Source organism: Condylura cristata, unplaced genomic scaffold (assembly GCF_000260355.1).
Source record: "Condylura cristata isolate star-nosed mole 26May11 unplaced genomic scaffold, ConCri1.0 scaffold00014, whole genome shotgun sequence".
In the NCBI taxonomy this organism is placed as follows: domain Eukaryota; kingdom Metazoa; phylum Chordata; class Mammalia; order Eulipotyphla; family Talpidae; genus Condylura; species Condylura cristata.
In genome coordinates this window covers 24,465,232-24,536,707 of record NW_004567115.1, presented here as the reverse complement: position 1 = coordinate 24,536,707, position 71,476 = coordinate 24,465,232, and the positions used below count along the sequence as shown (strand labels likewise).

Below are 71,476 nucleotides of genomic sequence, written 5' to 3'. Positions count from 1 at the left end.
AGTTATTAAAGTATTTGTTGTATGGTTATAGTGGAAGCCCTTCTCACAGAACAGCTATTAGAGACCAAAGTTACATAACAATTTAACTCAAAGTGGTAACCGGAGGATCTTTAGTACCCCCTCTGATAATCTGCTGTTGTCAGTTTCAGTTTGAAATCTAAATAATGCCCATCCCTCTATATCCACAAGCCAGGCAAATGTGGTACAACCTAAAAAGCTGATTAAGTAAAGGAGTATTATTAAAGATTTGATTTCCTTTGCAGTTGGGACTCAGGTAGTTTCTTGTTATTTGGTGGATAGATCTATTCTATCTGTATGTTGGTGTTATATCTAGTTTGTGACTACAGAGAAATTACTAACGTTTGCTCTTGTCAGGGTTAAATTAGTAACTGTGCCTGCTTTCCCATTGTTTCTGATCTTTAAATAAAGTTTTGTCAGCTCCCCAGATTCCTGGCACCATGTCCTCCTACTTGCTTCTTAGCAGCTGTATAGAACCCCCAATTTAATGTTCCCTGAAATGTGTGTGTGTGTGTGTGTGTGTGTGTGTGCTTTAAAGCATTCATTTTTCTTTATAAGAGATTCTCAAACTACCCTTGCTATCTTTGGCACATCTTCAACACAAATCAAGTAATACAGCTTTGGTTTTGTTATGCAGTTTCTCTTTAAAACAAGATACTTAGTAGATTATTTCGGGTGTGACTGTCATGACCAAAGTTTGACTTCCTCTGCGAACCATGATGGAAAGGAAATCATTGTCCTTAACAGCTTCAATAACGTCAGTGGTGGTGGTAACAGGTTGTCCGTTTATGCTGACAATTACATCATGGTCTCTCAACCCAGAGCTGGGAGGGAGGGAAAAAAAGACCATAAGACTAAGTTAATTGAGCCCCCATCCAGGATGTATTTTCATTTTGTTTTTGTTTCATTTTGTTTTCCTTCCTGGTATCCAGTCTCTTTTTATTAATTTTTTGACTTTTTTACATTGTTCATATTTTTATAGCATTTGATTTCTTCCTTCAGGTGTAGTCCCCATAAATATCCCATGACCGGGCCCTCCCTGGTGGCGTAGCGGGTTAAAGCACAGCACTAAGAAACTAAAGCCTCTTTCTCTTGTTTTTGATTTCCGCCTGCCCGGGAGGTGACCACATGGTGCGGCAGACCTCTCCTGACCCGCCCGCTGCTTCCCTCAGCAGTGTACTTCGTCGATCTGCCTGTTCTGCTCCCCACTCTGTCTCTGGTGAAGCCTCTCACCACCCCTGCACCTCTGACCTATACCCCACTTCTGTATGTATAAATAAATAAATCTTTTAAAAAAAAAAAAATATCCCATGACCACATCACCTGTGAACTATCACCATGGTCCCTTGTGCTTTTGCGAACCCTGTTTTGATCTCTTTTCAACCAGAAATAGGCTTAGTCCTTCCAAATAAAATGCTATTCTACACATACTGCAAAATCACCTGGAGAACAGCAATCCTGTTTACCTTAATAAAGCTAATATATAAGAGGTTCACATCTCCCATCCTGGATTTGGTTTAGAATGGGGAATTTAGCTTTTAATTTCTAGTAAACTCTGGTCTCTGTTAAACTCAAATACACTCCCTCAACCTTACCAGCAAACATAAAAAGCTCAATCAATAAATTTTCCCCAGACAGCTACATTCAGGTCAATTTGATTTTTGAAAGCCCACTTACTTGTCTCATCTTAAAGAACTAGAGAGCAAATTGAGCAGTATGATTGAAACTGTTTTCAGTAAGTCAAAACCTAATCTGGTAGAAGAACAACAAACGACTCCAGGAGATACCTTTTAAGAGAAATGGGAAGCCCAATAAAAGAATGATATGTGAGTTTATTAAAAAAAAAAAAAAAAGTAGAGGGAAGGAGCCAAGAATTTCAAGCCAAAGGATATGAACAGATGTTTGAGGATCAAGTAAACACAAGGAAAACCTTTAGAAGAAGAACACCTCAGGAGGATAACAGTGCACAAGGAGAGAATTTAGTAGTTCTGTGAATAGAAAGGAAGAAGCATGCAAATTATTGCTGAATACAAACTGCAACCAGATACTAGGAAATGAGTTCCAGGATAAATGACCTTCCTCATATCGCACTGCTTGTAAGGGTAAACAGGACTTGATCCTCTAAGTCTTGAAAACCTAATCTTCCATTCACTCCATTCCTCTGCCTTTTAGAAAGAAGAAAAACAGCCCAAAAAGCAGGCTGATGCTGGGGGTAAGCTAGGATTCCACATCTCTGTTGACTTACAGTATCACTCAAGTTCAACTACCACACAGCTGTTTCTATTGTAATAACTATATAAGACAACTAGGGGTCAAACAACCATGCAGAACATGTTCACTTGTGCCCAATATACAGTAAGTGCTTAATAAATTTTAATTCTTAGTATAGTAATTAACATCATAATTAGATGTCATTCTAATTAGAAGCCAGAAAGAATAAATTTCCAGTTTATCCATGATGTCATCACGTAGTAAATCCCACATTTCACTGTGGGATTTTTCACTGGAAATCTTTCTTGTTTAAAATGTATATTCTGATTCATTGGCAGGGTCTGTCAGTGGCATTTCTAAAAAATTACAGCTGATAATAAATGCTGCTGATCTACAGCCCATATATTTTGCATAGCAAGGGTTTGGAGAGCTGAAAGAAAGCTTTGGCCTTGAACCAGAAGTTAAAAATAAACTTTGGGGTGGGGGTGGAGGAGTTGGACAGTTACTAAGAAAATCTAGAAAAGCCTATGACAAGCCAAACTTAGTAACTTGAGACCTAATATTTAGCTATTTTTGAAGCTTACAGATTCTTATCCCGATTAAGAGAGTTATCATAATCTAAACAGACTACACAACTCTTTAAGAACAAACATAAGTAGTGTGAAAGGGATATTAGAAAAGTAAGATCCTGGGGAATAATTGTAGGACAAGCCACCTTTTCCCTCAGGAGTGTAAATATTTAAAAACAATAGTAAATCAACTTCTTTGAGAGCTACTCCAATCTGCTTTTTTTACACAGATCTTAGCAATGGCCTTGATACTGTCATCTAAAATTAAAAGAAAAATGTTTTAAAGTACCTAAAGTGTTTTTTTTTTTTTAAAGATTTATTTATTTATTCATACAGAACTGGGGTACAGGCCAGAGATGCGGAGGGTGAGAGGATTCACCAGAAACAGAGCCGGGAGCAGAACAGGCAGATGGACGAAGTACACTGCTGAGGGTGCAGTGGGCGGGTCAGGAGAGGTCTGCCACGCCATGTGGTCTCCTCCGGGGCAGGCGGGGATAGAACTCATGCGGAAGTGGCTTTAGCTTCTTAGTGCTGCGCTTTAACCCGCTGCGCCACCAGGGAGGGCCTGTACCTAAAGTTTTAATCCTCTGGAATCTTCGCATTCTTAATAACTAAGATACTAAAAAGGTAGATTTGGGAAATCCTAGCAAATTAAACTTATACCATTAACTCATATCATCAATTCTTAAGCTATATGGACCAAAAACAAAAAACCTTTATAAGTACACAAATCTAAATCAGCACTGTGCGTAGAAATACAAAACAACAAAGTTCCTGGTAGCTACATTAAATATTTTTTACAAATTAATTTTAATAATAGATCTTAACTCAATATATCTAAAATAGTATCACTTTAACATAGCTTCTAAATTATAAATTTAGGATTTTATTTGCTCATAAGTCTTTGAAAATTAGAAACAGTATATACCCAATATGCTTATAAACAACAATCTTATACAACCCAATGATTAAAGTGGAAGGGAGTTCTTCCAAAATGAAAAAAAAAAAAGTATATATAGTGGACAAGTATTTTATATTGCTTCTGGGTTATTAATTTAAATAAGTTAAGTGAAATTTCAAATTCAGGCCCTGCCTCGTACCAGCAACATCTTCAGTGTTTAATTTCCACTGGTAAGGAAATTAAATGTAGGTAGGAGCCACATATTAGTCTAGATCCCATACACATATACCTGGAGACTTCTAATAAGAACAAAAGCAAAGGCTTGAGTTTCTCTTACCTTTCAGCAGCTGATCCTTGAATCACTTCATATATAAAAACCCCAGAATGTGCATTAGGGAAATCTGGATCTTGCCTTTTCATTTCTTGAAGAAGGCTAAGAAAAATAAGAAGAGTTTACTCAGATGGTTGTTTAAAAGAAAAAAAAAAAGGAACAACAGAACCATAATGGAGTCACTTGTGCTAAGCAACCTGCCTCAAGAATGTAGTCTTACCTGTTCGATTTGGAAGCCTCTGGTTAGTCCCAATGAGGTAATTAATCCCACATAACCCTTTTTTATTCCCTCTAGGTAGGTGACCTAAGCCTGAAATAATCCCTTTTTTTTTTTAATTATGATTTTTTGTCCTGCTTTTAAAAACATTTCCTATTCTATAGCTCTTTAGAGTTCCTTTCTACTAGTGAGATGGGATGCTGCCCATTCATGACTCATTTTTAAAAGCCCATTAGAACTCTCATTTTTTGGCTGTTTCTTTGTTATTTAACATTATTAAGAAGCATATTGAATTAATTAATCTCATGAGCTCTGGTGAAAGCATCCAACTCTCAGTAGGTACCATTCTGTTCTGCGCAGGGCTCATAATGGTCAATGACAATCCCTGTTCCTTCCTGGGACCAGTCTGGCTCTGTGCTTAGACCCACTGGATATACAGTCACAGTGAAATAAATTATAGCCAACCCCTGAACTATAGGGGATAGGGGCACTACCCCCTCCCCTAATACAGTCAAAAGTGCACATATAACTTCTGACTCTCCCAAAATTTAACTACTAATAGCCTTACTGATAGATAATATTAACACTCACATAACACATATTTTATGTTAGATGTAGTATATACTATCAAGTACAGTAAGCTAGAAAAAATATTATTAAAATCTTAAGAGAAAATATATTTATAATACTATTCCATATTTATCAAAGCAAACGTTTTTATGTTATATGTATACAAGAAAAGCCACTATAAGTGGGTCCTCAAAGTTCAAGGGCCAACTATACTGAGAAATACAGCCAAAGTTAGCACAGGCAAGGACAGATATCCACGCTGTGTTAAACAGGTTCTACAGTCACAAAAGCACCCACTGTTACAGATTTTAAGCTTCCCAGTTAAGACTGTCCAGCTATGGCTTTTTTTCATAAGAACAACCCTACCCAGGGCTTCCTGGTGTCACAAGGGGTTCAATCTCAGCACTATGAAGCTATCCAAAGCCACTGCAGCACAAGTGCAATCTCTGGCCAAGGAGTTAGCCCACATAGTCTAGCAGACCTCTCCTGTCTTACCCGCTGCACCCCTCAGCAGTGTATTTCAGTAGATCTCCTGTTCTGCTGCACTGTCTCTGATGAATCCTCTCACACACCCCTGACCCCTCATGTTTGTTCTACACCCCAGCTTTTGTATGCCTAAACAAATAAATTTTTTTTTAAAAAAGAGGACAACCCAACCCAGATATATTCAACCACATGCTTACTTCATAGTAAGGGGCAGCATTCGCAGACCCAGGTATTTCTTTTGTGTAAGAGCTTTTCCTGGAAAGGAAAATTATATTATGATATTTACAACAGACATCTTTCCTTTTGAAAGCTTATAAGACACAAAAGTTACAGAATATCCTATTATTGCTGCCTTTTCAAAAGGTTCTTCAGATAACGATTGTCAGTAGCACAGGCAATTCCAATAACCTCCAGCCCAAGGTTCCCTTTCCAAAACAGTTCAATCAAAATATTTCAGGGTATAACTCATGCCTGATTTTGTGCCTTGTCCCCCAATATTGCAGTCCAAACCATTATGATAAGAGTAGTTTCAGTGGTACCAGTGACTCTGTGTTCCACAGAATGCAAATGGCTATCTCCACAAAAGACTCAGTGCCCTTGAAAAGCACAAGAAGGGGATAAAAAACCCTAACACTCCTTACCTTTCAACTGGCGCTCATGGTATTCTGCCAAGAACTGTCGGATTTTATCAGAAGGAATTGCAAACGAGATACCTGCGGTCACCTTCAGTGTATTTATGCCAATCACATCACCATCCTGGTAAGCAAGGAGGTTATCACAGCTAAGTTGCACAAACCAGACAAGTGAAGAAAGGAGTAAAGCTCATCAGGTAGGGTCAGAATAGAGGTGAGAGGAAATGTGGGCTTCTTCAACAGACAATGAATGTCACATTAAAGAGGGAATAGGATCGTTGGCTAGCAGAGGGGACCAACATACATGCAAATTTCTGCTAAAGAATTTGTTCTAATCTTGAGCTAATTTTTAACTTTGCTGAATTACACTGATTTTTAAAGGGGTGAGTTTATATTTTTACAGAGGACAAAAAGTATTTGCTTTCTTATTCTATACATGAAACCAAAAATAAACATGGGAAAGGCAAAAGGCTGCTGGATTTTCAGCAACACTTCAATGAAACTATTCAGAAGAATAAGCAGCTTGACCTTTGGTCAATTTTACTAAGCTAATGATAAAAATGGGAAATACTTTCCTCTTCATGCACTTCATCATTGTTTATCCTTTGTTAGATAATGAAAAGAGAGACTTCTGGTCATATTAAGATACAAATTCTAATTCAGTAGGTTTGGAGTGAAGCCCATAATTTTATCCCTGCTCTGTTAAGCCCATTGTCTAATGGAGAAAGCAGGTACAAAAATTACATGAAAGGTTATGAGTGAAAACTGCTCAGTAATTGTACATGCAATTCATCCTCCTAAAAACATGGGTAAAGTGTAAAGAGGAACCAAAAATAATCAACTCAAAGAGACAAAACATGATCGCAAACTGTACCAAACAGCCTTGCATACTCATGTTTTCACAACTACAGTCCCTGGGTTTCCACTAGAGATACTGAATAAAATATGAGAATTAAAGCCATGACAGAGCAATGGATTCTTTTTGTGGTTTTTCTGTCACCTATGAGCAGGTCCTAACTAAAACTCTGGAGAAGTAATGAGTATAAGTACTTTTGTATTAGGACAGTTCATATGCTGCATATCCCTTACATGATGTAGTTGGTCACTTGATATAAATTTGGGTTTAGTAGCCAAGACTTTTGTTTAACTATCCAATGGAAACAAAAATTATGTTGAAAGATACAAGCAAGCATAGGTAAACCCTGAGACTTCCCATTGCACAAGATAACGCCAGAATTACAAACTCATCATAGATCTTAAATAATTCTTAGCCATCTACTTAAGAGGCAACAACAGAAAAGCATCACACTACAAATTTCTACACAAGAGTATATAGGGGGATTTGTGAACTCTTTGTAAGTTAGGTGAAGACATGAGGTGGCAAAAAAAATAATATGGCAACTTACCAAATTCACCAGAGGTCCCCCAGAATTCCCGTGCTGAAGACAAGATTTGAAAAAGTCATCAGTAGTTTAATCCCTGTCATTTACCCATAGTTCCTAAAGAGGTTTGCCAACTAGCGAGCCCCTGTTCCTGTACCCCTACTGCCACCAACACTGAAGTCAGTGTCGTTAAAGAAAAACAGCAAGAGGACCACCACCTTCTATTGCAGTGGTGAACTCCATGGCGTTCCCTGAGACCAGCCAATAACACAAATGCCAGTTAATCACAGCCAACAGCCTCAAATCTAACAATGTGGCATTCCATCCCTCTCTTAAGTTTCTGACAGAACTTTGGACATCCTCCAAAAGCCAAAAGGAATGCAAGGCACCGTGAAGTGTTCTTCTTCTCACTATCCTGCCAATAGCTATGGTTTGAGGTGGCCCCCTTCCTCCTGCAAGTGACTTACATTAATGATGGCGTCGGTCTGGATATAATCAATGTCGGAATTCTTCAGCCCCAGCTCTTTGCCCCCTCGCTGAGTAGTGCTAACAATCCCTGCAGTTACTGTGTTCTGCAGAGAAAATGGGCTGCCCAAGGCTACTACGAACTCTCCAGCCCGCAGGTCAGATGACCTCCCCAGCAACAATACAGGAAGGTCAGTCTGCACATGGACAAGAAAAGATGGGAAGGACAGAGAGGTGAAAAACAAATCAAGAATATAATTCATGTATAACACATATATAACAGCTTTTATTTTGCCACGTAAAATCCAAGGGTCTATGACTATCATGCTTCTTCCTCAAACTCTAACTCCCAAAATTCTCTTGGTTAAAGGTAATCAGGATCACCTCTAAAATAAAAAAATTGCTTCTACAAATTACTTTAAGCCATGATTAAAGTAGCTGATAAACACAAACATTGGCAATTTACTTAACAATGTTTCAGGTCAAAAAGTTTAGTCATGGCCCTGCCTCGTGGTGCAACAGGTTAGAACTCAGCACTGCAAGCAAGACGCAACCACTTCAGAGCAAGTTCCATCCCCAGCCCTGGAGCTGACCCACAAGGGAGCAGACCTTTCCTGACCCGCCCACTGCTACCCTCAGCAGTGTACTTGTAGATGGGCCTGTTCTGTCCCCCACTCTGTCTCTGGTGAATCCTCTCACTGCCCCTGCACCTCTGGCTTGTACCCCAGTTCTGTATGAATAAATAAATAAATCTTTAAAAAAAAAGTTTAGTCAAAGTTAATAAGCAATAACCGATGAGGATATCCCTCAGAGAAGTGTTTCTCAAACCTCAATGTGCATATACATCCCCTGGGGGCGATGAAAATTCATTCAGATTCAGTAGCCCTGGGTGAACCTGAGAGCCTGTACTTCTAAAAAATTCTCAGATGATGGCAACATTGCTAGTGTATAAAGCACACTTTGTGCAGCAAGGACTTTAAATCCATTGATCTTTCCTAGCCTTCTAAGATCAGAAGAGAAATAAGTTTTCCAGAGGTAGCATCTGAAGAAGAAGGAAATGAAGGAGAAATAAAGACTGTTGGATAGTTAACAGGGGTGTACAGGCATACCGTGTGAAAATAAATGAGAGAGGACATGAAGGACAAAAAGTAGAAAAGAACATATAGTAGGTAGAAAATAGGTGGGGTGGGAGTGGTTGGGAAAGAACACAGAAAATTGATGAAAATCCCCATATATGCAGACTCTGATTTGTTTCTGGAACACTCACTTTAGGCTCAATCTTTATCAGTGCAAGATCCAATTTATGGTCAATGTCCTTAACAGTGGCTTCATACTGGACACCATTTTGGAGCTCCACCTGGATCCGCCGCCGGTTGGTGATGACATGGGCATTGGTAATAATAAGTCCATCCTCAGACACTATGAAACCAGAGCCACTGGATGCAGGAATCTCCTCCCCACTGAAAAGTGACCTGTCTCAGGAAAACAACAGCATCAGCAGCGGCAGGAAAATCAGGGCTTTGCCACAATCTAGAAACACAGAACCTCATATGTATCATATCCTTTCACCAGTTTTCTCTCTTACTTTTCCCTGCCTGTGTTTTCTCTGTGTGTAACCAGATTCTTCAGAAACAGTGCCCTGAGCATCTTTGAACCATATCTGAGCAAAACTAAAATTGATTCCAGCGCTTCTTTTCCACTGAGGCTCCTTCTTTAGAGTTGTTCATTGCAGCAATCCTCAACTTCAAAGTGGCCTAAGTTAATCATAATATCATAACATTATGCAAAAGTGGACTTAGTAACACAGCAGACCTCTCCTGTCTCACTGCTGCTTCTCCTAGCATTATATCTCAATAAATCTGCCTTTTCTGTTCCCCACTCTGTATAAAAAAAATGTGGACCCAGCGCCACATTATCAAGGTGGAGACGGTATCAAAGAAGTCTGGTTACTACTTTGGTTCCACTATTCACGGGCTTTGTGACATAGCACAAAATACTCCTCTAAGCAATGAAGAGGCTGGGCAAGATCACCATCAAGATGCTTTCTACGGTGAGAGATAAAATTGGACTTTTATTGCTAAATTGAATTTTATATATATACATGGATGTATAATGATGCACACCAGAATTTAAGATAGTGCAAGGTTACTTCAATTTTTTAAAATCTCCATTAATACAATTTTTTTTTAAATAAAGCAATATGCCTTCTAGCTCTTTCTTCTGGCCTTTCGAGCTCTTTCTTCTGGCCTTAAATTTTGTCTGCGGGAAGGTAGGGGAGAGAGAAACCCAGCCATCTACATGCAAGACAGTAAGGAGCCCAGGCTTGGAATTCGGGCGCCCTTTGCCTCTGTTTTTTAGCTCAAGGACCCTGAGCAGGTTGGAACACGTTCGTTTCCTCCCGATTTTTTTGTTTGTTTTGTTTCTTGTTAGGGCTAAATAATGCTTCCTATATGAGAGCATCTGCTCAGAAACAGTCAACCCAGGTGGATGATGACCTCATCCTATCACCTTTACCTGCGGTACAACTGCAAGTGAACCACAGACGGCGCCACCTTCTCCACCACCGAGGCGATGAAGTTGAACTTGTTCCTGGGCTGGCCTGCTCCTCGCGTCCCTGAAAGAGAGGCTCGGTTTTGGAGCGCAGCGGGATTTTCACTCCTACACAGTCTCCTGCGTTCTAGCTCCAGTTTCTCAGTCCCTCTTCTCCCCTCGCTTTTCTTTCCACTCGCCGGCCTCCCCCTCCTTAGTCACTGCAGCTCCGTTGAGGATGTGCCTAGAAGGAAGCCGGCCGCCTCCCCGTAGGAAAAATAAAAACTTATTTAGGGGAAAACGGAATGCAACCGGGACGGGGAGGGAACTGGGACGAAACCCATGGGACGGGTAAAGAGGCACCTTAAGGAAGTGAGAAAGTCGAGAAGTTGGAGTTGAATTCCTGAAATGAAAGGCAGCGGGGGAGAGCCCGCACCAGGTGTGTGAGCGAAGCTCTTTAAGAAAGTTCGGCGTGTTGCATGAGCGCGCGCGGCGCCGGGTCTCACCTGGGTCTGCACAGTCGCCCTTCTGCACCGGCACGGCCGCGAGCTCGCCCCGCAGGCGGGCGGCGCGGTTCTCCGCGCGGAGCGCGCACAGGCTGGGATAGGTGCGCCCGTCGCTGCCACACACGGCCTCCCCCTCCGCCGGGCAGCCGCAGGTGCCGACCCCCGAGTCCCCCAGGCGCCGGGAGCCGGGTGGCGCGCGGCACTGCAGCCCAGGAGCGCACGGCCGGCTGAGCGCTCCGCCGCAGGCCTCGCCCTCCGCCGCGGCGCAGACACGGCAGCAGCGGCAGCGGTCCAGCACTGGCGCGGCCCCGGCCGAACAGGTGGGTAGCGGCGGGCAGCGCGTGGGGTCGCAGACCGCCGGGCAGGACAGCGAGGACCGGGACCGCCTAGCGTCCACTGCAGGCCAGGGCGCTGGAGGCAGCAGCAGCCAGAGCAGGAGAAGTTGTCCGAGCCCAGCTGGCCGCAGCTGTGGTCTGATCATCCTTCCTACTTGGCGCCTACTTTTCCAGCTCTTGTATCCTGGACTCGCCAGTTTTGAAAGGAGCTACACGCTCTCCCAGCTGGGATGCCGCCTCCACCAGCCCCGGCTTTAAGGGGCAGAACCTGGCAGACCGCTACATACATACACTCACACACACACCCAGCACCATCTGTCCCCACCCCGGGTTAGGTCCCTCCCAGGCAGTGACGAGAAGTCCCCAGCCCCACACTGAGCAGGAACCTGTCTCGTGAAACCCATAAAACCAATAATGGGCACAGACGGACAAAATAGATCACCCACCCAAGGCAAAAGGTCAGCAATTGGAAATACACCATATTACGGTATTCCACAGTTTTATTACAAAACAAGCAACAACAGTTTTAGAAAATTATTTTTTGCTACATACCAATTAGATCACATAAAACGAGAAGCGTAACAGTTTCCATGCACTCAGCTCAGTGCTTACAGAGTGCATTTCACAGCTGAAACATACTGGTTCAAAACACAAACTCATGCCACACCTTTATAAGCAGACGGGGAAAGGGTAAAACAGTATGTTTTTGCCAAATATTAACTTTATTTAAACTCTACCTAGCGTGAGTGACTGTAATTGACTGCTGCAGGCATTAACAAAGAGAAAAAAGGAAACAAAGGGGTAAAAAGTGGCATCTGTAGAAATGATCTAATAAACCTGTTCATTTCTGACATGTTCAGAGTTTATAAACAAAACTGATTTAGGAAACAGTTATTTAAATGCTGTTACCTCTACATGTCTGTTCATCTGGTTAACAATGAAAACAAGCATTATAAATCCCACGATTCAACTCCTGAACCTGCTTTTTGTTTATTGACTCCTTTTAGCCCATATTTAAAGCCAATTTAAACTCAGAAAGAAAAAATATACTTAGCTTTAAGGAAACTAAGAGCTGAAGTTTAAATTTACTCTTTCTCCTGTGATCCCCACTTTCTACTCAAAAATACATGAGTAATGAACTCCAATATTTTGACTGCGGTCACCCTCCTCCACGTACGCCTTAGTCTTAGTACACTTAGGTTGTCTCACAGAAAGCAAAAGGTATGTTTACCTACAATCTACTCACCTTGAGTAAGCAAATCCTTCAAAACTTTCAAGAATTGTGGGTAGTAAATAAATCAGCTCTAAAGACGACGACCTGAAATACAGTGGGTCAAGACCACTTCAAGTCTTAGTAAAGAAAATACAACTCGACAAGTTTTATTTCACAAAGGAATGTGGTTCCTTTTCTTTATTAATGCAGATTTAGTCCCTTACCTATGCACTACTAAACTATACTGTCCTCACCCTATTGCTTTCCATTTGGTTCCAGTTTGCTTCTATAAAGCCAAATGCTTTGTCTACCTATGCACCATCTTGGCTCACACAGTAATGGTATTAGAAGGCTTTGATATGAAATTGGTCAGAAGGTAAGAAATACAAGCAGAAAAGGAATTCTGAGACTAGCCTTGGGAGTGGGCACCCTTTTAAGTTCCTTTGAAGATAATTACATTATTTTAACCAGGTTCTAACTCAGAACTGCCTAGCACCTCCAAAGTGAGAGTCTTCATTTTCCCTCTGTCATAATACAATTTGGATTTGTAAGTCGGTTTAAGACATTTTCAAAATAGACTTACTAAGAAACATCAGCTTACTATAATGCCCAATTATATGATTTAGCCATAGTCACAGATTTTATTAGAAAGAGAAATGGATATATTTTCACATTTTAAGTAATCAAAGACAACATCTTTACATGAGTTAGGGAATCTTTTAAGATCTCCAAAATTCCTCACTTCTCATTCATCCAGCATCACTTGTGTGCTTGTGTGGAGCTATCAACTTTTCCTGAGGAAAACTTGAAGATGAAGCCAGGTACAAGAAGCTTGAAGAGTCTGGAATGGCTTCTTGAAATGGAGCTATGTGAAATATGTTGTAATTTCAGATTCCTAAATAAATAATTCCCAAAACAAAGATTTCTGAGGACAAAGCAGAAAAACAGAGAAAAACCCAGGAGCAGGGGTCCTCCTTTATGCCACAACAAACTTTTATACTAAGCCAAACTTTTATTATTTCTGCATAGAAGAACTAGGATGTAGGTCAGAGGTGCAGGGAGTGAGAAGATTCACTAGATTGAGGAGCAGAACAGGTGTATTTACTGAAATCCACTGCTGAGGGGAGCAGTGAGTGAGACAGGAGAGGTCTGCTGTGCCAGGTGGGTCAGGTTCCTTAGTGGGGGGATTGAATTCAGGCTGAGACTTAACCCCAAGCCACCAGGGAGGCCCTAGGCCAAACTTTAAGTGAAGGGTTGGTCCAAGGCAGTGTAGTCAAAAAGTTCAGAATGAGATTCAGACTTCAAGAAAACCACTGTTTCAAAGAAATCTAAGATTTCTCTCAAGCTATTAAGGATTTCCTGGCTATAAATTCTTTTGCCTCTGCATTAGATTTAGCAATAAGGGAAGGAACTAAGGAAAAATTGCTTCTTAGTGTCTTCCTCTAGTCATTAATTTTTAATTTTAAAAAATGAGCTAAATAAGTTCTGTCTCCCTTCAGGGAGTCATTCATGATAATTTCCTGTTGAGTTTACCACGTAAGTTGAATAGGCAAATTCTTCCAGAAATATTCCTATTTCCCCTGGAAGCAGTATTTTCTTATCAATTGGAGGAAAGTACACTGTAGAATTTGTGTAGGGAGTGCAATCTTCTGTACTTCTACCTGGGAAATCATGAGCCAGCACAGTGTATAGTCTCAAAATCAATGTTTCGATGCATATTTTCTACTTTATTAGAAATATAAATATTTCTCAAGATCATCTTTGTATCTCTTCACTGGTAAGTACACGGAACCTCATCAGATTACAGTTTGATCATGCGAGTAACAGAGCTTCATTCAGAGGGCAACACAAAGAACAGGAAGAAAGGTCTACAGGGTACACAATATACAACACTTAAAATCAGACTGATATTAGCCCATTAAAAAGAGCTGTGAAGCAAGGATTGAATATAAGCTGTTAAAACAGACCTTTTCTTGAGTCTGGAAAACATGAACCAAAAGAGCTTAACTGAATTAACTCCAATTCATCTCTCTCCAGTACCTGCTTTCAAGCACACCTAAAACTCAAAAATAGAGATCTGATCTGTCACACATGTCCACACACACCACTTAACACCATACAATAGGAAATGTCTGTTCTGTTCTCAACAGTCACAACATCAAACACTGATAAACCCATCCTTCGAGCCAGACACAGAGGATGGGCTGGTCCATCACTCACATTGACATTATGGGGGATCAAAAACATCTAGAGGGGAACAGATTCCCAAAACTGACTGAGGCACTAGGGTTGAATCATCACTATACCTTACAAGAAGTCCCTATTTCTTTCCGATGGGATCCCCTGGGGAAATGTGCCCTGGTAGACTTTCTGAGAGCCTCTCCCCAGCCCCCAGATTTTAGCACCTCCCCTCTGAATAAATACCAAGCTGGCGCCTGAGTCTGACTCCACTCCTGCCTCCTTCAGCGGGATACCCCTCCTGCACAGTCAAACGCTAGCCAATAAACAGATGACTGGCCTCTGATTCTATGACTGGCCTGGAAAACAAGAAACTAAAACAAGAACAAGGAATTAAAAGTTGGTTAGGGATAAAACTGGACTCCCAACCTCCTCTCACCAGGAGCACTTCGGAATAGTTAGACAAGAGGCCACCAGCTTTCCACTGAGCATGCGTACTGGTCTACCCTCGTGATTGCCCCAAATTAAATACGCCGCGTTGATATTTAAAGAATAAAAAGCTAGCTTGATGAGCCCCTTCCACAGAGCAGCCACAGAGTGAGTGCCATAAAGGCTTGATTGTCCAGCTGGTTGAGGAACGAGTCCTGGCCACCCCCCTCCCCCATTTTATGTCCTTCACACATCAGATGTCCGAATGTTCTCATCATCCAGGTTGAAGATAAATGGTTTCTCTTTGGGGTGCTGAGGCTCTGATCTGTGCCTTATCCTGGAACTAGATAGCACCCCAGCAGTGGTGCTCTCTCCAAGTCGATGTGGGAACAAAGAGTCATCAGGAGTCTCTTCAGCTGGAAGCAGCTTTTCCCCAGCCGGCGGGACAGGTGTCCAGGGTTGCCAAGAGGATGCCATAGAGGGGGCTTTGCAGAGGGCTTTTTTCTCTTCCACAGGTGGTCGCCCTCTATACATGATGGATGGGGTGGCCCCAGAGAGATTGGAGTTTCCAGAGCGAGTCAAAGAAATAGATCTAGAGAAGGGTATTTCCTACAAAAAGAAAAAAACAAAGATAGTAAGAGCTTTCTCAACAATCCCAGAGCCCCAGGAAGAATCCTATCCCCCCCCACCCCCCACCCCACTGAAAGGCACCACCTCATCGGTCCAGACACACTTGTGTACAGCAATCAAATACACCCCATGGAATTCACCCCAGACACATCCAGGTCTGCCTGGCACAGGGACACTTAGGACACATGAGATACCCTCTTTTTCTATCCAGTCCAATCTTACTTCCTTCAACAACCATAAACAAAAAAAATTGTAGACAAGTCAGTAGAAAGAGAAAAACAAGTAAGACTGCCCAGGATTTAGCTGCAGGCAGGGACCAGGATACTGCCTGTATTACCAAATAAAACCTGCCCACTCAAAAAGAATTAATATCCAGGGACAGTCACTGGAACAGAAAGGAAGTGACTTACTCTGGGGTGGCACTTGAGGGCCTGGACAGCTGCCCCGATCTCCTTAATCCAGCTGTGCATGTCTTCTGGGCTGTCCGCCTGCAAAACACCACAGCACTTACAGAGAAACTGTTGGCACTATGGTTTCAGCCTTCAAGTCTCTGACTCAATTTGAAGTTCATAAAATCATCACATTAGAGCTGAAAGGCATCTCAGACATCATCTAGTCCAAGGGCTTTCAGACTTCTGAGGATGTTTTTTTCCTCCAAAATTTTATTGGACATCAAGAAATAAACCAAGTCAAAGTGCTTCGGGTTGCCCTGCAGGGGAAAAGAGGTGACAAGGAAGGGAGAGTGGAGGCCCACCCACTGCTGAAGCCTTCCTCCCACTAAGGAACATAATCAATGACCGGCTCTAGCCTCCAGGAAGCCAAATTCCACATCTATGCTTGGCCTTGATTCCACTTCTCACCCCCATTCCATCTTTCTGCTACAGCACTATGGACTGAATAATCCTATTACAATTCCAGTCCCATAAAGCCAAATCCTCTACACATCTCCCCAGATATGGATTACCTCCTGGTAGGGTTTCTCTCAAAGCACAAGCTACCCACCTCTGCTTGACTCTCCGTTGGAGCTTAACAACCATAGACACTACTGAGCCATTTAGAAGAACCTCCCCCACACCACACACAAATACCTACTATCACCACAAGGGGGCAGTAGCAGCTCTGCAAAGAAAAGAGGAATTGCGGTATCTTCAACACAGCGCCATCGCCTGCTCAGAGCTTTCCAGCTTTACAGGGCGTTAGTTCAAGTGAACCCAGCAAATATTTACTGAAGCCCTAGATTGTTACACAGGGTGTTAGGGTCTGCATACAGATGGAACCAAGACTGAATCTTCAATCTCCAATAATTTGTATTTGTTAGCTTCTCAATCCCCCTGCACTCCCTTACTAGTTACACCCAAAACCACAAGCATACGTTTGTGTCTGCGCATATATATCTACACACATAGAGACCTGTATCTACATATATACAATATCATACCTGCCCACAAAATTCTCATACTCATTTTCTCGATCCCCAAAATGATTCTTTCTCTTTGCTTTTTATAACAAGATAAACATGACCATTTTTTTTTAATCCTAAACTTTGAAGGCCTATTCTTTTTCTGTCACCCCCCAAAAAACCCTGTATGGTTAGAAGTGTGTAAGAGACATGTGCAAGGAAAATGATTTCACACTCCATTGGTGTGCCAGGTTAGAAAGTGACCATTCTCACACCACAGCTGTGAGTGCAGCTCTCTCCCCTAACGTTGTCAAGTTACCTGCTGACCTGGTGGTTTCCCAAGAAAAAGACAATAAATCCTAAAAATTAAGAAAAACACAGAAAGAAAAAAAAAGCCTTCCAGAAGGTATTTTACTAGCATCAAGGCTAGCTTGTTCTACAAGTTAAAAATTCAAAAGCTCTTGTCTGGGAAAGCAGTTTGAACAGTGCCTGCTACATGGAAAGAGCTCTCTCAGTGTTAGTTGCTGTTATTGTAGCTGCCTTTATTATATGATACATGTATGATATGACAGACACAGGAGAAGCCTGCAATCCCCCGTCACAGTGTAAATTCGTTTACTGTCTTCTCCCTGAGACTTTTTTCTTTCCTTATACTATAATTAGGTAATTCCTACCTAAAGGATCAAACTGTCAGAATCAAGTAAGATACCACATGGGGGCTGTTTTTTAATTTGAATTATATGGAGACAATTAAATTGTCCCTTAGTTTAAAGGCATTTCTTAGGGATTTTCTTTCTTCAGGAAACAGGGAAAATGTTAGAAGGTAGAAGAGACGGATGACAGGGTGGTAGCTGAGGGTGAGATGAGTCTCCCACAACACAAAGGAGATCAGGATTTTCAGTGAATAGATGGTGAGATCTCCCAATAATGCAAGAATCAGCTTCTGGGTGTTAATATTCGTCTACTCTTTCATCACCTGTGCCAGCCCTTACCCTGTAAGTCACAGAGACTTGTCTGATGTCCTAGGGACCTTGCCAACAAGCTCTCACCCCTTCTCTAGGAACCGGAACTGGCTCTCAAGCCAAGAAGTCAGCGGATCAGAGAAAACTAGGACTCACTTGATTAACACCTGGAGACTCAAGCAAAAGAATCAAAACCCTCTAAAACATGTAAAGATCATTTCTGGCTAATATAATTTTCTCTAGTAGAAATAATTCTGCTACGTCTTTGTGCATAAAGCTTTTCTCACACTTAGGATTCCGCAACTCCCAGGGAATTTACTAAAGACTAATACTCAGCTAAGGCTCTTGTTACATGTGGCCAGAGAATAGTTCTTACATATGTATATTTTACATGCACTGTTGTTAGAATTAAATGTAATCTTTGCTAACATAATAAGCAAATAGTTCTTAGAACATTAGTAATTAACAGAAATGAAGCGTGTTTGCCTTCCTTAATTGTCTAATTTCCTTTAAGAGCATTTTTCTATGAGCTAATTTGGGTAGTTAATCCAATATTAGGAAACATTTTAATGTCTAATAAATGTTATTTTACAATATTATTCAAGTAGAAAAATAGTACAAATTATCCTATATGAGACGAAATAAGAGTATTACTTTATTGAAATCACAATTACAGCCTCTTTTGATAGTTTTAAGAAATGGGATCCAATAGCAACAAAAATTCAGGGAAACCTCAAAAATTGTATGCTATCAATTACAAATGTATGTCTATAGCTATCTTTTAAGGAAAGCCTGTGCTTAACTTTCATCAAAAACTCTTAACCATCTTAAAACCACATCACATTCATGAACCAGAAGGGAAAAGAGAGTTGCTATCTGGCCGCCCACACACTAAGAGACTAAAGAGTACTCAAAACTCAGTAGAACAAAAAAGGGAAGTGCCAAGTTCATACCTTCATTCTTCCTAGTGTGTGTGTGTGTGTGTTCTGATGACTGGTTCAGAAGAAAAGGTAGGATTTCTGTCATTGAGGGAGTTTTGAGATGAGCGGAACAAAGAGTATCAAAATAAGTTGCTCGAGTCTGTGGTTTTGTTATAGTGGTTTTGTTATCATCGAAGAGCTTTTATTGAGTATCTACTATGAGCCCAGCATTGTAACAGATGTAACGTTTTAAAATAATGAATTCTAGAGATTAGCAGTAAAAGGCTTCCAATAATATCTATCTCTCCCTATTTCCACTTCAGCTAACCAAAATGTTTACATAGCACAGATGCTTGCTCTTCCCAACAGCTGAGTACCCCTCCCAAGAAGCAAATCCTTCTTTAAACACAGTTCTGCCACGTAAGATTGAATAGATTGTATACATAGTTCTGGTGGTGTCATTTACCTTGTAGTCTAAATTAAAAGAGTCAGTATCCAAAGAGCTCTAGACCATAATTCTGCAACTCATTTGAGTCCTCTTATCATTATCCTTTTATCCAGACATAGACCTCTTAGTCCCAATAATTGGATTTCTGTCAAGTTACCAAAAGCAGTCTGCACTATATTTCTCATTTCAAATAATCATTTTTCCTCTTGATAAGCTCCCTAATACCTGGCCCTCTATGACTGGAAAATGAGGAAATGGAGAACCCAACTAGCAAAGAGTGAAATCTCATTTTGAACCCTCAACTTGCTGACATCACAAGCTTAAGAACCTAATTACTGCCTGACCCTGGATCTCTGCCCTTGTGATCTGACTGTCAACGTACCCAGTTACACCAAGGTGGTCTCCCCAGCTCCGAGGTGGCCTCTCCTGGTTGTCTGTGGCCACACCCCCTATATCATGAGTTTGCCCAAGGCTGCTTTGAAACAACACGAGCAAGTCTTGCTCTGACACCTGGCGCCTGTAAGTCAGTTCCATAATTCATTAGGTTTATAATCTCCCACAAAACCTAACCATCAGATGCTGTCTCCTCATGTGTAAAGTGGAGACAACCTCAGAGACTGCCTATGAGCTCAGCACTGTTCCTAGGACATCTGAGTGTCCACTGCATGATGAGCTGTTACTAACAGAAAAGACCACACCGGTGTGACAAATCACAGGGTACGAATTATACATAAAAGTGACATAACAGGTAAATGTTATAGAGAATGTAAATAGTAATACTTAAGAACACATGACTGGCAGTCACATAAACTCACTTAGATCTATGGCAGACTCTCTCAAAAATGAATGAAATGAGCCTAGTTAAGGAAAATCATGAAAGTACTTTTTATTTTCACAAATGACAAATTTTCAACTTCTGAGACAAATATGGAATTTCAGAAAAGTTATATCCACCTGTAGGTGTTGGGCAGTTTTTCATATTTAACAAACTTTTGATCTGGCAGTGAAACTAACAAGTGTGATTTTCTGATGTTATATAACGACATGTATCGCCATTTGGAAAGCTGGCATACCTCCTAAATGACCAGTGCATGCTGTTACAAAATCACACGTGGGCAAATGAACAAGTGGACAAGAGCAAATGGATCTTAATGAGAGAGTATGAAAATTTACTGATACTGGTTCCAGAGTCCACATTCACCTAAATATTAAGAAACTACCCAGTTTGGGTATAGAAACAGATTAAAAATATTCACAACTATCTGAAGAACTATTAAAATATTTTTTCCCAAATCCCTATGTGTGCAAGGTCAGATTTCCATCACATCCTTCAATCCAAACAACCACAGGTGGAGGTTCAGAGCAGCTATGTGAAGCCCAATGTCTTCTATTAAGCTAATCATTAAAGAGATTGGCAAAACATAGAAATGGTGCTACTCTTGTTGCTTTATTTTGGAATGTTTGTTATTTTTCATAAAATATTACTGTGTTGACATGAATGAGTTTATTTTGAAATGAATGACTGCATATGTTTAATGATTGTTAATCCAGCCTCTAACTTTCCATTCTCTTTTGAGTTTGGTACTATAAATGGATTTGTCTGCTTGCTCATTTATTTATTCAGGGTGATGTTACTGAGCTTCTATTCCATAATTGTGGGAGCAGAAAGCAAAAGAGGACAAAAGCGATAATAAATGTGCACATGTCTTTTGAATATTACTTGTTGTTGGGGGCTCTGAATTTCCCAGATCACTAGCTCCAGTCCAAAGCTCTGTCCTAAACTCTTTAAAAAAAAAAAAGATTGATTTATTTATGTAAAATAACAACAACTGGGGTGCAGGGCAGAGGTACAGGGGGTGAGAAGAGCACCAGAGCCAGAGTGGGAAGCAGAACAAGCAGATCGAGGAAGTACACTGCTGAAGGAAGCAGTGGGCGGGTCAGGAGAGGTCTGCAACGCCATGCGGGTCACCTCCTTGGCGGGGAATTGAACTCATGCTGCAGAGCCTGAGGTTCACTAGATAGCTTGCGTTTAACCCACTGCACCACCCGGGAGGACCCTCTGTCCTAAACTCTTACCCAACATAATCGTTCACCTGACAGGTATTTGCTTAGTAGCACCAATAGGTCAGGCACTATAAATCTGATGGTCTTCAGTTTAAGTCCCCTGGGAAGTTTCACAGACATTGTAAAAGAGGAGTCGCCTATACTAAGCTTGTCTTTCGTGGAAGACTAGTTTTTCTTCCATGTCCACAGTGATTTGTCACTCAGCCACTCTGAGTGAGGCCTAGACAAAACATCTGGCCAAAATCCCTTCCTCTCTTTTCTCCCTCCACCCCACATGCAACCAATTTTTAAGTCCAAGAAAGCACTCTACCTTCGGTAGTTTTCAAATTTTCCACTTTTTCCTACCCTTTACCACTCACCTAAATGACTGTGACAGCCTTCAAACTGGCCGCTCACATGCCTACCTCTCCCTCTCATGTGGGCACCTGATTCCCTGAGAGCATGCCATGTGAGGCACTAGGGTTGAGGCTATCATCTCCACTTCGCAGGTAAGGAAAACCAGGCTCAATTAGGCCACTTGTCTAAGTGGCGTTTTTAGAAGGCAGAGCTGACTGGGTGATGCCTTTGTTAACCTGGAAGGGTCCAACCCTTTAGGATAAGAAGGCTTGCAAGGTCATGGACCTTCTGTACCTGTTCCAGGCTTCTTGGTGGCCTGGTCTCTCCCTCTCCCTACGCATTTGTTAAAGTGCTGTTCCTGCTGCCTGAGCCACTCCCGCAACTGAATGAGCCTAGATGTGACTATCAGGGAATTACCCTGGACTCCCTGAAAAAGAGGAGGTGTCCTGCTCCTGAGTTCTCCATGGTAATCACTGCTCAGTCGTAGGGTTGCACTCACCACTCTGTTATTTTGTTTTAGCTCTTATCTGTTCTCTCCTTTCCCCCTTCCATAAGGTGGTTTCACACCATCAATATATCTTAGTTCTTTCAATATATTTAGTTCTTTTGACATATTCTGCATTCTAAGCTTGGGATCACCTGAGAGCCTAAATGCTTTTTAAAGTTCTCATATACTGAAGTTTACACTTGTGCTACATACTTCTATTTTTGTGTACCTGGCCAGTATATTGTTACAGAATATTACTGCCCTAAAAATTCACACACTCATCTTTCCAACATTCCCCCGCCGCCCATCATCCTGTTATAACTGCCTGTTTATTTGAGTCAAATTCACTCTCTCATGTTAGGGCAGTGTACCCAAAATACCCGACACTCTGAGGATATCCTGCATAGATCTATTAAGTGCAAAAACTGAGAAATCTTCTGTGGCACTCAGTTTTAACTTTGTTTTGAATTGACAGTGGGGCCTGCTCTAAGACACCCAGGAACCTTCCCACAGCTACAAACACCCCCTCTTCCCACACGCACATGTTTGTCTGAATGAGCAGACTGCTTGAACATCTGCTGGGCTCAGAGAGACTGAGGACAACACCAAGCTTTTGTCCAAGAAATAGGGGAAGAGATGACCCCTGTGGAAGTGAGAGCGTTTAGTGGGGAATAAGACTTGGAGCAAAGAAGAAACAGCACAGATTTGATTGGGGAGCCCATATTTAAACCAACCCACTGCATGGCAGTTTCAGCACTAGAAATGCTGCATTGTGAGGCCGCTGGTGGATCCAGTCACACTCTGGATGGCTAAGAAGGCTGGGGCAGGGACTTGGCCCCCAAAGTCTAGGCCTGCTTGGATAGCTGCCTTTTTAGCTCCTATGATTTTAGGAGCTGGGAGGATTCCAAAGCTGTGGGTGGAAGGGAAAAGCTTCTGATAGTTGAACCATCACAGCCGAAACAATGGCGTCCTCTGTGCAGCTGGGCTTTGCACCTGGAGCTTGCACAGGGCCCTCTGTGCTTTTATCCTTCCGTACACAGTGATGTCCACACACAGAGGGGGCTTATAAATACCCGCCAAAGGAGAAGTGAAACCAGTGACCAGTTCTCCTTTTCTCTGCTTAGTTGGCATACAGCAGCTGAGAGCAGCTGTTACAAACTCACATTCCCCAATACAGTAGCTCAACCTGCTCTTATTTTATGGTTGGGAAACTTCTGGCAAACATCCTGTTTAGGGTAAAATAGGGCTATCAGAGCTAAATTTACCCCCTAGAAACTTCAAACAAAATTAAAGAGAAAGCAAAGGAAAGTTCAAGGCCAATGAGTACACCACTCACAGGTACGGAGCAAATGTCAAGTCTTCTCAGAGGGAGATTGTTACCTGCACATAGAAGGTCCTGGAGCTCGTTATTATTTCAAACAGGTTGTCCCTCATTAAGAGATCACTAAATGGAAAGAGAAATAAAGTTAATAGGTGCACACTCTGAGGACTTGCTTTGTCCTAAGTCAAAGCAACAGTGCCCTCAACCATGAAAATGGGGTTCTCGGGTCTCCCCCCATTCAACTTTTACCTCAAAAAACATGATAGGAGGATTACAACTGAGATGAAAAAACGAACCAAATGTTGTGTAAAAAAAAAAAAACCATTATAGTATTTTTTAAAAATTAAGACATGAAAAGAAAACAAAACAAAAAAAGACAGGAATTTCCTTTAGTTTTACTTTCTAGAGGATCTTAGCACCATCCCAGTGGACTCCCCCATCAACACACACTAGCTGGAACAAGATAAAGCACCTTTCCCTCTAAAGTCTCCTATTCTATGTCCACACACCCCACAAAGCCTACAGTTGTGTGTGTGTTTCTAGTGGCCATGATGTGTGAAGTGCTCTGTGCAGAGAAATTTTGTGAATGTCTTTTTTTATGCTCGAGTAGATGAAAATGTTACTGGTTATATATGTGGAAAGAGAAAGAACTAACATTGACATATAACATTAGTTTCTGATATATAAAATATAATGATCGGTTATTTGTATACATCACAAAATGATCAGCGTAAGTCTAGTTGACATCCATCCATCAACACATATGGTTATAATACTTCTTCGTGTAATCACAAGTTTTAACATGTACTCTCTGCTGGAGTTTCAAGTACATAATACAGTATTACTAATGACAACCCCTAAAGTTTATTTATTTTATAATGTGAAGTTTGCACCTTCACTCTGTTGCCCATTCCCACCCCTTCCAACTCCCAGGCTGCTCTTTGAGCACATTTTTTTTGTGTTATTTCACCTGATCTTCAAAATAATCCAGTGAAGCAACTCTCCACTGAGAAAGGAACTCTCCTGCACTGCTGGTGGGAATACAAATGAGTACAACCACTATGGAAAACTGTTTGGAGGTTCCTCAAACTGCTAAAAATGGAGCTTCCACATGACCCAGTAACCCCATTCCTAGGTATCTACCCAAAAGACACAAAAACACTGATTCAGACACTTGCACCCCCATGTTTACTGCTGCTTTATTTACAATAGAAAAGACATGGAAACAGCCCAAATGCTCAAAAGTAGGTGACTGGATTAAAAAGATATGGTACATATACACAATGGAGTATTACTCAGCAATCGAAAAAAAATAAACACATGACTTTTGCAGCAACATGGATGGAGCTGGAAAAGATCATGCTTAGTGAAATAAGCCAGAAAGAAAAGGAAAATTACCAGATGGTTTCACTCATAGCAGGAATATAACGGCCCAGGCAAGAAAATAACAATAATAATGAACAGCTTTATACCAGAGACATTTTGTAGGGGTGGAGTGGGGAATGGGATCAAAAACAGTGGGGGGAGGGAGATGCGCTGGACTATGGTGATGGCACATGGGTGATCTGATGATGGGAAACCCATGGGGATTACAACTGAGATGAAAAAATGCACAAAATGATGTAAAAATAAGCTATTATATTATCTTAAAATATATATACAAATAAAGAAATTATAAAAAAAAAAAAAAGACTCCACTGTACACATGAGGAAACCTTGTCTCGGACAGGATCACAGCATTGGATTAAGTAAAAAGCAGAATTAGAATCCATGTCTCATCCCAAGCCTGATGCTTTTCATTAGGCCACTACTGTCTACTTATCCTAAAGAAGCCAACTCTTCATTTTCAAAGCTTCACTTCATCCAAGCAGCTTCATTAAGTTCCTGTTTTGAATCTCATTATAGCAAGGACACAGAATGTTGAAGGAGAAAAACGAGGGAGACTAATTGGAATTGGGTATGATTTTTAGAAGATCCCAACTTCTTCAAAGAAGGGCATGAGAAGAAACTGATGATAAGCCTCGAATCCATCAAAATTACTGAGTGTATCTGAATCCCTGCTGTGTATACCCTGCTATGGTGGGGACTATATGAAGATGGAAAAAAATACTAACTCCCTCTCAATTAAAGAATATATTTTTTTTTTAGATTTATTTATTTATTTGTACAGAACTGGGGTACAGGCCAGAGATGCGGAGGGTGAGAGGCTTCACCAGAGACAGAGCGGGAAGCAGAACAGGCAGATCGACGAAGTACACTGCTGAGGGGAGCAGTGGGCGGGTCAGGAGAGGTCTGCCTCGCCATGTGGTCACCTCCGGGGCAGGCGGGGATAGAACTCATGTGGAAGTGGCTTTAGCTTCTTAGCGCAGTGCTTTAACCCGCTGCGCCACCAGGGAGGGCCACAATTAAAGAATATTTTTTAAAAAAAAAAGGGCCCTCCCTGGTGGCGCAGCAGGTTGAGGCATGGAAGCTGCAGCCACTGCAGCATGAGTTCAATTCCCCCCTGCCCCGGAGGTGACCCACATGGCGCGGCAGACCTCTCCTGGCCCGTCCGCTGCTCCCCTCAGCTGTGTACTTCATTGATCTGCCTGTTCTGCTCCCCCACTCTGTCTCTGGTGAATCCTCTCACTGCCCTGCACCTCTGGCCTGTACCCCAGTTCTGTATGTATAAATGAACAAATCTTAAAAAAAAAAAAAAAAAAAAAGCCAGAAATATACAGGCAGATGTTGGCCCATGAGTAGAGTAGATCCCAAGGGTAGACCAGTCACAAGAAAGGACTGGCCGAGGGCAGGCGAGGCTTCCTGAATGAGGAACTGGGGGGAGACGGCTGGTGCCTGGACATGGCCATGGTCCCCAAGGCAAAGGAGGAGCAGGAGACTAAAGAACCTGCAGCCACATCCTACTCCAGTTAAGGAAAAGGCATTTTAGTGTACAATGGAGGTAAGAGGACCTCCTCTCTGAGGCTGGCCGTGAGGAAGATCCAAGACTAGGTCTCACCGGCATTTGGTGAAAGGCATGTCCTAGAACCATGGTTTTAGTACACATTTCACTATTGCAATGACTTTCTGAGTTTCTAAGTAGAGATGACTCTTCTTTCTGGCTGAAGTGCTTTAACCTTTAACCTGTTTAGGCCCATGTACTGTAGTAAGGGGGAAGCCAGACAGGGAGGAAATCCCCACCCTTTCACATCCACCCTCAGGCTACATGCTTCCTTTCAACAGAACAAACTTCTGTTGACTACCAGGCACCCTAAACTGCTTGCCTGGGCTTGGGCAGGGTCACAGAGCCTCTCCCTCGGACCTGCTGAGCCTTGAGGACTCCTTCCCTGGTGACCTTTAACTCCCTTCACTGCTCTTTGTTCAGATCTCCTCACTTGAACAGCTGCAGCTATAGGCAAAGTGCAAAATGCTCTTTGAATGGAAGCTGATCTGAGTTTGCTAAGCTGCCCCAACATGCACAGGGGGTTTGACATTTATCTGCACAGCCCTCTGGGATCAGGAGCCATCCCCAAAGATCCAGTCATGCCCAAACTTTCCTTCTCCTGTTGCAGACTCACACTTTGGAACTTCCATTCTAGCTACTTTCATAAATTACAAAGGGTCACTGGGAATGTTCCTAACCTTCTGCACTCTGCAACTGCCAATGTTTAGTCCCCTTTCAGTCCCTGCTTCCCTGAGTTATAAAGCATTTTGTTTTCATTCAAGACTTTCCACACCTTCATATGAGACTAGTCTACCCACAGCTAACAGCTTCTCTGATGATGCTGACTATTCCTGCCCCATCCATGCAATGGAGAGATACACAGAGTCCTGAAAGACTGCAGATTGAGGGTCTCTCTGGTGGTGCAGGCGTTAACATCTCAGCGCTATAAAGCTATCACCAGCCACTACTGCAGTTCTCTCCCCAGCCAGGGAGGTGACCCATGTGGCATGGCAGACCTCTTCTGTCTTGCTGGCTGCTCTTTTCAGCAGTGTTATTTCAGTCGATCTGTTCTACTCCCCACTCAGTCTCTGGTGAATCCCCTCACTTCCCACACCTCTGCCCTACACCCCAATTCTTGCATAAATAAGTAAATCTTAAAAAAAAAAAAGGACAGCAGACTGAGGGCCAAAATGAGGACATCCTGGGAATTTCTAAAGTTTAGTTCTAGGTGCATCTACACCTGATAGTGACACAGGGGATGCCTTGCGTAGGCACTCCCAATGTCACCCCACTCACTGTGGCACTTGGAGGGCAACCATGCAGAAAGAGGAAAGCATTAAAAATACTTGTTCTTCCTACCCTTGGGAGTAACAGAGTTACTGTGAATCACCCTTGAGTTAATGGGACATCAGGGACTTTGTCAAAGAAGAGAAAAGTCATAAGAAACTCAAAAGCAATACTGACTTGAGTAACAGAGTTACTGTGGGAGTAACAGTAACAGAGTTACTGTGAATCACCCTTGAGTTAATGGGACATCAGAGACTTTGTCAAAGAAGAGAAAAGTCATAAGAAACTCAGGAGGCAATACTGACTTGAACAGTGATCTGACCAGAAGTGCTAAAATGCTAGTGAATCTGAGGCATCTAGGAGAGGAGAGAGAGAGAAAGGTGAGGACGGGGAGGGAGAGAAAGGAAGCGGCTTAAAAGCACAGTCACTTGGGCCCTCCCTGGTGGCACAGTGGGTTAGGATGCAGCACTGCAAGCTGCAGCAGCGGCTTCAGTCTGAGTTCTGTTCTGCTCCCCACTCTGCCTCTGGTGAAGCCTCACACCGCCCCTGCACCTCTGGCCTGTACCACAGCTCTGCGGGCATAAATAAAGCAGCTCAGCCCCACTGTCTAAGTTGCTCTTTCTTTTCTCGATCAGAAAACTATTATAAAGACTCATCTTTTCAGGAGCCACTGTGAGATAATAAGGTAACAGAAAAGGGATCATTTTTCCAGTGTGTTCTTCTAACTGCATCAGTGTGGACATGGTGACTCACACCCACTCCTGGGAAGAAGACTCGTCTCAGAAGGATAGTAAATGAAGATTTGAGAGGACAAATGAATAGACCAGAAAAGAACAGACAGAAACAATTACCCAGATTTGACCAGACACTCGTGGGTTTTGAGAACATCCTTAAGCCATATAGTGCGCAGTGGCTCTCGGTCCTGTTGGGAAAAAATGAAAAGTCAGGTAAATAAGGCTCTTTGAATAATGCCACATCCTAACCAGCTGACCGCTGGTCCTCTCATCAGAGATGGTCGGCTAACGCCAAGGTGCAAACAAGGCAAGGTCTCAAAATAGTCAAGGGGTGAGGGAAAATATCCAAGAAGATGCTCTGTGGCTCTGAGCACACTGCAGAGCAGGAGGGATGACGTCTGGGCCAGTTTGATATCGCCATGAAAATGTGCACACGGGATAGAAGGGTAAGACGGGGCACCTCTGACTCTGTGTGCTCATGCACACGTCTCAGTAGGTCCACGTGAGCCTCTCTCTGCTCTGAACCCCCAAAAGAGTCCCAGAGTTACTACAGACCTGCTCACACTTGAAGTAGCATATGGTATAGTCATCCAGTGCAAAGAAGCGACGTTTCCAGCTCTTCCGCTGAAATTAAATGAAAGGGCCAGACATCAGGAAGAGAACTCAGCATTCCAAATGGAGGGTGTCCTGGGGACCAAGGTCCCCAGGATGGAAGCTATACCCCCCACATTCGGCCGGATGCAAAGAGTTCTTCCCATCAGGGGCAAAGCCTCTGACTACAGGAGTGAATGTCTCCACCAAGCTGCACCAGTTTAGAAGATACCTAAGCTGGGAAGACCAAGTTCCTCCTCTCCCCGCTGCTACACCCCAGGAGTCATCAAGACCTCCTCCAGCCCCTGTGCGGACACTCACCACATTCCCTTGCTTCACACAGTAGCCGCTTTTAATAAGGGGGGGCCCGGTAGGAACACGGCAGCCTGTCGTGGGGATGTAACTCTGAGACCTTCGGAGGATGGCATGGGACCCTGGCTCATTTCCTTCCTGCCCATCGCCACCATTCTGTGAGGAAACATAAGCAGGATTAGCACCTCCCCCCTCCACTTATGTCAGTCAAAAAAGAAATAAATGAGAAAACATTTACTTTGCTCCCGGCAGGCACTGTACTTGCTTTCACAGAGCAAGACTCCAGGAGGCTGAGCAGAAAGGGAAGGACAGAAAATGCAAACCAGAAGAGGAGTTTCAGGTCTCAATTGCCTTCCTCAGCCCCCATTCCCATGGGTGCCAGCCCCCGTGGATGGTGCAGAACTAAGTTGCTCTTTCTTTTCCTCTATGAGAAAACTGTTACGCAGACTAGTCTTCTCGGGAGCCACAGTGAGAGGCCACACGGCTTCCTGACAGTGGCCTCTATTTCTGCACCGCCATACTCACACCCTCCTGTCTGTATTTATTTAGTTATTTATTTTTGAGTACCCCATCAGCCTTGGTTCCCTCACTCCCACTCACTCTCTTCTCGATACAACCCTCCAGCACACCCCAGTGCACATGGATGCGGCCCTGCCCCCACAGCCCAGGCCCCGCACCTGGTTGATGGGTGTGTGCACCACCACCCCGCCAATGATCTCTGTCTTGTAGGCCACCTGTGGCTTCTTCTCTAGGGTTGGGGTAGCTGTTAGGTTTTTCAGAACTTCGGGAGCCAGGGGCAGGTTCCCCACTTTAGGTACCTGGAAAGAATAAGAGCCTGGTCAACAAGAAACAAAAGACTTGGGAAAACAGTAAGCCAAAAGAGAATGGGGGAGGGGTGAGAAGCTATAAGGTTACCAATCACAGGCATTCCACCCACCCACACCCCAAAGAGGGGGTAGTACCAGGAACCTCACCCACTCTCACACAGATACACACACTCCACAAGTGTACTGAGCACCTAGTGAGAGCAAGCCCTTCTGTGGCTACAGACAAAGATGGGACAGCAAACTGGATGGACACATGTCCTGCCTCCCCATCCGCCACGTGCACATGGTGTGGAGATTGATGAAAATTGCAAAGCAGGGGCCTTCCTGGTGGCGAAACAGGTAAGGACGCAGTACTGCAAGCTAGCTACAGCTGCTGCAGTGCAAGTTGGATCCCCGGCCCCAGAGGTGACCCACATGGCGCGGCAGAGCTCTCTTGACCCGCCCACTGCTCCCCTCAGCAGTGTGCTTTGTCATTCTGCCTGTTCTGCTCCCCACTCTGTCTCTGGTGGATCCTCTCACTGCCCCTGTATCTCCGACTTATACCCCATTTCTGTATGCATAAATAAATACATCTTAAAGAAATAGAAAATTGCAAAGAAAACAAACAGAATAATTACAAATCATGGTGAGTTCAACAAAGAAAATAAATGGCAGCTGAGGTAAAGAGTAGGAGGGACCCCTGAACAAGGCCTCAGTTTGGGGAGCTGGTTCCCACGGAGTCAAAACTCCAAGTAACATAGTCACTCTGTATTCACAGGTTCCACGGACTCAGCTAGCCAACACCTGCTTTTGGTTAAACTTGGTTAAAAAAAAACCCACACAAGTGGGCCTTGCAGTTCAAACTTGTGCTGTCCAAGGTCAATGTACCTACTAAAGCAGAGAGTAGGGATCTCCAGAGAAGATGTCAAAACAGAAACGAGGCAGGCAAAAGTGAAGCAGGGAGACCCTACAAATGTGACCTTGGTATAGAATTACAGGGCAAGGGTTTTTGGAGCTTAGGTGCGTTGGAATAGAATTCCTGATCCAGTCACTAACTGAATGACTTGAAGCAAAACGTGAAAACTGCATTCTGTACATCCAAAGTGTCTGGCAGATAAAATGAGAAGAGGAATAAAATGTATGTTATAAAGTTGCTACGGTTATCATGATAGACATTCCAAAGCTTCAGAAACACATAAAAGTATTACGGTGCTACTAACATTTACTAATAGACTTTGAAAAGTGAGTTACCATCTCTCCTCTCTCATTATTCTGATAAAATAATCACAGAATTTTTAAGATCAACAGGCCACAGGTTGCAAACTGGTGGCCCAAAAGCACCCTTCACTGTGTTCTATACGCCCTAGAAAATGTTTTTCAATTAACATTGTAAAACTTGGTGTATTTCACATAAAAATTCAGATGTCCAGCTAAGAGGTCATCTTCTCTGTAGGAAGGCACGTATTCTTCAGCATGTCACATCTCCCCAACATGGAGGCCATGTTTCAGGTGCCATTCCTGCAATGTCACTGCCTTTCTTCCTCCCTGCCCACCTCATTGATATCAGTTGGTAAACTCCAATGAAAGTTTTCGTTGTCTAAGAAAGTGAGAGGCTCAGGCAGTTGAGACATTTACCCAAAGTCATGATAAATAACGGAAGAGACTAGACCATGTCACCCAGCGGTGTGGGGGGCCACAGCATAACAAAGCCTCCCCTTTGCAAGAAGTCAATGCCTTGGGTCATCTGCCAGTAAGGTCGCTGCAGACCTCATGAGAAAAGCTTTGGTCTGCTCCTGCGTCTCCAACCTCAGGAGTCAAAAGCCATAAGATCCAGGCCTTTCAAAAGCTTGTAGCTCAGTGTCACATAAGAATGGTGTCAAAGCTCAGAGACCTGGGACCACTCTGTGTGGTCTCCTGTCAAAAGAAGAAGGCCACCGTGATTATACCAGGGCCCCACAAGGAAGACTCTGAGGCCCCTTCTCCCTGGTCTGCCTCAGTCTGCAGAAGCAAGGGTGACCTCTGTCCACCAGCTCTCTAGATGGAGCCAGAAATGCATCTTCTTTATTTCTCCAGTTGCCCCAGGAAAACAGTAGCTTCCATTTCTTTGCCTTTCCTAGCAATTCAGTAGGAAACGCCTTCCAATTCAGTGCCAAGCAATGTGCTAAATGTTCCTGCATTATCTCGGATCTCAAGCAACCTTCTAAGTTGGCATGACAGTCTCCACTTTATAGGTGAAGTAAATGAAAACTCATTAAAATAAAATAACTTACCCCTAGGACTGCCTGACACCCCACTGTCTGCTTTGCCACCCTTCCTAACTCTGGGTTCATAATAGAATTCTTCAGAGGTATTCATTATAGTTAAGGGTTTTGTGATATAGTTACTATAGAACAGCAGGAATTCCCTCTGAATGATCCTAATGGGTTCCTAAAATCCAGAAAAATAGGTAAGTAGCCTTTGAAAGTTCCCACTGACCAAAGCCTTGGCTGTCCTATTACTTTTCGGAATCTCGCATCCCACTCAGAGAGCCGCTGCTGGTCATGGTTCATGCCCTTCCCTGCACGGTGGGCTGCTTCCAAATCAGTCTGTGGAGCACAAACCCAGCAATAACTGTATTCCTGGGCTCAAAAAGCCAGGTTGTTCTTTATGGTCATCCATCTCCCAGAGTTCTAATAAAAGCTGTTTCTTCTTCTATCCACCTATGGAATGTTCTCTGTTGGACTTAATTTGCAATGTGAAATGAAATTTTCAAGGACTTACGACTGGGGGGAGCAGTAGAAAGAGCTATGATTTACTGCTCAATTTTCAACTCACTTTGGGAAGGTAGTGAGTTGAATAATGCACCCCCTCCGAATTGTCTATCCATAACCTCAGAAGTAACCTTATTTGGAAAAGAACCTTTGCAGATGTAATTAAATTAAGATGAGGTCATACTGGTTTAGGGTGGGTCCTCGGTCCAATGACTGATGTCCTTATAAGAGGAGGAGAGGTCAGCGAGAGACGCAGACCATACGATGATGGAAGCAGAGGTGAAGTAACGCAGTTATGAGCCAGGGAGTTCCAAGGATTGCCAGGAGCCACAAGAAGCTGGAAGGGGCAAGGAAAGATCTCCCAGGCAGTAAAGAAAAGGGTCAGGTCACTGCTGCCAACCAATTTCAAATTTCTGGCCTCCAGAATTATAAGCGAATAAATCTCTGCTCTTTTAAGTCATCCAGTTAGTTAACAGATAGACTTTGAAAAGTAATACAAGAATACAAATGGTCTGGGAGACTCTAGTTTCTAAAATCCACATATCAATTGCTTTTTTCAACCATCAGGACTCAGTGACCCTTAGCATAAAATGAATAGTGATCTGAGGCCAGAAAAACTGGGTCCATCCTGGCTGCATGACCTTGTGCAAGTCACTTTCATCTCTATGCATTTCCATTTCCTTATTTATAAAAGGGAATAATAATACTTGCCTTTCCTAGTTAAGTTTTTTATGAGACTAAAATGAAGGCATGTATGTAAAAGTGCCATGTAATCTCACATTTTACAACCATCATTTGTTTTTTAATACTTTTATAAACTCCTGTAAACTCTTAAGTCTTGGCTTGAATCTCAGCTCTACATTTACTAAATTCTAGACTTGGGACAAGACTCTGTGATCTCCATTTTCTTTATCCAAGAAAAAAAGCAGAGGGAAAGTAGCTTAGAGTCACTCTATGCTCAAAACATTGAAGGAAGGTAAGAGGCTCTCCTCTGTCTCACAGGCTGGATAACACTCTCCAGTCAGGAGAACAGGTAGACATCCAGGAGGAAACACTGAATGAGAACAAACTGTTGGACAGTGATGAAAATTGTGGAGAACCCAGAAGGGTGAAGACCCCAAGCTGAATGAAGAAAATTTTCCACAGCCTTATCCACAAGCACATGGTAAGTTAGCAGACATGTAAGTTAACAGCACCTTCCCTCCCACCATTTCTCTTTTTTCACAGGTTCATCAGAATAATAAGCTAACAAGCAAAAGTGCCTCGCTGATTAAACTGTACTCTGTTTGGGTCCAGAATCATTAGTGTTGGAGAGGCATACAGATTTATTCTATTAGTTCTTTCATGGGAATGCTGGGGAATATGGGAGAGTAATCCACTCCAGTTCACTGACGGTTATTATTGGAAGTCATCAGACTGTAAGCGTTCCTAACTGTACAATGTGAAAAATCCAGCTTCACAGCATACACACCTTAATTTATATACCAGAAGTCTGTCCACACTGGGTAAAGGTCTAGCTTTTTTCACCAAAACTTGTGTTTTCCTTCTCCTCCTTCCTACCCTTCTCCCTTGCATTTTCTGTACTTCTAGGGAAGGAATTCCCATCATCAAGTCAAGGAAAATGAGAGAACTCATATAATGGTCAGAGAACTAATTCAGTGATGCTTTTAAAGAAAAGCTTTTCTCCATGATAGACTGGTGGGTGGATTTGATTAAAACCCCAAGCTCCCTGCCCTGTAACTTCTTACAGAAGAAAGAAAAGTTCCACTCCCTTCACCAAAGCTGGGAATAACTCAGGTTTCCCTCTTATATGCTTTTCCCTTTACTTCTCACAGCCAGTAATTCATTTTCCAATCCCACCACACTGAATCAGCATCCCAGAATTACTCACAACATGACTAGCCAGGAGTCCTCTGAGGAAGCACAAAGAGATACTCTCTAAACTTCCCCTTGAACTTGATTCATACACAAACTCACAGTCAACTTGTGGCTAATTAGCCAAGGTGTACAAAGAAAGCTAGGTGTCAGGGGAAGCTGGGTGTGGAATATGTTCTTGGGAATGGCCCTACTGCCATCTGTGTTCTTCCCCCAACCCCCATGGTAGGAAGAGGCACTTACTTCCCTCCAGAAAAGAAAAAGGATCATACGTACAGTGATTTTGCTGGCTTGATTCAGGGCTTCAACCCAGTCCTTCAGATCTTTCTGGTCATTGGCTTGAAGAAAATACCTCTGAGACAGGGCATTGATGACTGCAAAATTGTGGAAAGGAGGAAGAAAAACCCAGCTCAGAACACATGCAACACAAAAAACACTCCACAAGATCAAGGTGCTTCAGATAGCAAAGCAGAGATCCTTACAAAGAAATTTCCCATGGTGTTAAGTCACTCACATGAACACTTGGGAAGCAGAAGGTTACCAGGGCTTTCTTTTCTCTTAATGTTGGGCTGTTCCACTGGCCACAAGAAAGAAGCCCAACACCAGACAACAGCCTTACTGAGCTGCTGCACACTGATGAGGTTGCTAGTCCACCATTTATCCACAAGAAGAGCTGAATGGCATTTAGAGGAGCTACGGTACTTGCAGTCATGAGGCTACAGACACGTTTGGACAATGTATCTTGTTTCCTCTGGTACAACTAGCCTGTTTAGGAGTCTTGAATGTGGTTAGGAAGTGGAACAAAACTTGCCTGAGATAAAATCTGTGACCTTGACCTCATTTTTAACTTGTTTTTCCTCTGAACACCCTATGAGGTCAACAACTTACTTCTGGGTTGATGATGATGATGATGATGATGATGATGATGATTGTTTTAGAACTGCTGGCCTCAAAATCTGAGTCATTTTGAGTTTAGCAATATTTCAAAGACATGGGAGAATTAAGAGTACCATAGGAGTATGAACCAACTTGAAAGAGCTTGGAAAGAGGACCATTCAAGAATCCTTTTATTTGTCTAGTATTAATAAGTCTGAGCTATAAGAAGTGAGCATCAAGGGGTAGAAATAGAATTTGTTAGTTCCCACAATTCATTCAACAAATATTTGTTGAATACCCACTATATGTCAGGAACCACTCTACACATCGAGGATACAGTCGTGGAATATTATAGCAAGATCCTTGCCTAATGAAGTTTACATTTAGAACCATCCTAGAGATATAAGAGAAACTATTCGTTAGTATTTGCTCATAGCACTTACTACAGTACTGAGAATATAGTGGAACCCCAACATTAACAATTCAATGACTTGAGGCACCTATTGAGCAACTCAGTCCCTATGTCACCCACACAATGTCACCATCTGGTAACTAAGGCCCTCAATGGGATACTCCATTTCTATTATGTTCTTCCTGATACAACAAGATACTCATTTCTATTATCCTCTTCCTGATACCAGCACCCCCCGCCCCCGGAATTTCTCCCAGACGCCACCTTCTCTGAGGACACTATTATTATTCTGCTATGAGATGAAAGTTCCTAGAAACAAGTTAAAGATGAGGTCAAGTCACCATGTACACTACAGAGTCAGAAAAACTGAAAACATTCTCATTTCTGCACCTCTGTCCCTGTTAACAATCTCTGCAATGAGACCAAAGCAAACAATTTCTATCCCTTGAGGCCCAGGAACATCACTGTGACTGAAGTCACTCATATGTGCAGAGTAGAAGTCACATGGGATCACAGGACTGTCTCTACACCAAAGAGGAAGTCACTGGAGGAGAGTTCACCCTCACCACCCTCCAGTTCAGTACTTACCAAAGCAAAATGGAGTCTTTGGCTTCTGCTTTGGGGTAGCTATGCTCACCTAAATCAAATTTAAAAAAGAAAAAAAATAAATATGTTTCTAACAGGGTCGTAAAACATTTTTTTTCCAGATTTTTAAATTGTGAAACTTTTCATATATAAACAAGGTTATATAAAATACAAATGGGCATTTTAAAAAATAATGGTTAAGTGGAAACCTGCATTCACCATCCAGATGAACAGGTGACTATCATTCTTATGTCTTAGTAGCCCTTCTATGATGCTACCCTCCCCCTCTTTAGGGATAACCACTACCTTGGTGCTTGTGTTCATCTTCTGAATCCTAAATCCTGACAAAACCCACAAATTCCTGATAAAATTCTCTTTGGACCACAATCTCTGTGCTGATTACATCCTCATTTGGCAATATTTTACTCCTCTCTCAAACCCCAAGTCACCTCCCTAAACAGTTTTCCAGATTGAAGATGTATTGCTACAAATACATATAATTTCATTCAAAGCTTCCGAACGTGAGGCAGCATACCACTCACCACATTTGGAACCACTGATCAATTTTCTTTGTATCTATGCTTATTACTTAATCATGAAAATTAGCAATTTCTATGTGCCCAAAGAGCTCATGGAATCAAAGAGTCTGTGTGTGTATTTAAGGGAAAGGTATAAAAAAATAGAAATATTTTCCACTTACCGTTGTATTATTTCTCTTGTTTTTAAATCTTACCCTCAAGGTGGTGTATACACACACACACACACACACACACACACACACACACACATATATATATACACATGTGTATAGATAACACACACACACATACATACACACACACACGAGTTCACCTTATTCGGATCTGAATGAATGCACTGGACAAATGCAGTAAAGCAACTCCTGTTTCAAGATTTGCCCACACATATTAGATGCCTAACTCTGAGGGAGACTGAACCTCCCTTCCTGGAGCAGGCCTTCACCCCTGTACCTGAAATTTCTAAGGGGACAGTCTCCTTCCCCTGTCTGGGCCCTTGGCTAAGAACTGTTCAGACAATTTCCTCAATCTCCTTTCCAACCAAGTGCATTCTCTTAAGTTCTCATCTAGGGACTCAGTGGTTTTTGCTTAACAGGAGACATATTAGAAACTGAAAAAAAAAAAAAAAAAGCCTCAAGTCAAAATATAAATATAAGGTCTGTCCCAAAACCATAAAATACACAGAGGAAAATAAAGGCAAAACATTCCATGACATAAACTTCAAAAACATCTTTACAGATTCATCTTCAGCAACAAGAAAAACAAAGGAAAATATAAACAACTGGTATTACATCAAACTAAAAAGTTTCTTATAGCAAAACAGACAGTAACCAAAATGAAAAGACATCTAACAGGCATTTGAAAAATGTTCACACTGACTTATCATCAGGAAATGTAAATCAAAACCACAGTGAAATGGAATGACCCATATCAAAAACAAACAAGCAAGCAAAAACCCAGAAAGAATATGGAATATGCTGGAAAGAATATGGAGAAAAAGGAAATCTTTTGCACTGTTGGTGTAATGTAGACTAGTCCAGCTATATGGAAATTAGTGTGGAGGATTCTCAAGAGACAAAATGGATCTGCCATATGACCCAGCAATTCCACTCCTAGGTATCAACCCAAAGAAAAATGTGTGGATGCCAACCCACAAAATGATTATGGAATTCTCAACATTAGTAGTTTAATGTTTGTAGAACATGACAGCAACCTCATCAAGTACTTAATAAATGCCTACAACATGTCATATTAAGTCAACTTCATTAATGTTTCAATTAAACATTCCAAAAATTTCATTACATTTGAAAGTAATTGTAGCTTCAATTTTCCTACTCCCTGAAAATCCCCGGGAATGCAAGATGACTGGAGAGAAATCAGAGCCAATCATAAATTAAATGGTCTACTCACAGCCAGATCATTCTAAGAGTAGAATGATTAAAATCCTTTCAAATATTTAGAGCCAAGTAATTATATTTAATGAGGGATGTGGGTGCTTTTTGCTGGGTTGACCATGAAGTGGACCATGAGGTGGAGGCCTGAGGGCCTAAGAAAATCTTAAAATAGTTGTAATTTAAGCAAAGGTAAACCCATATATCTTGAGTTCAGACACAAACTCCCCAATTCAGTCAAGTCTCTGCCACTCCTGGTGCACCAGAACCAGAGTTTCAGAACCAGAGTTCAGTTTCAGAAACCAGAGTTCAATCTGACCAACAGAATGTGCTTTCATCCTGCTGGCAGGAGTTTGTGATCTGTCAGTGACTGGTTTTTGTCTTTGTCCTTAGGCATACACGTTCTTGTGAGGGCCCACGAACTGCTCCATGACCATCAGGGAGGTGCCTTGACTGTCCTGGGCCTCAGAACCTACCTCTCCCAGGGACCCGCTTGTACTTTCAGTTTTTTTTTTTTTTTTTTTGAAGATTTATTTATTTATTTATCTATACAAGAACTGGAGTACAGGCTAGAGGTGTGGGGTGTGGGTGAGAGGATTCACCAGAGACAAAATAGGGAACAGAACAGGCATATCGACTGAAACACACTGCTGAGGGGAGCATCGGGTGAGACAGGAGAGGTCTACCATGTGGGTCACCATGTGGGTCACCTCCCTGACCTGGGATGGAACTTGTGCTGAAATGGCTGAGGATAGCTTCATATGCTGCGTTTTAACCCGTTGCACCACCAGGGAGGTCCCACTTTTAGTTTTAAAAGAGCATAGAACACTAACTTTGAGGCCCTCCCTGACTTATTAGGAACTATCCTTTCTCTTAGGAACTGCCATCTACCACTGATTAGAGAAAGCACACTCAAGACACTTCTCAACCTGTTAGGATGGTGAGTGGTGCACCTCATCACACATGTTAGAAGCCCACCCTGTGAGAATGCTGAGCCCCTCTGCTTAATACAAACTGAAGTTTTCAAAGAGATTGCCTGGTTTTTTGTTTTTCATACCCTTACCCAGTTTTCAGTCATGAGGTGTGTGATGACATACACTCACATGTATAACTTAACCTCATGCCTCATGGCTTACAACATAAGGATGGTTTGTTCAAGCAACTCCCTACTGAGTTAAGTGGACATCAATGTCCTACATCTGCCCTCATGGGCTGTTTACCAGAAGAAAGACCCCCAATTTCTCTGATCAGCTTCCCTATCAGCAGAGCCAGAGTAAAATTATTAGTCTCCTTTTTTATAGTCACAGCATGACAAAGCAGTAATCTGACCTATCACTGCACCCATCAGAGACAAGGGCCACAGTGGGACTCTCACTTATGTCAAGAGGCAGCTCTGGACTCCCCAGACCTCCTGACAACTGCGAAGACAGAATGCCTGCTGCCAGGATTGATAACCCACTCTCCCCCACCGCCAACCCCCACAATGGTGATCAGGTCAGTCAGAAGGAACAGTGAATCCCACAGAAGCGTGGCTAACAGCTGAGTCCTGTGAGGACAGCCAAGCACAACCATCTGTATAGCCCGAGGTGGCCAGTTGAGTCAGCTGCATGTCAGGGTAGACCGGTGGGCCCTGGGGTAACACAAGCAGCACGCAGCTGGGCTGTGAGGGGTCAACGGGCACTCGGAGAATGACGCAGACGAAGCTCCTCCACAGCTAAGCAGACTCTCAGGAACTTGCTCTTATCAGATCAAACACAGACCACAAGAGCAGCAAACTCTCAGTGGCGGGCACTGCTCACGGCCCCACCCTGTCTGCCTTGGCCGGAAGTGGAGCTGGGGCCCTCTGGCAGCAGCAGCAACAAGTAAGGTCTTGGAGCTCTGGTGCTGCCCTGGCCCAGTGTCCAGAGAGACCCTGCCCCAAGAATTGGCATCAAGAGCAGGACAAGAAGGATCAGAGGATCAGGAGGGTTCTAGTGGACATCTCTGGGCCTATTTCAGGGAGTCGACAGCCTGAACTACAAGCAAAGTCAGAGTGTGCAAACACATATACGCACTTGCCATCAGGCTCTCCAAAAGACCCAGGACCCCCCTCTCACCCAAAAAAGTTAGTTCTAGGAAGGTCTTCCTTCTGCCTAACCGAGGGCAAGTTCAGACGAAATGGGGCACACCTGTGGGTGGGACAGTGTGGCTACTGGAGAGGAGAAGCACCATCGGACAAACTGGTGGTGGCACCAAAGGCCACCTTCAGTAATTTTCTAGTCAAACTGGTTCCGCTGCCGTCACAAAAGCTCTGGATGACCTCACGTGAGAGCTTTCCTCTCTGGTGGCCTCTGAAGGACCTCATCTTCCCAACACCAGCCCTCAAGACACAGCTATGCAGAGGCACCTCCCCGGCAGAGGTCACATGGAATCAGCAAGCCAGACTGACGCAGGTTCAACGCTTTACTCTGGGAGGGGAGAGCTGAGGGTTAACAGCAAAGGACTTGGAATGCTGCTTCTGATCCCATCCCACTGCTAATGTTTTCTGGGAAACCCCTGCTTTATGGCATTGGGTCTGGCAGGAGTTAAAGGCTCTCATCTTTGTGTAACCTGACCCTGTGGCAGCTGTGGGTTTTGCAAAAAAAAAAAAAAACAAAAAAACCGCCCACCCAGGTCTGCCCTTCCCCAGGAAAGACAAAAAACAGGTCCATCCTTTCTAAACGAGACAGACTACAAAACTGAGAATTTAAAAAACCCTTTCTGAGACCTGCTTATAAATCATGCTTCTGCAGGAGATTGTATTCAGTCTTTATTAACGGTTGAGTTTCTTTATTATTGAGGTTCTCTACCTCACCCCACCTCTGGAGGGATTCCTGAGGCTCCCTTAATATCCTGGAGAAATGACCTAACAAGCTCAGAGCAAGACCGGACAGGAGGAAGGACGCCCAGGTCTCAGGCCAGCCAGGCACAACACCTGCACAAATTGCCCGAAGCAATGCTAGCAAAGCCCAGCTTTCAAAGGCTGGTTCGGTTTCTCTGAGGTCACTGTCTCCTCTCTTCCACTCAGATAGGGCCCTGCGTCATCTGCTTTTCTACACAGCCATGGCCATGCACTGCCTGTGGCCTTTACAACACCTTCACTTTAACTAACCCTCTGACCAGCTAAGGAGACAGAATATTACAGAAAGAAACAGGAGCTGTGTAAATAAGGGTCCCTCACGCCTGTCTCAACCCCCAGAGGGTTGGAAAACCTGAGCAAAGCAGCGGTCTCCAAGAGGCCCGAAATGAGGGGTGCAATGGGGAGAGCAGGACTTCCGGAACCTCAGTCCTGGCTAGGTGCCAGCTGGCTCTCCTTACTGGACAAAGAGTTCCTCTTTCTGCAACTCTAAATCCCCCAGCCGTTTTTATCTCTGCTGCATCACCGGTCAGCTCTGGTGCCTGTTCTGGGAGGGACTACTAAAAAAAAGCTGAATTTAGCACAGGGCAGGCCTCACCAACCAGCAGCGTCTCCCTCCAGTTCTCAGCACTAAAATGGAGAGGGGATGGCTGTTATCCTAATAGCCAGACTCTCCAGCAGTTATCTGGAGGCTATTAAACAGTTTCCTGGCATATCTGAGTATCTTCTGGTACATTCTTAGCTTTCCCTCTATAGCAACCCTGTCCAGGTGAATGATAAAATTCCAGTGCAACCCCAACACTTTCCTATTGACTCTACTCTTTGGGAGATTCCTTTATAGTCACTGGCGGTTTTGTTCCTTGTGTATTCCTTTTACCAATTACAAAGAGGGTCATGTCCCACTCCCCAAACCAACCTACCCCTCCTTTGCAGGAGCACTGTGAACTGGTATCTCCCAAAGGTAAGGGGCTGTGGGAACTCCCTAACCACACACCACTCCCAGGAATTCCACAGGCAAACTTGAGGAAGAAGGAGCACTTTACCGCCCAAGCAGTATCTTCAAATGCCAATCCCAAGGACTTCATACTTCTTCCCATTCAGATACTGAACTACTTAAGAGAACGTGAATTTCCAGAGCTCCAAGAGAACGTTACCTTTGAGATGTAGGTCAGCTGCAAAGATCCAACGGCTCCTGCCCCAACTGCCAGGTTCTGAAAGACACATGGGTTTCATTGTAAGAAGAGGCTATGTGAAGCAGCAGACACAGCCCTCAGAGACAGACCAACATTCTAGTTCTGTTAATGCCACTTACTGGCTTTGCACCATTGGCACGTCGTTTACCCATCTTTTTGCTCACTTTGCTCCCCTGTAAATATGTGGTAATTCTTACTGTGGATGGGTGGCAAGATCCGGGACCATGCTACCAACAGAGAGGTGTTCTAGGCTACTGATGAAGGTGTGAGTGTAACCATTTGATAATGAGTAAGTTCCTGACCCACCCAGCCCCAGTTTCTCCTTGTGTTAAAATGGAAAATAAAAGCACAGGATCTCCTTCACAAGGCAGTTGTAACAAAGAGTTAATACACTAGAAAGCACTTGAAACTGTGCTCTCTCAACAAATGTTTGCTATAATATTTTTTCTGTCCTGCTTGCTCTGATCCTTTTTGCTCTGGCTTGACCCTTTTTTATACCACTTCAAATTCTTTTCATAATAAATAAGGGGCAGATTCACACAAAACAGAACTTTTAAAATGTAGTTACTCCAGCTATTTCATAAGGCAGTTTAAGCACAAACTAAGTAAGGACTGAACACTATAAAAACACCAGGTATTGTCTAGAAAAACAGCAAGAAATATACAGGTACCTTGTCTGGCAATTTTCTACTTTGGCATAGTCTCTTTGGTTTTGTTATTTCCTTAGTGTCAGAAATGAGTCAATGAAGATACAGAGATAGTAACTGTGACACTGGTTTGTAGTAAGAAATATGGATTTGGTCTTCCTCCTTGTTGCTGGCACACAGCTCTAAAAACCTTGGAGCTTCCTAAGTGATGAGAGTGACCAAGGTGTCTTTTGCTCATCAATGTGACATCCTTTGGAATGTCTGCCAGCCATCTAAGGACAAGGGTTGGTCACTATGGGAACCAAGCATGCAGTTACACACTTCGAACTTTGAGTCCCCATCCATTCTGTGCCACACACATTCAGAGCCAGCGACTTAAATCAACTATGCCTATAGAATGAAGCCTCCAACCCTCCCCCCAAAAGATGGGGCTCAGAAGTTCCTGGGTTGGTGAACAGGAATACTTCCACATGCATGATGCCAGATCCCAAACTCCACCAGGACAAATACCTTTGTTCGGTTCCCTTCCATATGTATCTTTCATCTGCTGTCCCTGAGTTACATCCTTTTCTGATAAAGCAAATCTAGTACACAAAACATTTCTTTCAGCTCTGTGAGCTGCTCTAGTAATGGAACCCTCTTAAGGGTGGAGGGTGGGATGTGGGGACCTCTGATCCGTAGCCAATTTTCAAAAGCACCAGAGGGTGCCCAGAGGATTGTCTCCTGGATCAAACCCTTAACCTGTCAGATCTGTTTCTATCTCCAAGTAGAAAGTGTCAGAATTGAGCTGAATTGTAGAACAGCCCCGCTGTGTAGGAGAAATGCTTGTTGTGGGAGAAAAGTTCACACAGAGTCAGAATCGCTAGCAATGTAACAAAGAAATGGCCATGACTAGAAATCACAACCTTGGAAAATCCATTCTCTGTGCATCTGAGAATCTATTCAACACTCTTGGTCACTTCTTAAATTGTTGCTTTAAGTCTCAAAAAATAGTTTGAGGCCACTATTACCTGGGGTATCTCAAAATGATAAATAGAGGTGAATCTCCGATAAAGGAAATTTAGTAAATGTCCTGAAGTTTAATAGTGAACTGACCCGATCATTCCAAGAGACTGCCCTTAATGTATTCTATGGCAGGGGAAAAGTCATTTTAGGTCTAACTATCTAAAGTAACATACGACACTTGAAGCAACGCAGTGTAATTTAAAGGCTTGTACTGTTGGAATCTAGCTGTGACTTTATTGTCCATGAGCGGGCAAGTTCCTTTACCTATAAAACAGGGTAATAAGGCCTGTTTCATAGGCTTGTTGCAAGAATTACATGAAAATGTACGGACAGCGCCAAACACATGGTGGTTCCTATTCCCCACCCACAACACTAATGACAATATGCAAGTGCCAAATCTCAGGGCTGGTCTTGCACAACTCATGCTCTTCACCCCAAACCACAGCTCAGAGGCCTCAAGAGCCCTATCCCGAACTCTGAGTGATCAAGTGGGATTGGGGGAGGCATTCATATACTAACCCACACGTAATGACAGACAGGAGTTGATCAGATTTCAACTACTTCATTCTCTCCATCCCTCCACCATTCCAGGAGACTCCACCCTCCATCCCCTGACCCCCTTCATTTCTCCAGCTTCAGGAGGAAAGATACAGGAAAATATGACTAATGTCTGAAAGTTCTGCCCACCTTCCTTACCACCCAGAGGAAATGAATGACAGGAGAAAACAGCCCCAGGATCACTGAGCCTTGATCTGAAGTGACGGATCATTCCAATTGCACGTGTCACTCCAGTTACTGGACCCAGGAGATTAATGCACCTATGAGATTAATGTTGACAGCTAGAGTTCAGCCCCAGCAGACACTTCCTGGTCAAGGAGGAAGGTGCCAACATGTCTGAGCTGAGGCCTTGGCAACCAGATGTCAAGGGGATGAGAGCCAAGAAACAGCACGTGGGGCGAGGCGGCCGCAGACCAGTAGCAGCACAGCATCCTCCAGGGGCAGCCCTGTCCACCTCAGCAGCCTGCCCCAACCTCCCCTTCCTCCAAATTCATCTGTACTAGTCCTTCTCCATCTCTGATGCACATCCCAATCTCCTGGAGAGCTCATTTTTTTTATTTTTTATTTTTATTTTTTTATTACATAAGTTTATTTTTACATCATTTTGTACATTTTTTTTTCCATCTCGATTGTAATCCCCGCGGGTTTCCCATCACCAAATCACCCATGTGCCATCACCATAATCCCGTGCATTTCCTGGAGAGCTCATTTTTAAAGGGCCAGGTTTCAAGCCTCATTTGAAAAAGTATTTTGAATGATGTAGAATGTGGTCAGAATATGTACGTTTTTTTAAGTCCCCAAGGGTTCAATGAATAGGTCTAGGTTTGAGAACAATTGGTCAGTGACAAAATCTTGCCCTGGATTATGTATTGGCACATACTTTTCTGTAAGTTTAAGTCTCTTTTTAGTAGAGTTTAAGCATAGTGAGCATATAAATAGAATTTTTGTTCTACACAGGAGACTCCTCAATTTTTAAATGAAACCCTATTTGCAAGGTGGTAAAGTTCCCAAACCAGCCCATAAAAGCCGGAAGACCAACACAGCTCTCATCCACCATCAGCATACAAAATTTCTTTGGGAAGACGGATGTGTTCATATTTCACACTTGGGTGTCACTCAAGTTTACATTCCCTGACCTGGGACAGATAAGAGGAGCAGGAAAGAACCAAGTTTCAACTAAAAGGAGATCAAAAACTTGGGGAGAGGAATTGAGGACTGTGCTAGGGAGGACAGGAAGCACCTGAACAGATGGCAAATAGAGACTGACTGGTGGGGAAGTCGCTTATGTGAAGGTCCTGAGGAGAGTTTTAAGCAAACTAATTAATAACCATGTTCAGCCCCAGGGTTTTAACGGGGCTGGGTAGGACATCGGCACTTTTGAAGTGTGTCAGAGACTGCACTGTGCTGGAGAGCTGAGGCCCACTGCTGCAGAGACTGATGCCTCCCGCCCACTGAGCCAGAGACACAGCAGTTGTATGGGGAGTGAGAGGACTCACCAGAGGCGGTGGGGGGAGCAGAACAGGCAGATCTACTGAAAAACACTGCTGAAGGGAACAGCCTGCAAGTCAGGAGAAGTTCACTGACCCTCCTGAACTGGCAGTAAACAGAGGAGAGGAAGAGAAAAGCTTGGTAGTGGGCAGGGAGCAGGAAAGGAGATTCTAGCACCACTCATGACTGGCAGCAATCACGCATGAGGATGTAAGGAGCAACGTGTATACTTCTGCAACTTCTAAATTCTCAGAAACAAAGAAGGATATAAGGCAGATTACTGTCAAGTGACTGATGGTTTTGTGAAGACACTGTTAATGCTTTGTTTTTTTGCTTAGATGTTCTCAAAGGAGTCCTCACTCCATGAGTAGAAAGCATAGAGGTTATTATTTTGCATTACCAAAGAAGAAAGTAAGATAATCACACAGATGTGGGGTGCCTCCCATGGTAAACCTTGTGTGTGTGTGTGTGTGTGTGTGTGCGTGTGAAGAGCTGGGGCACAGGCCAGAAGTATGGGAGTGAGAGGATTCACCAGAGACAGAGTGGGGAGCAGAACAAGCAGATCTACTGAAATACACTGTTGAGGGGAGCAGCCTTCGAGACAGGAGAGCTCCACTGAGCTCTGTGGGTCAGCTCCCTGGCCAGAGCAGCGACAGCTCTGAGACTTCACCCAAAGGCCACTAGGGAGACCCTACAAGCAACATTATTTCTTGTTGAAGCACAAAAATTAACCCATGTGTCTCATGTCTTTTCTCATCTTCTAGCGGGTGTAAGGAGCACAGAAATGACCAGAAGACCCAAGCAGAGATTTATAAATTCACAGAAAGTCAGTATCGGAAGATACTGTTGATGATTCATCATTGACCCCAAAAGTACCATAAGGCCCAACTTTGGAAAAGAGCTTTCTCAAGAGAGTCAAATGAAGACAGAGACATCAATCTGGTATTTTGGCAAAGCACAGTTGAGAAAGGAGAAGGAAGTTATATACAATTAGAGTCTCTAATGTACCAGGCCTGCTATTAAATGCTCTTGCATACCTGTCGCTTGATCCTAGCAATCCCATTTTGCAGATGGAGACACTAAGGGTCAAGCAGGTAAAGCAACTTGCTCAAGATCACGCAGGCAGTCAGTCGTCGGGGTAATGTTCTCACCTAACCCTTCCTGGATCTCAAATCTCATGCACTTTCTTTTACTTTGTGCCTCTTCCCATGAGACAAGACTTGCTCATTACCTAAGCGTTGATTATCAATGAAAGGTAAATACAAGAGCAGGACCAACAGGATAACACCAGAAGAAGTCCTATATAGTTGCCCAAGCTGGGTGGGGCAGGAACTAGTTAAACTGGATCTTGGTAGCCAAACTCCAAATGACCAGGGATTTAGAGAATGGAAAAAGAAGGACAGATGCCGGTATTGCCTTCCTTTTCTGTCTCCCTCCCAGGTGCCTAGCAGACAGCAAGAATGTGACAGACAGAAAAGAATTTGCCTAGGCAGAGTGATGTGACAGGAATGGAGGGGAGGGACACAGTTCCCTCTGCCCCACATTCCACTGCCCTCACCCTTGCGTGAGAGTAACCAAAGGGAAAGTCACCTAGCTCGTCCCAGCATTAGGTGACCTGGACAGTGTTTCTAACTGCTGTTGTGGTATCAAATGCATCTACCTTTACCCTGTAGCTCCAGCTTCTAACACTAACTTAAGGAAACACCTCAGGTTAACGTGTGGAAGAGCCATGGCCACTCTCCCCATACTCCAGTTCAAAACATGCATTTGAATTGGCCTTCCTAAGAAGCCAATTCTGTGTCATAAACTGCCATGCTATTGTCCTATTATGTGGACGTCTTTCCTGTTGACATACGCCAGCACCAGCTTTGCCAGGGTGGACTTCATGACCTGACAGTCTCTGGCCACCACTGCCAGCTCTTTACTTCCCTCTTCCAATGCTGGTGCTAGTGAACCAAAGATGTGATCAAAGACCTGGATTCGGGCCCTTCCTGGTGGCGCAGTGGGTTAAAGCACAGCACTAAGGAAGCTATGATCACTTCCACATGAGTTCGATCCCTGCCTGCCCAGGTGACCCACATGGCACGGCCCAGCCGCTGCTCCCCTCAGCAGTGTATTTCGATGATCTGCCTGTTCTGCTCCCCACTTTGTTTCTGGTGAATCCTCTCATGGCCCCTGCACCTCTGGCCTGTACCCCCAGTTCTATATGCACAAATAAATAAATCTTAAAAAAAAAAAGACCTGGATCCTAGATCATCCCCTGGATATAACCATGGTCCAAAACTCCATCTCTGGGGGCACTTAAGTGATTCTAAAACCTTAAACTCTGTAAATAAACTCTTCAACCCTCTCCCAGAGCTGGCCTCAAACTCTAGCATCACTTCCCCTCTGCCTTTTAATTGGCCCCATTCCCAGCGTCCCTACCTCCGTCAGCCTCTCCATGTTCCCTCCCCAGTTAACCAGCTACTGTTTTACTTCACCCTCCATCAGCCAGCAACTCTGTCATTTTCTTCTTTCATGAGGCCTTTAATTCTGTCCCTGGCTCTCCCCACCACATTACTACAGTCAACAGGGGAGGAAGCTCCAGGACAAATTCCTACCTGTCACCTCCAACTCCAGCCATCCCCACTCACTTGTCACTGCCAGACAAATTTTCCTAACAAATAACATCTCTGTAGCACCTCAGAACTGATTAAAGCACTTTCATGAGTATTATTTAATCTCCACAGAAAGTATGTCAGAGATAAGAGAATTCTTGTCATCACACAAATTTGACAGATGAAGACAGGAAGTGAAAAAAAAAAGGTTTTTTTCTCTAAATAATGTCATTCATCGGCCTCCTTGGTGACACAAAGGGTTAACTGTCAGCACTATCAAGCTATCACCAGCCACTGTAATATAAGTTCAATCCCCGGTCAAGGAGGTGACCCACATGGCATAGCAGGCCTCTCCTGTCTGGTCCACTGCTCCCCTCAGCATTGTATTTAGTAGATCCACCTGTCCTGCTTCCCATTCTGTGTCTGGTGAATCTTCTTTTACCCCCCCCCCCAGTCTCTGGCTACACCCCAGTTCTTGTATGCATAATAAAAATTAAAATATTTTAAAATAAATAAATAACAGATTCATCAAAGTATTCTGTGCTTAGTTGACTTAACTAATAAAAATACATTCTGAAGCAAAAGGTAACAGGCAGTCTCTCTCAGATAATAGAGATTTATATTTAATAATAAAGCAGCATTCTTTTCTATATAAAATATGAGTATTATATAGACTTATATAGTAGATATATTAAACAAATACTGAAGATTAAAATCTTAAGCAAAACATAACACTCTAACCAAAGACAATTTTTAAAACTTAGAACAATTATATCACAATGAAACCTCTGCTGGGTTTTCTAGCTTCTTCCTCTTTAGCTGCTTGGATTTTAAAACTCAGTAAAACACACTGTTATTAACAAAACTGTCCCAAAGTGCTTCTTAATTTTTCTTTTTTCTAAGTTAGACAAAATAGATCTTGTTGAATGGTAAAATTTTCTAAAATAATAAAATCACTGCCGAAAACATATAAAACTAATTTGTGCGTTTAGCATTTTATGTTCTTCCAAAGGCCACATATAGGGAGGGGTAGGCCAAACCGGGGAGGCAGCACCATGGACTAGAGTGGACGACAGGCGGCCTGGCAGGTGGCTAAGGTGTAGTCATGACTGAAGGAGAAGATCCTGTAGCTCTGAAACACAACACTGTACATCAGTGTTACCTCAACAAAAAGAATTTTTAATTCCAAAAACACTAAAAAAATTCTAAAATGTTTTCACTCTAAAAACATTAATAAGGTAACAGATTACCCTTAGCAGCGTTTGCATTCTAATAAAAGTACAGGTCTGTTACTGGACCTGTCCTTGAGGGGTTCTTGGGGTTCTTTTCCCAAAAGGATTTTGTGTAACACTGGTCAAATGCAGGGAAGAAGTGCCACTTAATGCTTGACTTCCACAGACAGCATGTGTCTACATGGTGTACGGTCACCAGAGCAGTTATAAAAAAAGTCAAGAACTGAAAACACTTTGCCCAAACAACTGCTGAAGATCCAAAAATTATGATGTTTGTATGTGCGGAGAAGCACTCTGACAGACACCCAAGAAACTGGTAATCTCGCTATTCCTGGCTATGGGAACATGTATGAGGGGTTTAGGATGGGGGGGGCGAATTGTTACTGTATTAACTGTCCCATATTTTGAATTTTGTACAATGTGCACAATAGTTCATTTTAAAAGAAAGCTACTAGTTCATGGCATTCTGACATGCTGAAGTATATGATGCAAATTTTTTTTAAAAAAATACTAATTTTTACTTAGCCTTTAAAACAACACTATCACCCATCAAACATTATCAGTTAATAAAATTTTCTACCACTCTTCTGTATCCTTTTACTAAAATGCAGTCAAATATCTATTCTGTTATGGGTATAGCAAAAGTTCAAAGCGAAGAATTGTTTTCCGCTTTTTTTTTTTTTAATAAGGTACAAAATGAAGGGCTTTTATTCAAGTCTCAGAGTTACTAGGAAAGAAGCAATCTTTTTCAGATATTATGAACCATAATTCACATTATGGCCCTTGGAAAGTGAAAGCATCTGACAATTTTTGGGCAAAAGAGAAAACAGAGAATAAATCTGACAAGAACAACCTGGCACAATATGTTTTCATGCTTCTGTTTATCCTTTGTTCAAGGGCTATATAATTTAGTCTTGCAATTTACTCAGCCAAGTGGGCATTAGAGGGTTGGAACACAAGCACTGCTGTACAAGTAAAACATAGTAACTCTGTAGGTCATAGTAATAAAGTAGAGCAGCTTAATTAAGTAGTTCCATCTCTTCTGTCATAGCAGGGACCAACATCAAATTAAAATACAAGTGGTGGTACCATAATATCATGGCAGCGTTTTAAGGGAAATCCAGCCAATGTTTGTTTCTATTCAAGAATTATTTGTGTGCTTGATATTATCAGCATATTGGCTTTTAAATGCATTAGTCAAATCAGTGGTCATCATCAATAACAGACATTTTCCATTTATAGGAGTCCTTTTTGCTAATGGGCTTCATCCTATACTAGTGTAGCATCATCACTGTCTGTATTAAAAAACCTAATTCCTTACCTCGCCACAGTGATTCTAAATTGTAAACCACTGCAGGCTAGATCTGGTCAACACACGCTCATCCCAACATGCACCGGTAACTACCCCGCCAGCAGATACATGGTTACTGGCCTCTGGCTGCCTTTTGGCTGGTTCACAGTAACTTCAATAGCTGGTATGTCCAATGGCTGCCTGAAGGCCATGGGGTCACTGTACCCACATCTGTAAAAACAGAACCAGTGACTACTACCCAGGAACAGGCAGACGTCCAGGTCCCTAGGAACAACTTCCTTTTGCCATTTCTGCCTCAACCCACCTCTGTCTGGCTTCCTTGCCTCCTGTCCTGCTTTCTAGCACTGTTGACAATCTCCAGAGGAGATTTAATAAATCCAGGTATCTCCTTAATAAAGGCCTTTCCACCAATCCTTATCTCAGAGTCTTCTAGGGAACCAACCTTACACACCCTCCAGCCATTACAGCTTATCTTCCCTAGTGCCTCCACCCAGGATGACTACTATTTCCCCACTCTCAGAGCACCTCCTGCTCCCCAAGTGGTGGGACAGGGTGTACATAACCATTCAGATAATGTAAGTGAAACAATTCAAACCCCATACAGTGCTCTACCGAAGAGGCCCTCAGTTCTCCCAGCCACATTTTTACTTAACCATCTATCTCCACACCTAGGTGTAAGCCCTACGAAGGTAAAGACTTGTTCACTGCTGCAGCCTCAGCATCTAGAATGGCGTCCAATACACAGAGCATGTCTAGCAAATGTTCTGACCTCCAGGAACTCGCTCTATCCTGAGCCTATCAGGAAATGAAGAGCTAAACACCATGTTAAGGATCACCTGCAGTGTCTAAAGTCCACAGAGATGAATCATCTGTCTAACATAGAAAAGAAATGAGTGGCAGACCCAGAGTCTGACTCTTGATCTCTTGTCTCCCAGGCTTGAGCAATTTCCAGCTGAGGCTCTTCTTTCAGGCCCAGCATCTTCTCCAGCGGGCAGGAACAGAATACTACAACAACCCTTTCTCTATTAGCCAAAACACTGGCACCTGGGTCACCGAACTTTAAAGTACTGTCTTGCCATAAAGATGAGCCGGGGATGTTATCAGGATAGTTTTGTATGTGCTTTTTATCTCCAAACTAATTCAGAAGCATCCTGGTAGCAAAGAAGCTTAAGTTCACCTTCCACATGGCCCACAGCGTCCACACGGCCCTGAGCAGACAGGTGCAGGAGGAAGAAACAGGACAGATTCTGGGGTCAGGGAGACCTGGCTCCAGCACCACACATGGCACCTGTGCTGCCTTGAACATCATCATGGAGCCGCTCTGCACCTTGCCAGAGTACTGCAGGCATCCTAACAGACCTGGTGCCGAGGGTTACTGAGAGAACTAAAGAGATACTACATGGAAAGCATTTTACATCATGGCTGGTGTGAGGCCATGACATAGGAAGTATAACCTGCAGTTAGTAATAGCAGTAATAGCAATAGTCAAAACAGACTCCATAAACACCAACTAAGTAGATTAAATAGGCAAAGATCAGAGACCCAGAAAAAGAAAAACACCTGCTTATTAATGCTGATGAAGAAACTGAGATGTCCTATCAGGTGTCTCTTCCCTAAGAAAGATGTTTTGTGACAGGACACAGTTCCCATTACTGCTCCCCGAGGACAGATCCAGATCCCCCAGTTTGCTCTGGGAGACCACCTCTGGTGCATCTTCTGATTCCTAGGGCTCTGCTTTGCCCCCTACACAGAGATTCTGTGCAGCTGAGAGCCAATCTCCAAAACCGGGAGAGTGGGTGGGGCCCTCCAAATTTCAGAGAGGCCCCTCTTCTGATAGCCTCTTTCCCTGTCCCTTTCTTAAAATAATCTTTTTTGGGACTCTCCTTGGTGGCACAACAAATAGATTAAAGCACTGTATTATGAAGCTCTCCAAAGCCACTGCAGCACGAGTTCGATCCCCGGCCAGGGAGTTGACCCACATGGCTTGGCAGACGTCTCCTGACCCACCCGCTACTCCCCTCAACAGTGTATTTCAGTAGATCTGCTTGTTCTGCTCCTTCCTCTGTCTCTGGGAATCCTCTCACCCACCACACCTCTGACCTGTATCCCAGCTCCATAGCATAAATAAATAAATCTTTAAAAAATAATAATAATAATCTTTTTGACTTTACATTGCATTGTAACATTATAAAGTTTCAGGTGTGCATCCTTAAAAATTAACACAAATATATACTACATTATATTTTCATCACTAACAGTTCAATTCTGTACTGTCCTTCATCATACAATTGATGCCTCTAACCTAATCTACCCACCCACTTTCTCCTTTCCCTTCTGGTAACCACCATCTGGTCTAGAGACTGCAAGTTTGCTTTTATTTTGTTTTGCTTATTCATTTGTTTAGTTTCTTTATATACCACATATAAGTGAAATCATTCAGTATTTGTCTTTCTCTGCTTGACCTGTATTTCACTAAGCAGAAAAACCTCTAGGTTGACCCATGTTGCTGTGAGTATCAGGATTCTACCTTTTATCAGAGCTGTGAAACACTCCATTTTATATAGAGACCATCTCTTTCTCATCTGTCATTGGGCACATTGGCTTTTTCTAATACCTGGCTACTGTGAATAATGCTGCTATGAACATGGTGGGGCACATATTTCTTCAAATTAGTGTTTTTCTTCAAGCAAAGAATATGAATAAACAGGACAATGACATTGTAGAAAATGTCCATTTTTAATTTTTTGAAAATCTCTATACTACATTCCATAATGGTGCAGCACTATGAAGATCTCTGCAGCCACTGCAGGATGAGCTTGATCTCCAGCCAGGGAGCTGACCCACATGGCGCGGCAGACCTCTCCTGACCCGCCCACTGCTCCCCTCAGCAGTGTACTTCATCTATCTGCCTGTTCTGCTCCCTACTCTGTCTCTGGTGAAATCGCTCACCTCCCACACCTTTGGCCTGTACCCCAGTTCTTGGATGATTAAATAAATCTTAAAAAAACTGATAACCCCACCAACAGTGTACAAGGGTCCCCTTCTCTCCACATCCTCTCCAACACTGGTTGTTTCTTGCCTTTTTTTAGATGATAGTTCCTGGTCCTCTTTAGTTTGCTTATTCACTCGTTACATTTATCAAATGCTGGAGATACCATAAACATTTCCTGACCACTGGGACCTCCCAACCCAAAATTCTCTGGCTTCTCCTTCTTAATCAGAGACTTTCTTTCCTCCCAAGCAACATTAAGATGACAGTCTGTTATCAGCAGTAATAGCAGGGAAATTGGAATCACCCTGCCTAAGTTAGACTCCTGGCTCTGCCACTTTCTTATTATGTAACCATGGGCAAATTTCTTGCCCTGTCTACCTCACCCACTTCACCTTTAGAATGAGGACAATAATACCTGCCAATTAAAATGGTTATCAAGATGATTTGAAAACCCAACTAAGTATTTACAACAGTGTGCAGCACACAGCAACAAATGTTCATTAATAGCATTTTACAACTTACAAAAATATTCACTCTCAAGCCTACAATGGCTGTTTGACCATTAACACAATGAAAAGCTAAGCCAATAACTGAAGAAATGAACATTCGGAATTACTGTCATGTCACAGCAAGACATGGTATCGTCAACCCAGCTGAAATCTCTGCTTCCAGGGAAAATGAAAGAATCTCCAGAGGAGGCCACAAGTTCCCAGACTCAAAAAAGACTGTAACACAAAAAGCACCCTGAGAGCTCAGTTGGCAAGAAACATGGGAGGCTGCCCTGGGCACATCCTGCTCCAGACTCTGCTCCAGAGAAGCAACTCCAGGAGCAGCACTGAAAGTTAGGAAGGGTTTAGGGGGACAAAGGGATCGTCAAATTAGGGCAGGAAAGAACAAAGGAAATCCTGACGTGATGACCAGCAACATTCAAGATTTTCAATAGGAAAAATTGCTTTACTTAAAATAAATCAATTTTAAAATTTTTAAACATTGAAAAAGAAAAAGGATGAAGAAAACAAAAAAAAAAATTTTTATCAATCGGGAAAAAGTTAATGAAAAAGACCTGAGATGGTGATACCGTGGTCACATGTGGCCTTTCACAAACAGCAGCCCCAGTCTGTGACCCATGGTAGGAAGAGCCCAACTCTCGGGGCAGGTAGCTGGCAACAGCTACAGGAGTCCCTCACAAGTAGATGTTAGCTCAAGAATGGCCCTGATAGAAAGCATAGTGCTGAGCAGGTAAATAAGAACAAAAATTCATTCAAATGACCTGAGTATGTCATACAGCAGGTGAGTGGGGAAAAAAAGACCCAAAGATCCTAAGTCACCAGGGACTCACCCCTGCCATTCCAGAAAACAAGTCTCCTGACAACAATGGCTTTACCGAAGTTTCCTTCAACACTGGGAGGAGTATTTCAAGGGCTACTGCCTTACACAATGGGATCCACTGACCCAGTTGTGGCCATCTATGCAGAACAAAAGCAGGTAAAGTGCCACACCACAGGCAACCTCAGGACCCCACCATTAATAAGGCTCCAGGTTTAGCTAAACATTCCAGGCTCAGAGAAGGATTTCATGTCCACATGGAGGGTTTGTTCTGCAGACTCAGGACTTTAAATGAAAGTAATCAACAGAGAGTTTATCAGGAAAGTAAAGTGAAACTTGGGGCACAGTTCTATTTAGGGTTAAGTCTTTCCTGGAAAAGGTGATTAGCAGCAGCTGACCTGAGTACGTCTTCTATGTCTATAAAGTTTTTTCTCACCCATCAAAATGAGAGGACAAAGGTCAAAGGTATTCAGAGGATCACTTTTTCCACTTACCACATTGTAGCACAACTCCACGATTCTAACACTCAGACTTTCCCCTTCACAAGTCTCTGAACCACAGCCAGCTGTCAGTCCCACCTCTCTCTCCACCACAATGACCATGACCCATAATCTAGCCTTTCAGAAACTGATCTTACCTTTTAGTGGTCACACCCGTGTTTGGGGCTCATCACACCAAACCACTCTAAAGCAGTGGGAGGAAAAGAGCCAACAGCATTCACAGTGCCAGGGGGAAACCATCAGGGGGTAGATTAACTTTTTTCCAGACCACAGACAACTCCAGAGATCCCCAGACACAGCAATAAAACGTGGTGGGGGGCTTAGTGGTGGTGGGGGGTTTAGGTCTGTGCTTGACAAAATGCCAGCAATGCCCTATTTCTGACTGCATCTCTGCCAAAGTCAATTCCATTGTTTAATGTTCCCTTTTTTTGTTCATCTATAGCATGAGGAAAAGTAGCAAAAGCAAAAGTAGGTGACCTCCGAGGTCACCTCCAATCCAGGGTTTTGAATCTCAGGTGCAAAGAACAACGAAGTCCAACATGTGTCCAGCAGGGAGAACCAGGTCACATTCTCTGCTGAGGAGGGCCCCAGACTGGAAGAGCAGGACTGGCCACGAAGCCACAGCCCTAACGAGAGCTGAGAGGAAGCAAGCTTGGCCTGGAGTCTAGATCCAGCCTAGGCAGCCTCTGCCTAACTTTTGCAAGTATTAAATTCTTGAGTGTGAGAAAAGACAGCAGCTCCCCAGAGCAAGGAGAGATGAACTTCTTTCTCTTCAATCTAAGATTTGGAATGGTTTCGTGTGTGTGTGTGTGTGTGTGTGTGTGTGTGTGTGTGTGTGTGTGTGTGTAAGTTTTCCCTGGTTTCAAATGTGTGTGTGTTTTTTCCCCACTTTACTGACCAGAAGGTTGGTGCTGCCCATGCCAGATGGGGTGTGGAGCAGTGTGTGTGTATTTTCCTGCCAGACGGTGATAGGCAGTCAGTTGCCCTGCCATCTTCCACAGAATTACTCACCTGGGGGTTGTCCATGTACCAGAGAAGGCAGTTGGCCTGGGTATCCAGAATAAAGTATCTCCGCAGAAACTTGCCGCTGTTCTCATGCTCCTCGATGTCCAGAAACCCACAGATGCGGTTCTGCCGATCCACATAAGGCATTCCTGGGCTCTCTCACATCACCCTGCAGGGCAGGAAGAGACAGTGCTGGTGAGGAGGAGGGAGAAGCAGGACTGCCTTTGATCTGCAGTTCCCCAGCTCTGGCTTTTGTGCCCCCTGCAAGGAGATGGGCTGGTTGTGTCTCTTATCAGCTTCCCTCCCTGAGCACCAAATTTTCCACCTCAGTCAGACCCTGGAAACCTCAAGTGATCCTGTTCTTTCTTAGAAAAATATTTATTTATTTATGCATACAAGAACTGAGGTACAGGCCAGAGATGTGGGGGGTAAGAAGATTCACCAAAGACACAGTGGGGAACAGAACAGGCAGACTGGCTGAAAATACACTGCTGAGGGGCGCAGCTGGGCTATGTGGATCAGCTCCCTGGCCGGCGATCAAACTTGGGCTGCAGTGGCTGCTGACAGCTTCATAGGGCGGCCCTTTAACCCACTGAGTCAACAGGGAGGGCCCTCAAGTGATCCTTTTCTATGGTCATCAAAGTCCACAAACGTATCCAGCTAACTTTCCTGAAGTTCTTTTATGTGTCGGGCAGGGGAGAAGACAACTTTCCACACATCCTACACAGAGGATATAAGACTAGACTTTGGGGCAGAGACCTGAGTTCATATTCCAGTTCTAGCTACTTACTGCATAATTACAAATCTGCTTGTGCTTCAGTTTCTGCATCTGCAAGATGGGGATAATAACAGTACCTACACTTCAGAAGATTTTGGTGAGGATTATGTGCTTGGCACACATTAAGCACTTCATAAACACTGGATATTATGGTTTCTCTTTACAAAAGCCTTGTAAAGTAGGTCATAACCCAATTTTATACATAAATAAACTATTTCAGAAAGGATTTGTTTCAATTCAAATATCTGGAAGAAACTCTGCTAAGAATTCAATCATATATACTGGTCCCTCTAGATGGGTAAAGGAACCAAGGAATTAAGTCAGAAGGGTTCAAGAGGTTGTGTGGCTACATTATATCCCTTGGTTCTAGCCCCACTTACTTGTTATTATAATCCAGAGGCAACTTGTAATTCAAACAATGAGGGCTGAGAAGAAAGCCCATGCCTTGAACATTTTCAATGATTGCGGAACAGTCTCTGGTGATATAGGGACAAGCCACACCTTCGGGCCAGTCTCCCTGCTCCTTGTGATTTCCTTCAGTGTCTCTCAAGAGCCAAAAGAAGGGCAGGAGCTCTAGTGTCCTCCCCAAGGTGTTTGAATACCTTCCAGAACCAGTCATACCCAACCTGGACGCACAACATGGAAGAAGTGGGGCAGGGAACCCTCATGGTCAGAAAACACCGATGGCGTTCACATTTTCCAAGACAGACTCCTCCCACTCAGGCCTCAGTCCACAGCCACACAAAGCCATGAGCCTGCTGACTTAGGGCCTACTGACTGCCCTGGGCCGGCAGATAAGCCACACCCATAGCCTTCCAGACTTGACTTCCAGAGGAGTCAAGTCTCACAAGATAGTCCTAAGGATGGTGACAGTGGTGTGGTCAGGTCTCTCAGAGCCCCACAAGGGCCTTTACAGTGTTAACAGGCTGCCCTCTTCCCCTCCCACCCTACTCCCCACACACACTCAAGAAATCAGTGAACAGTGATGATGAGTCGTTGGTTTCAGTAAGGGCCACGCCAAGATCCCAGTGAGCATAAGAGGACTCAGTGAGAAAGGAGACTGATCGGAGGTCATGACTATACACTGGGTAATGATGGGAGACAGAGTAAAGCAAGGTCAAACATAAAACAGCACAGTGAAAAAGAAAGTAAAAGGATAAAGAGTGGAAAGAGGTTTGTAAAAATGGCACAGCACAAGGAAATCACAGTATAGTGGAATTGGGGGGACAGATGAGGGTGGGGTAGGGAAAGAAACATCGAGACACATGGCAGTACCCCATCTGTCAAGAGTCCCTGCAGCCAGATCCCCTGGTATAGCTTTCTTCCCTCTAGTGCTAAGCTGCTATGCCAGCTCTAGCTTCACGGTGGAGCAAGTGTGACTTCAGGAAAAGGAAAGAGATGGGCACAAGCCAAGAGCTAGGAACAACCCTTGGAGTTAGGAGAAATTTCCGCCTTCTGGCAGACACTGGCTGATGGGGAGGGTGGCGTACTCCTGAGAAAGAATGCAGCTCCCTCCAATCCCACACCTCTCCTCCCCCCTCCTCCGGAATGAGGGGAAAATTGGAATCCCATACAGAGGCAAACTCAGCCTGACAGCTTGCACAGCTGTCAGGTCAAGATGAGGGAGCTCATCCCCCAAGAAAGCTAGACAAATTCCCTTGAGGCAAGCCTAGAGCCAGAGACTGTATATCCAGGGGTCTCAGAATGCAGCCATTCCTGACACTGCTGAGAGAGAGCATGGAAAACTGCAGTGGGAAAACAAAGCCGACTGCCTCAGCCCTTTGGAAAACCTGGCATCCAACTTAACTCTGGCTTTCAAATGTTCCCTTTTCAGTCTTCAGGATTAATACAGTGCCTGCCTTTTCCTCAAGTCACAGACTCGAGAAAATACTCTTTCCACAATTCTCCAATGGTCTCTTGTTGAAGGGTCTTCCCACTCAAACAGATGCGTGGGTGGGAGAAGACCCACATGTACCAAATGGAAGGACAACAAAAAGAAAAACTCTGGTTTCAGTATCTCCTGACTGTGGTTCTATCCTGGGGGGTGGGGAGGGTGCACTGGGGGAGCTTCTCAGATGTCCTGAGAAGCAGCTGAGTCACAGAGCTCCGAGCTCAAGAAGAAAGTGGGAGGTGGAAGAAGGACGGCTGCATCGCACAGAGCCGTGCTTTTAACGCGCCAACCCACTCAGAAGCCACATTCTAAAAAGATGCTGCGCAGAACATGAACCCGGGGCCCTGATCCCCTGACACTTGGTTCCAGATCACACCTGTATATCCCTCATCACAGAGAACAAGAGATTACGGAGTGCTTAATGCTACCCCCAGCCCCCACCCAAACCCTCTCTCTCTGCTTCTTTAACCCTGTCACCATCACCCAAGTCTCAGCTGGTCCCTTCTCTTTTGCTCAGTGACCCCTCTAATACAATGAACTCTGCCACCCAGGGGTCTCTACTGATAACTGGGGTGTGGGGAAGGGGAGAAAGGAAATGCTAGCCATTGGTACTTCAGGGGGAAAAACACCTCTATGCACACACTGTCACCCCAAAACTCCCCTACCAAAACCAAGGCAAAGCTTTGTAATGTTCTTTCCAACTATCACACACCAGTAAAATAGTTAACCTTTTCTGCCTCTAAAATCACGTGTTATCTTAACTTTCATTTTAACCCAAGTTCCCCAACGTAAACCTACTGGGTGAAAGACAACATGGAGTAGTTTGTCCCAGGAGTTTCCCCTCGGACAAAAAGTCCAGTGCTGGATAACAGCACCCAGTGGTGCCCTCTCCTGCAGTCCCTTGCCATTAAGAACCCACCCAGCTAGGGGCTTCTTAGCCTCCACAACTCAAGGCTGACAAAGAGCAGTGGTCCTCTTTCTAACCCCCTCTGTAGCCTGTCTTTTCAAAATATGCCAAACTTCCCTAGTGTTTTCCATTTTTAGTGCAAAAAAAAAAATCACAATATAACAATGCTGGCATTTTTTTAAAAACTCTAGCCAACCATTTTTACTCTTGCATGCTTTTTCATGCCCCTGGCCACATAATCGGCCTTTTTAAATTTTTAAATTATATCACAAACATGTTTCATGTTGCTATATACCCTATAATCATTTGTAATGATTGCATAACATTGCTGGACTGGATTTACTATAATTTACTTAACCATTTCTCCATGATTAGACAGATTACACCCAATTTTTCATTATTATAAATAATGTTAAAATTTTTATTTTCATGCTTGTTTCTTCTCATACCTAAAAACAGCCGGGTATGATTAGACCAGAGGTTATGATATTTTTAATTCTTGAGTTCTATATCAAAATTGTTTTCTAAAAATATTTTATCTCTTTATACTACAACCAACAACAACCTTTACATCACCATAACCTTACATACCCTGAATATTCTCATTATTCCAAAATATTGTAAATTTAAAAGATATAATGATACTTAGGCTAAACATTTTTTCTTGTTTGTTTCCTGCTATATCTGCCTTCTTGGAATTTGTAAAATGAAAATCAAAATAACTGATGCATTGTAATGACAAGAGAAAAAAGAGAATTGTCATACGACCCACATTTCTTCAGTATGTAAGTTCCTAAGTAGATGCTGCAAATTAAAGCATGTTAAATATTGAATTTGTGATAAAAGTTAAAGTTTGAGAAAGTGAATTTATATGGCCATTACCCACTAGCCAGCAGCAGAAAAAGAATTAAATGATAATTAAACCAAGATCTCTGGCCAACATTTGCCAGTTGACCACACAAGCTCTTGTGAAAACAGAATCAGTGACTGCCTCCCATAGAATGAGATTAAGACTCTAGGAGATATGTCTGTCCAAAAATCTACTCTACTGCCCATCTCAATGATGTCCCATCATTGGAAAAATGTGTCAAGAGTAAAATTGTCCCCTACGAGATGAGGCAACTGATATCTTTATCAGGCTCATTAATAGATAGGGACACCTGGGACCAAGACCCTAACAAAACAGAACATGTCCCAGTGGGAGACAGCAGCATTAAGAAAGTCTAAAAACTAAGAAGAAGATTGCTGCTTTTAAAAAATGTAATGAATTTGAAAAATGGTCTTAAGATTCTTGCACACCCAAGACAAGAGTAAAAACCTTTCTGGAAAGCAACTTGGCAATATATATTAAGCAAGTTAAAAATGTTCATACCCTTTGACCCAGTAATTCTACTTCTAGGATTCCATCCAAGTAAATAAACAAAGATGCAAATAAAGATTAAAAGATGGCAACTGCAACAGAATTTATAATAAGAAAAAGTTGGAAATGCCCTGACTGTCCCAAAGATAATAGAATAATTAAGGAAGGGATGGGACATTCACAAGGGTAATTTTAAAAAAAAAAATCATTTTTACTGAATTAAAAAGAAACTTACATGTAAGCTTTTAAAAGTTACAAAATGGTTTATAGTATAATCCTAATGCTCTAACTATTATTTCTGTACTCCTATATTTGGATAGAGAAGGACTGGCATGCAAACACCAAAATACTGGCAGTTATCTATGGGTTATGGGTGAATTTTATTTTCTTCTATTTATTTTCCATATATTCTACAGGGAATGTGTTACTTTATTTGGCAGGAAAGAAAGCTATGACTCCATATCTACCCCAAACCCAAGACATAACTTTTGAAGCTGAGAATAATTTTTCAATGCTCCAGAGTCCACAAACAAGCAAAATCCTGCTTACATTGTAAATCTCTTAGGGCTTTTTTGGTGTTCCAAAGTCTTAAATCTAATAAAGCAACATTTCACCCATCACAACTGCCATGAGCCAGATTCTAATCCAAGGTCTGTAGTACCCTCCAATCCAGCTGGGTTTCCTACTTTCTATTGCAACATCCTCTCAGAAAGGCTCATTCTTCCTCTGCAGGTTTAGTTCTATACTCTCTGGTCTTCATAGTTCTTTTCTCTCAGGAGAAACACCTGATACTCACACCCAAGTCAAGGCCCAAGTGTCCAAGTCACAGCAGGCCCAGTCCCCAGGGAAACAAACAGAGACCCTGACAGACTCCATGTGAGATTCCTTCTTGAAAGCTGGGAGACATTTTTTAAATTAATGACTGAAGAGCTGAATACCAAGGTAACTAGCTTTTTAAAAAGAAAGCTATGGTGCTATTTATTCATGAAAGCTGTTGTGGTTTCCTTTATTGGATAGCTTAATTGTCAAGGCAATTGATGCATTCTAGAGAGACAAGAAAGAGGAGAGTGAAATAAAGGAGATTATCTGCCTGACCCACTTGGTACCTTCAAGGTAAAAACAAAACAAGAGAAAAAGCCTCAAATAGTATTGGCCCCTTAATGAAATATTCATGACCTGTGATGGATCAAAATGAAAAAAAAATTTAAAGTGGAGATTTTTCTCTGATGTTACCCTGTGTGGAGAGCATAAGGAATTGCAGGCATTCTGCTCCAGAAAGAAATAAGGAAGGCAGTTCTTAACATGTAGCAGCATATGCAGGAAGTACATCTCCTGGTTACCCGCCTGGGACGAGGCTGGAGACAGCAGTGCAATGGTGAGTGAGAGGGATACCAACAGGAAATTGCCAAACTTCTACAGGAGAAAGTTTGCCAGGAAATGACATCAGAGGTCTCAGAGAGGGCTGTAATACAGCAGACAGGAACTGGGGTGTGGAGGTTAAGAGCAATCACTCAACTGCTGCTAGAATATGCTAGAATAAGCCTAGTTCACCTAGGCTCCCATGTGCCGCACACTGAAGTGCATCATAGAGCAACAATGTCAAGGGCCCAGCAACACAAGCAAAATCACAATGCCAGCAACACAAGCATAGCTATTTCAGAATGTATCCCTACGAAAGGACTCAAGATGTAAACTTGGCCAGTACAGAGCATCTATGGCCTGTTATTAAAATAGCACCTCATTCTGAAACTATCCTAAGAGCAAATTCCAAACAGTCTGAAGCAGAAGAGTAATAGGAATGAAAAGGAGATATACTGAGAACTAGTTCCCAGTGGAAGAACAGTGTGAGGAATGCAAGCAGTTCACCAAAGGAGAGGCTCAAAAAAGGCACCTATTTGACCCCGAGAGCCCCATCCCCATGGACCCAGAACCTTGAGTGAAGGGCAAGAGACACTCAAGAAGGAGTTTTTAAAGGAAAAAACTATGGTGAGTGGACAGAAGTAACAGAACATGGATACCACTGAAATAAAAATGCCAAAAATAACAAAATATTTAAACACTCATGACCTCTCTCTTAACAGTAGTCTCATCTATGTTCAGAGAAAATATACTTGTTGGAGCCAGTAGGAAGCAAGCGCCTGCCAGCAGCATGGGGCCCCTGAGACCACCTCCCCCACAGAGATCACCAGACAGACCAGGAGCTGCATTTACAAACACTTTCCGAGTCGTGAAAGTTCCCCAGTGACAAGTTTCACTGTAGGGCTTCCTACCAGGAGCTGCATAGGAGTCTCAGAGCTGTCTTCATTTTCAACTTGACCATGTCACCCACTACAGTATGGACAGTAGGAGAATGAAAAGAAAATAGCACAGTGTCTCTTGCCATGAGCCATTTTTTAAGTGCTGAGGGAAAGTACAAATGGCCTAAGCATGACTTTAAAGGGCATGTGCTCACAGCCTCCGGATTTGGGGAAGGAAGAGGGCTGGGTGTGGCAAGGAGGATGTGCAGGTGACAGTGATCACTGTGAGTATGTCTGAGGAAAGTCTTGCAAGACCACTCAAAAAGGGGTGCTGATTTCGGTTACCCACTGAAGTGGTAGTGAAGTGAACGATCATGGCTTTTACAGTCAGATAGATTCTACTGAACTCTTTCAGGCCATTTCCTCATTTGCAAAAAAAAAGAGAAAGAACTCTGGTATGTACCTACTTCAAAGGCTGCTGTGGGGATTAAATGAAATAATGTGTGTGAAATTACATGACAAAGGGCCTAGTAAAGAGCAAAAACTGGGTAAATGTTGTTAAAGGGTATGTGTGTGTATGTGAGAGAGAAAGAGAAGCCTGGGAGTAGTGTAAGATTATCACCACCACTGCAGAGTCACTAAACACAGGAAAGGTCCAGGTTCTCCCCTCAAATATCAAAAAAGCAATTATCAACAGGAAGGACTGAGCAAGGATCCCTCACACACAAAAAAGGCATAACTGTGGGTGGCTTCTTCCCTCTACTAAAAGGACCATTCCATCTTACATTTCAAAAATTCTCCACTAAGTTAAAAAAATTCCAGGAGGTGCAGAGACTCCACCTTAGCCAGGCTGCCTTGCAAGTAAAGAAAACTCTCAGCCTTTGTTCCATCCAATAAAGAATCACAATAGAGGGTCAATTTGCAAGTGGGATGACCAAATCTGAGCCCTAGTTGATGGGACAGCAAGCTCTAGCTTTTATCCTTTCAATGGCCTGTTGAAGAGCCCACGCATTTTGCAGCCCATCTTCCTTCCTTATCTCAGCTGGCCACCCTCTATGGTCAAAAAGACACACCACAGGTCAAAGCCTTTTGCCCTCAATGGGCAGTGTGGAGGACCTCCATGATGAGAGATCCCAACTCAACCTTAATCCTCTGCAAATTAATTCAATCAATTAGAACAGAAAAGAGAATTTCAGAAGGAAGATTAGTTACAAAGCCTAAAGGGGGAGAGGCTTGAAAGCAGGAAGGGGGGAGGGTAGGAGGCAGGAGCATAGACAGCCTGGGATTTGGAATAAAGGTCAGTAGAGTCTTCCAATTACAGAGCATCCCAGGGCACCAACCACAGGCCTCTGACAGGAAGGAAGGGACCAGGACCCCATCCTTCCCATCTCAGCCGCCCTATCTCCCAGCCTATCCAATCCCTGTCTCAAGTATGGGCTTATACTGGACAGAGCCAGAATTCTTCTCTTTCCATAGGCTGTCACACATAATGCTTGGCTTCCTTCCTTTCCAAAGCCTAACAGATTAGATTATAGGAGTCCTATATCTAGTTCAGTAAGACAGATGGAAAACCGAAAGTAAGTCCACCAAAGGGCTCGAGATAGGAAAGAAGAAGCAAAGCAACCTAGTCTCTCGGCACCCAGATCCTCTTTTCCAAGCCCTAGAACTATATATAATATACTCACCAGAACAAGTAGTGCCACAGTAGTTCAGTGAATCAGAAGGGATATTCACTGCACTACACTCCACAGAAAGATCTAATTTAAGGTGTCCAAGTCTTCTAATGGGGGCATCACCCACCTGTCCACCTGCTCCGTGAAGAAGACAGGAAATCAGTGATGTGCCTCTGAATGCACACAACAGAGACAGTGCTCCTGTTGCTTGGGTCTTCCTAGCTTTCCAGCACTTCTAGCAAATACCCTGCAAGCCAGCAGTCAGACTGCTCTGGGGTATGGAACAGCTCTGGGGTACGGAACAGCTCGGGGTATAGGGCTAATGCTTTTCCCTTCCTGTGCAGAATCACTCCGACCAAACCCTGCAGGTCCTTCAACCTCAGTAAAATGTTGACCTGAACATGTTTCAGCACACTAAAATGACATGAGAGGATCTGCAGCCCCCACTTCCTTAAACAGAAGAGAGAAGAAAGCACCAACAAGGAAAAGCAGCATTTGCAAAGTCTCCACACAAGAGCAGGTGGTTTCCAAATCAATACCTATTTGATTATCTATTTATAAACTGAGCAAGTCTCCCACTCTGACAGCTAGAACTCCATTAGGGGTGCCATTGATACTTTGCAAAAAGTTGTTACAAATAGAACCCAAAGATACTTAGGTCTAATGGCAACACCCAGAACAAACCCTCACATAACCAAGTTGGTGGAACTAATTTCTTAAGCTTGAGGCACTGCCATAAGGCTCTTTTCCCTTTGGACAGGTACAATGTGCTTGCAGTCATTTATTCATTCAACAAATATTTACTTAGCAACTACTAGATGTCAAATATGGGGTTGGCCAGGTTTTAGCCTACAGCTAAACCTTTGCTAAGGAAAAAAATCACCTGCCTTTATGTGGCACCTGGTTTCTCCAACCAGGCAGAACCTCTTTTTTAGCACTGACTTTGGGTTCTAGGATGCTTGCCCCTGTCCTTCATCAGAATGTAAGCACGCTGAAGAAAGTGGCAGCTTTCTGTTCATCATGTGCTCCATGTCCTCATCCAATAACTGCAATCGGATGCAAGCGAAACAGAAAACAAAAATTTCTATTCTTCCTAGCTCTTGGGCTTTACTCTTCCTGAAGGCTTTCCCACTAAGAAAATGATGAAGCTCCAGAAAGGAGGATAAAGGGGTCATGGTATATATTAAGAACAACATGAGTAGGACTTGGGAAGTTCAGAGTGAGTGCCACCACCCCTCAGGTTTCTGAGGTGCCTCAAAGGGCCACAGCTAAACACCCCTGGAGAAAGCCTCCTCCCTCCCTCTTGTCTGCAGTGTATTCTCTGAAAACAAACAAACAATACACATTTGGAGTCCTACAGAAGCAAAGGAGGAGGGATAAGAAAAGAAATTCGAAAGGGAAGCTACATCTTGAGTCTATGCTCCCCAAGAAGGAAGGAAACCTTACGGGGAAAGGCTGAGGGAATAGCTGCCTCGGGGGAGGAGATGTGTTATTCCCAAAAGGCCGCCCAACTGTGCCTCCTCGCGGGACAAGCCTGGACACTATCCTTCTACAAGGCTTCATTTTTCTTCTTAAAACACACACACACACAACAGTCTTCAGAAGTAAGTAGAAAAAGGAAGCTTGTAAGGTAAAGAAGAATTAGGTGGGAGAAAAAGTGCGCGCTCCCCTTCAGCTGTTTTCCCAAGCTGGCACCAAACCCAGTTTCCCTTCAAGTCAGCCCTACAGCCCCGCGTTCCAGAAGCCCGAGGGCGCCGGGCAGACCCAGAGGAAAGGAGAGCTTTCTCCTAAGGGAGTGTTCTGGGCCTGTCACATAATCAGGTAATACGGGACGAGAAAGATGAGTCTCCATAGCCCAATCCGTACCCACGGGACTTGCCTGGGACGTTCTCTGCTCTCCTCCCCTACCTGCAGCCCGGGCAGTTGTTGCGGGACGGATGCCCTGCGCCAGAACCCGCAGAGAAGTTTCGCCGCTGCAAACGTGAGAAAATGCAGCTCAGCAAAACACCCGCCCCCACCCTCCCGCAGCCCCACCCCCGCAGCCCGACCCCTGGCGGCAGCGACCTTGGCCACCCCGGACACTACTGGAGATTGGAGGAAGGGCTGCCCTCGGGGCTTTCCCGGGGACTAGAGTCTGCGGCCAGGGCCTCCAGGTACTTGCCCCTTCGCAGCCAGACACTAAGGAGGACGCACCCACCCCCGCTGAGCCCTCGGTGCCCCCGCCCGGACTCCCCCTGCTCCCCCAGCCCTCGCCTGCCCCTGCGAACCCCCTCTGCGACTCTGCGCCCATGCCCGCGAGAGCGCCCAACTCACCCCGCCGTGCAGGGGCCGGGAATCGGGCAGGGTGGGTTACATTGGGGTAGAAGCGCGTCTCCCGCGGACTGGGCTGTAGCTCTCGGGGGATCTCTTTATCTCGCCGCAAACTCTCGGCGCTTGTCGCTCTTCTCCCCCCCTACCCCCCACCCCCTCCTTCTCTCTTGTCTCTCGGCTCTTTTTTCCGGGTTAATTACGTTTCGCATTAAAGCAAAACCCAGCCCCGGATGTGAGTACAATGCTCAGCGGAGCCAGCCGGGGGAGGAGAGGGGTGCCGGGGCGCCGCGGGTTGGGAGGGGGCGCGGCCGGGCGCCTCGGGCTGCGCGGAGGAGGCGGGGGCGGAGCTGCCCCGGAGGCTGCCCGCGGGCACCCACCAGACCACCTCGCTCTTAGTTGGCGGCAGCTCAGGTGGGAACTCCAGCGGCCGAAAAGGCCGAGCGGAGGGAGGCCCAGCCTCTTGAGCCGAGCCGGGGGCAGCAGGTGTCCAGAGCGTCCTAGGAGCCCCGGGCTGAGGGCATCTTACAAGATGGGAGGCGAGGTGGAGCGCGGGCTCCCTCTTTAATCCCATTTCTTCTTCACTAAGCCCCAATCGGCGACTTCAGCTGGGCCTCCCTAGGATCCTGAACCCTAAGACTTTCTGGGGCCACAGGACTAGCTTCAGAGTCTGGATCCAGAGAAGCTGCGTAGATTCTTCCGGTTTGTCCTGCATGTGCGCTAAGAGCCCGCTGGAGCCCTACTTTCCAATAGGGATATAAGAATTATTTTCAAAGTGTGGCCCAAAGACGCCCTTCCTGCCTCGGAGGGTGAGGGTGCTCTGGGGGAAAAAAAATAAAATGGGAAATACACAAGCACGCAGTAACTACAGCCAAAGGGAACTTAAGAAAACGACTGTGCGCTCGCGAGTGCAGCCCCTGCGTTATCTCATTTGACTCACACGGCATCCCTGTGGGTATCAATCCCGTTGACGATGAGGAAACCGAGACTCAGACATGAAGTAATATTCCTGGGTCCCACAATCAATGGCAGGTCTATCAGGTTCTGATTCCAGCTTCCCACGTGGGAAAATAGACATCTAAGTATGCATAAAGTCAGACACGCAACATCTGAAATGCAGGCACATAGTGGATTCGCCTCGGGAAGGAGGACCGCGAGACGCGGGTCCTGGGAATTCTAATGTGAATGCAAATTAGACGGTCCCGGTCGTAGAAGTCTTTGAGGAAGAGGAGTCAAGGACAAAGACTGAGTAATGTCAGTGACGGAAAGGCTGGTTCGCTTTCCAGTTTTGTAGGGGAAAGGCAGACCTTTCCAGAATCTCTAGAACCTGAGGTAACTAAGAGTAGGGGCAGGAGGCAAGCCCTGTGAGCTAGGGGGAAGGCTGAAGGACGACCGATAGGCAGCACACACCCCGAAATCTCCAGTGATGAAACTACCCAAGTTTCCTCTTCCATTTTGATTGCCAAAGCACAATGAGACACCCTGAGCTCTCAGGTGTGAAAAAAAGGCTGTTTGCTTTTGAGAACATTTTGCATTGAATGAGGAAGGAAGGGGGGACACAAGAAGAAAAAAAAAAGCCATTTCCTTTGAAATAAATATATCAACATTTTTGGGTTGGTTTATGTGTGGGTTTTTTTTCCGGCCTGAGACGATTTTTGCCACTCCCATAAATTTTAGGCAGCATAGAATGTTGAAGGGCATATTCTCCAGAATCAAATGGCCTGGGTTTGGATCCCAGCTATATTATTTCTTAACTTTGACCCCTGGGGGAAGCTCCTTAAGCTTTCATGCAGGTTTTCTAAATCTGGGTCATTATGAAGAGTAAATGAGTTAACATTTGTAAACGTTTGGATTACTGTGGAACATCAAGTAGGGGCTATGAAAATGTTTTTTAATTTAAAAATCAGATTACAGTTTACAGCATGAAAAGGAACAAAATTCCATCCAACGCTAAGGCACTCCAACTGGAACTGAAGGGGTTCCAGTATAAGTAATGAGGTAAAAGTCTCAGGTTTCATGGTATGGTTCCTATTAAAAACCCATAAAACTCTCCTCACCATGGGACCTGCCTGAGTCACTCAATCACAGAGCCACAAATATTTTCTGAGCACTACTATATTGCATACAATGAGGAGCCAAAGGCCTTGAGGCTTGTTGAGAGGAGACAAGTGTCCTGGACCTTCGAGGCAGCCTGTATCCTTCCTGGCAGTGCTGTGGGTGAGGCACTGAGAGTCAGTACTGTTCGCTTGCAGAACAACATGATTTCTGCGTATGGAAAGGGAAGGGACCAGGGGAGGTAGCGAAGGAGGGGATGTCTCAAGAAGGAAATGAGCTTAGAAATGACAGTGAGGGCCCACCCAGGTGGCGCAGCAGGCTAAAGCACAGCACTAAGAAGCTAAAGCCACTTCAGCATGAGTTGGATCCCCACCCCGGAGGTGACCCACATGGCGCAGCTGACCTCTCCTGACCCGCCCGCTGCTCCCTTCAGCAGTGTACTTAATCTGTCTGCCTGTTCTGCTCCCCACTCTGTCTCTGGTGAATCCTCTGCACTTCTGGCCTGTACCCCAGTCTGAATGCATAAATAAATAAATCTTAAAAAAAAAATTTAAAAATACTGATAGTGAGAGGACAGACACAATTACCTGTGAGGGGAAGTGAGAACATCTTGGGTGGAGGGGAAGATCGTCAGTACCCTTTGGATGATGCTAATATTTCACAGGAAACCTTATTTACTGCTCCATTTGACCCTAGCCAGAAGGTGACTCCAGCTGCACTACAAATTTCTGCCCTGCTTCAGTTCCTCTACTCCTGGATTTTGGGGTGTTTCATCATTTAACCCCCACCATCTCCTGCTGTATTGGGAACCACAGAGCAGATGTCACTTGTCCACTGTCCTCCTTTTGCTATCTCTTGACTGACACATTTTGAAAGTTATTTCCATTTTTCTGATTTTATGCATTAATTTCTTTTTCAATG

General features: G+C 43.7%; 3 protein-coding genes across 5 annotated transcripts in view; 1 reads left to right on the top strand and 2 right to left on the bottom strand.

Annotated features, from left to right (window-relative positions):
* The window catches only part of TM2D2 (TM2 domain containing 2), a 6,079-nt gene extending 5,632 nt beyond the window's left edge, over positions 1–447 (top strand). The window contains exon 4 of the mRNA XM_004682260.2: positions 1–447. This exon is cut by the window's left edge and continues 1,977 nt beyond it. The gene's annotated coding sequence lies outside the window, so the exon portion shown is untranslated.
* HTRA4 (HtrA serine peptidase 4) overlaps positions 1–11,298 on the bottom strand; it is an 11,386-nt gene extending 88 nt beyond the window's left edge. The window contains exons 1-9 of the mRNA XM_004682466.2: positions 10,818–11,298; positions 10,297–10,396; positions 9,050–9,254; positions 7,785–7,979; positions 7,342–7,374; positions 5,945–6,059; positions 5,501–5,558; positions 4,037–4,132; positions 1–842 (exon numbers count right to left, since the gene is read on the bottom strand). The exon at positions 1–842 is cut by the window's left edge and continues 88 nt beyond it. Coding sequence (XP_004682523.1) covers positions 677–842; positions 4,037–4,132; positions 5,501–5,558; positions 5,945–6,059; positions 7,342–7,374; positions 7,785–7,979; positions 9,050–9,254; positions 10,297–10,396; positions 10,818–11,298 — 1,449 coding nt within the window. The 3' untranslated portion in view covers positions 1–676. The remainder of the gene's footprint in view (positions 843–4,036; positions 4,133–5,500; positions 5,559–5,944; positions 6,060–7,341; positions 7,375–7,784; positions 7,980–9,049; positions 9,255–10,296; positions 10,397–10,817) is intronic.
* Positions 11,299–13,531: 2,233 nt separating this feature from the next.
* On the bottom strand, positions 13,532–68,663 carry PLEKHA2 (pleckstrin homology domain containing, family A (phosphoinositide binding specific) member 2). Of its 3 annotated transcripts, none has more exons than XM_012724734.1 (13): positions 68,507–68,663; positions 68,073–68,166; positions 57,354–57,516; positions 42,647–42,703; positions 36,694–36,742; positions 35,094–35,191; positions 30,064–30,204; positions 29,396–29,542; positions 29,039–29,107; positions 28,601–28,671; positions 23,599–23,662; positions 16,013–16,090; positions 13,532–15,581 (listed from the first exon to the last, which is right to left on the bottom strand). In XM_012724734.1, the coding sequence occupies exons 3-13, from the start codon at positions 57,492–57,494 to the stop codon at positions 15,219–15,221; spliced, it is 1,278 nt and encodes a 425-aa protein (XP_012580188.1). In that variant the 5' UTR covers positions 57,495–57,516; positions 68,073–68,166; positions 68,507–68,663; the 3' UTR covers positions 13,532–15,218. The 3 variants fall into 3 exon arrangements, with proteins under 3 accessions (XP_012580188.1, XP_012580189.1, XP_004682316.1); XM_012724735.1 differs by having other exon boundaries at positions 68,102–68,166; XM_004682259.2 differs by lacking the exon at positions 68,073–68,166.
* Between the last annotated feature and the right edge of the window lie 2,813 nt (positions 68,664–71,476).

What these genes read in the sequence shown, in the direction of transcription:
- PLEKHA2 (XM_012724734.1), bottom strand. Translation starts at nt 57,494, where the DNA reads ATGCCTTATGTGGATCGGCAGAACCGCATCTGTGGGTTTCTGGACATC. An exon ending in AGCTGACCTACATCTCAAAG is followed by an intron (nt 36,743 to 42,646) that starts GTAACGTTCTCT and finishes AATTTGATTTAG; the next exon opens with GTGAGCATAGCTACCCCAAA. An exon ending in ATCAAGCCAGCAAAATCACT is followed by an intron (nt 30,205 to 35,093) that starts GTACGTATGATC and finishes TATTCTTTCCAG; the next exon opens with GTACCTAAAGTGGGGAACCT.